This window comes from Anastrepha ludens, chromosome 6 (assembly GCF_028408465.1).
Source record: "Anastrepha ludens isolate Willacy chromosome 6, idAnaLude1.1, whole genome shotgun sequence".
Taxonomy (NCBI): Eukaryota; Metazoa; Arthropoda; class Insecta; order Diptera; family Tephritidae; genus Anastrepha; species Anastrepha ludens.
In genome coordinates, this window is record NC_071502.1 from 37,975,131 (window position 1) to 38,047,219 (window position 72,089).

Below are 72,089 nucleotides of genomic sequence, written 5' to 3' on the forward strand. Positions count from 1 at the left end.
TTCTTCTGCGTACAACAGTTGTTGGATTAAGCTCATCTTGAAACACACGTACTGTTGATTGCTGTTTTATTTCCGGCTCATGTGCATAGATCCAAGATTGGTCATCTGTTGCAATATCACAGACATACTTTGAAACACCGCGGTTGAATTTTTTCAATATTTCTTTACACCAATCGACACGAATCAAATTATATGGTATCCAACGAAAACAAATATTTTTGACGACCAAATATTCATGCAATTCAAACTATGCTGATCCACCTATGCCCAAAAATATCTCTAAGTCGCGATAAATCACATGACGATCTTCCGTTACTAATTGACGCATGCATCCATTGTTTCCGGCCCAATAACCGTTTTTGGACCACCTTCACGAAATTCATCTTATAAGGATTGACGGCCACGTTGGAACTCGGTGTACCAGTATTCCACAGTAGCTAAGTGTGGTGCCTTAACGCCAAATGTCGAAGTAAGTTGATTCTGTCTCGATAATCCACGTCGAAAATCGTATTAAATCTTCAGACGAAAATTCTCACGACTTAATTCCGTCTTTTGGGTGATATGAATTATTCAACTTGTTGAAAAAGAATCAAATAAAGCTCGTAAGTGAAAGCTATCTTGGACTTCGGAAAACTAGGTAAACTAAAAAAAAGTAGTAAGAACATAAAAAAATTATAAAAATTATTTAGTGAACTATTAGTTAGTTAGTTCGAGGCATTACATGGTTTTTGTAGTAGTATGAACTATATTTTTGTGTAAACTTAGTTTTAATTAAAAAATAAATAAATAAATGGTCAAAACTTACCAATATGACAGTATGTACGTATTTATATCTACAACTCATCAAATATTTTGTGGGGCAACTCACACCCCAGTATGTCTTCGGAAGGTTACCGTCGTGTTTGATAAAAAATGTTTGTGACGAACATGTTGAAATATGTTTCTCCACAATGCCGTCCTCTTGCGACAAAAGTTCTAACACGTTGACGTAATACTTCTTATTTTGCCTTCAGTCCGGCAGAAGAAATTCGGAGTGAGCCACACTATTCGAGACTTTAAAGCGCATCAAGAGCGTGAAGCAGAGCTCCTATTTGAACAATATCCATGCAATTCTATTCGTTTTTTACATTTTTCTAATATCGGTCGACCCTTCGTAGCCAATAGCAACTCTACAATACATGAAAAAGCTTCTCATAAAAACTCCGCCAAACACTTATAATGTGTACTTACATAATAATTAAGTCGCAATCAGTCCTAAGACTCGGTCATGTGAGGGTCAAACTTAGTTGGCAAATACCTGACATCATTTTTGTCTACTTCTCAATACTTAAACTAATTAAACTAATATGGATACCAGGGCATAGCTATACCTCAGGTATATAATTTCAGTACCCATGAACTTGCAAACCTAAACAGGTGTTTTGAGATTGTTTCTGTAATCGCATGCCTCTGCTGTTAACATATGGGCGTTATGTTGATTCTAAAAAAGTAGGTCCTTCTGGAGAAGAGTTTAACGGAGATGACCAGGAAGCCTACAAAACTATCAAGCAACTCTTAAAAATGATAGGTGGATGACGAAAACTTGCGAAGCTTTTTCGGTAGCTACAATTAGATATCCACCCGGGTAAACATCTTGCTATTTTGGTATAATAATCATTAAATTGCGCGTTTCTAAATTTTTCTCAACAAACATATGTACATTCATATACATCTGTGGCAATTAAATAAAAAATTCGATATCTTTGAATATATTCAGAACGCTATCACCTAAGCGATAACGACTGAGTTCAAGAGCGCAAGTCAGCCGGTTTTCTTTTCAAAAAAAAAAAATGTTTAAAGCAAAATTACACTTTTAATAAAATCTAAACTCAATTTTAAAAAGTCGTTAGAAGATCGGTTAGTTTTTTTTGTTTCAAACCAGTTGAATGCTAATTACTTTCTTCACCAAAAGTATACACGTATAAACTTAAAAAAAAAAAAAAAACAATAGTGGGTTAATATAATAAGTGCGATGAACCATGGATAAACAGCAAATTGAAATCGAATGGATTCGACGAAAGACCTTGCAGAATACAAAGTAATAAATGAAGTGGTATACATATATGTACATCAGCTTGTGTACATATATATGTATGTTGTATCTAATTTTGCTTTACAAACATACTCGTAAACGGGCAAGAAATATTCAAAATACATACATACATATATACATATACATATACATACATAGTATAAGGAGAGGCTTTCGATCGTATCTATTTATTCCGTCAACCATTTAGAGCCAGTTTTGTCATGCGAGTTGAACTCAGTTGGTTTTGTAAACTAAATTTTAGAATGAATTATTAGATATTTAAGCATAGTTTAATTGATTTATCGATTCTCAGCATTAATTATTTTTTGTACTCTGAACATACCAGTTTTTATGCTTTAGAGCATTAAAATATTATATGAAGAAACTGTTAATCGATGACAACACCTACATATACAGGCCCCTGTATAGGAAAGTAGGAAAAGAAGTGTAGAAGTCTGCACGAGACGGCAAAAGAAAGTTCATGGAAAACTTTGTCAGCGATGCCGAAGCAGCATGGAACAAATAACTTGGGAATACTACACCAAATCGTTGGTCACTTAACAAACCAAGAAAGTAGTAGAAGGAGCAAACGAGTCAAAGACAAGCGGGCAATTTACTAACCAGCACTGCTGAAAAAATCCATCGATGGAAGGAACATTTGGAAGAAACTATCAACGTCACCAACGTCGATGAACCGGTCGCAGCTGAAGCATGCAACGCTAAGCCCGAATAGATTCCAATAAACTTTCCCAGTATGAAGGAAAATTAAGGTGCAATATTAAAAATGAAGCGAAATAAGACAACAGGTGCAGCTGTATTCAAGCCGAATCAATAATGACTAATCCGCTAGCTGCGAGAACAAAACGAAGTGTCTCCTGTCATCAAACAAACAGTCAGCACACTCGCGTATCAGCACCCACGTCACTGTTAACATCTATGATTTTGAAGTTGTAAGAAACTTCGTTTATCTAGGAACCAACATTAACACCGCTAACAATAAAAATCAGCCTTAAAATCCAACGGAGAATGATTCCTGCCAACAAGTGCTACTTTGGGCTAAGTAGGCAATTGAGTAATAATAGGCAAGTCCTTTCTCGACGAACAAAACTAACAATCTATAAAGCTCTCCTCATGCCCGTCCTTACGTATGGCGCAGAAGCTTAGACGATGACAATATGCGATGAGGCGTCATTTGGAGTGTTTGAGAGAGAGTTTCTGCAGAAAGTTTTTGGACCTTTGCACGCTGGAGACGGCGAGTATCGTAGGCGATGGAACGATGACATAGAGATAGTGCAGCGAATAAAGAAGTAGGCTTCGTTGGCTGGGTCATCCGAATGGATACAAACGCTCCGGCTCTGAAAGTATTCGATGCGGTACCAGCTGGAGGTAGCAGAGAAAGAGGATGAACTCCTCTGCGTTGGGAAGATCAGGTGGAGAAGCACTTGGATTCACTTTGTGTGTCCAAATGGCGCCGGTTAGCACGAGAAAGAAATGACTGGCGCGCTTTGTTAAAATGGGCCAAAATCGCGTAAGCGGTTATCACGCCAATCAAGAAGAAGAAGACAGGTTTTCGAAAAACCTAGTGCCCAGAAAGTGGTTCCTCTGTTGGGGTATTGATGTGCTATCCCCTGAGAACAACCGTTCACTTGGCACTGAGGTTGCTAGAATAGGCACGGATAAATATTTCATTGGGATCTCCTTTGAAAGATGAAACCGGTGACTACAAAAATATATGCAATTATGAGTCTATTTTGATTTTGTCATTTTTGCTTGTCCTAATTTTTAAATCTGTATGTGTTAATTGTTATGATAACTCCATATGTCATGTTCCAAGCTATCGTCCTTCTCAGATTCCTGCACGCTCATCACGTAATTGCTTACATGTATAAATGAATACTTCGGCTTGAGCAGTCGGATCCGGTGGTCTAGAAATTTCAAAAAGTCGATTTTTTTTGTTTTTTCGATATCGAAAGTGTAGTATCATAAGAATTTTCATGCGGAATTTCCCAATATTATAGCTTCTACTGCCCATTCACTAGGTAGAGAGCAGTCCGCGCTCTCTTGTACCTCAAACAGTGTAAAGTTATTATCTCGAAACGACCTTTTTCTGCCTGGTGTTGTCAGAAAAAAAAACTATAGAAGAGCCAAAACGCACTACATCGTCCAGTTGGGTCAACTTCAGCGCCACTTTTAAAATTATTAAAATTAAAAAAAAAATTGATTTTGAATTTATGTAAAAGAAGTTAAATAAAAAGCCTAAAAAAATCAAATATCGTTTTTCATTTTTTATATTGTAAGAAAAATCCTGAAAATACCCTAAATTTTCGAACTCTCGACCACCGGAACCCTTTAATTCGCCAAGGACGAGTATTGCTTAAGTTTACTCGTAAAGAACATTGTAAGTTGCAAATTTGAATCGATAGATTCTCGTATTCTGGTGTGGCTGTTTGGTGCTACCATAGACCTAAGGCATTCGTATTTTTTTATTGAAGACGCAAATGGCATGCAGGTGGCGCTGTCATAATCGGACTACGGCCACCAATGGGTGAAATGTAAGGTTGATGCAACTCTCCAAGCTAGATTGATAGATTTTTCATTTCAATAAAAGCATCGTTCATTATTCTGCGGATTTCATCATCGATACTAAACCACCAATGTTTATGAACGATACATCGAAGTTTAAAAAAACACCCAGTCACTTATCGTGAATTTGTATCCCAAGCCACGTTACATCAGAATCTCATTGTAGAGATAAGTTTTGCTGAGGTAATTTGGAGGTCATAGAGAACGATATTAAATTGTGGTACAATGCCTGTCAAAAACAAGGAAATATTATAATTTATATAATAAATAATAAATAAATTAAAAAGAGGTTTGTAGACATAATTCCAATAAAATGTTTGCCAGATATTATTAATTATGCAGTCATATTACAGAAAAAATCCTGTGTCCATAGACGCTTTGGCCTGTTATTGCTTATTATAAAATGTAATATCGAATTTCGCATGAGTTTGCTTCTATTTGCCTTTTATTTATCGTTATTATTCGTTATTAATAATTAATCAAACCAAAAACAATAAAATATTCCAGCTAACCAATTTCTATTAAGAAAAGCCTTTCGGAACAGTATTGACAGTGGATTGTCAATCTTGCAGCTAATCTGACATATTGGAACGGGCAGATTAATTTTTCTGGATTTATTTTGCTAATCACTGCATATGTGAACGTACTTTTACAGACATTTTGCATTACAAATTTTAGTGGCATCACTAAAACTGCCCGTGCAAGTTAGAATTAAATTTAATCCCTGTAGCCGAAATGTCGTGCTGTCGTCTAAATAACTAAGTTCTTAAGAACGTATGTATTTATTTTAATATTTGACAAATGTTACCTGCCATCTGCCTTTGTCAATAATGTTTGTACTATCCTAGTATACTCCTAGTGTTCTTTTACAAGCCGGATTCTAAAAGGATATGGGCTTTCAAGTGAAACCGGTTTGTCACTCAAGGAGGGTGTTTTGTGCTGTTGCTTTCCACGTACATATTTCGCTAAACTTCCTAGTGCAAAAGAAAATACATATGTATGTACATTTTAGCTACACTTAATATTTTTCCGGTGAAATAAAACAAATGCGAACGAAGGTTATAGCAATTCTGATCTGTTTGCAAAAACAGAGTTTACAAAGGTACTGCATTCGAAAAAGGAGAATTCATGCTACACAGCGGGAGATCTGGCTGAATCCATCTTCATTGAGGTGTGTTGAATGGCTTACACCAATAAGACTCACTTTAATGAATTTCTTTCCCATTTTACATACTTGCAACTGATTTGGCGGTCGTATGTATTTAGGAGCCACTGGTGCAGATGAAGGTAAACATTTGCATAGAATTCTTGTTTTGTTTAATGAGAATATGTTTAGTACAGGCACCTAGTATACCTGTATGTACATGTATGTATGTATTTATAGTATGTGTGTATTGTTATTGTTGCGTACGTGCTTGCAAAGATTCCAACATTTTTTTTAATACTTACATACATATATTTATTTTGAATTTTAATGCCTTAGCTGATAATAATAACCAATTGCGAATTTCTTAGTAAATACGTAAGTATGTATGTATGTATGTAGTTATATCAAATTACCTTTTTATTTTTGTTTAATTTATATTTATAGAGAGATTATCTAAATCACTGGTTAGTCCAATATTTTAAAACAAGCTAAACTCGTTTATTTACAAGATCAATTTATATACACTTATGTATGTACATACGTACACTGTGCATATATCATTTTTATACATACATACATATGTATGTATGTACATATACATATGTACAAGTACAGTCACTCACAGCTTATTTAATACAGATAAGAGTTTTTTGTAAAGTGTTCTTTATTTCATAACATTTTGCGCAAATGGAAAAAACAGAGTATGCAGATATCTTATTTATTTTGTTTTATTTTATTTTTCAATATAAAATACAAACAAGTGGCCACTAATTTCATTAACGCATCATAACGCAAAAAATGCAGTTTAAATGATACAGTTAAAAAAGAGCTACTATTTATTACTAATTTTTCAAATTTTAAAGTATTTTGTACTTTTTTGGGTATCCTTTATTAACAATTACAGCCTGAAGTCTACGTGACTTGGAGTCAACCAACCAATTTTTTGTTTATTCTGGACTTATTTTATGTCACTCTTCAAGCATCGCCCTTTTAAGATCAGATTTGTTATGGATGTCATATTTTCGACTTGTGATTAGGGTCGTTAGCGAGAGCCATCTCCAATTTTTATTTTTTTATCGCTTTGAACCAAATTTTCTTGCCGATATTTTAAATAAACCTATTTGTTCATTGTTTCTTCGATAAAGATCAAACTTCCAACTCCTTTTGTTGCCATGCATGCCCAAACCATAACGTTGCCACCGCCGTGTTTTATAGTAGCTCGCAAATTTTGGAGTTTGAGCTTCGTATTGGCCCCGCGCCATATAAAAGGTATGCCATGATCCCAATAAGTTTATTTTAAAAGTAGGGCCCTTCAAAAAGCTGGGTTTTATTTAGATGGTCACGCGCAAACTGCAATCTCTTACTTCTATTCTTTGCACTTACGAAAGGTTTATTATGGGCTATTCTGCCATTCAAATTTGCTTCGCTCAGTATTTTTCAAACAGTTTCTGAATGGCTAATCTTACCTAAATCCTTTTTAGTCCTTTCAGTGAACTTTGTCGTCCCTTATTTACCACACAATTTTCATGCATAAAACGTTCAGTAATCTGGTCAGCTTTTGACGAACTTACAATTCGAGCTATTTTTCGATGCGACATTCCTTTTATGAAATGCTCCAAAACTTACACACACTTTTTGATCGAAGTACGCAGTAGCGTGGTGAAATAAACAAGCGTACATAAAATTGAATATTGCTTTATGGGGTTATACCTACACAGTTAGAATTTTCAAAAAATCGATTTTTTTTATTAATGAACATATATTTAAGAATACTCGTACACACAACAAAATCAATAAATTTAAAAGTTTTCTCAGAAAAACATCTGGAAAACTCGCTTTTTTCGGCCTTCTAACTGTATATAACCCCTTATGTCAAATTCACTCTACAAACTATCGTATACTTAAAATACAATTTCGTTTGCTGAAACTTGCGTATCTGTATCAAATAGGGTGTGAGTGCCTGTGTGTATGTATGTACATACATATTTATTATTTATTAGGTTAAAAGTCTAACATATAATTATCCATAAATGCGGTTCATTTGATAGACCTCTAGTGCTTACTATACAAGTATGTGTTTATGTAAGTATTCAGGCATACATATGTATAGATATTACGTACGCAACCATAAGCACATAAAAACGATTGCAAAAAAATTTTCTTCTACATACATATGAACATACTCTGTATGCCAGCACCAAGTTAATAGCGCCTAATTCAAACTGTCATGTCATGTAACATTTCTGCATCACTTAAATGTAAATAACCAGTCAATTAAATCAAAACAACTAACAAGTTATGGCTACTTTTTTACACACGCACTTATACTTATGCAATTATTATGATATACACTTGCAGTGAACGTGAAAGAGCGGTTTGCTAAAAATATTTATATACCACCTTGAGCAACTGAATAAATCTGAAGAAGTTTAAGCGGTAATATACATACGTACTTATACACGTGCATACATACATAAATACATTCATATGTACGTAATGATATTGTTGGGAAATAATAGGAATATCACTCAAATTTAAGCATAAAAAGTGATATGAACTCCTTTGCCTACTGTGGGCGTGAGTAGATTTGTTATGGCTTTACAGTAAAGTTCATGCACCTCACTATACAGAACTCCACAAAGTGATTACACAAAATACTATTCTAATAGTCACCTCTATAAAATATCCAAAGTTCACACAATAGATAATTACATGATTAATAGTTATAGCCTCCACTGTATTCGAAATATAAAAAAAACTAAAATGTTTGTTCATAAGAATGTGAACAAACATACCAACATAAGTATTTTTCACACTTCCTTTATTTAAACTGTACTGCTTTATGATTTCTAAGAATTTCGAACCAAAAGTAGTCATTAATAAAAAGACCAACGAACTATTTTTACTTTCAAAGAAGTAAGTTATAGCAATTAAATTATTAAAACGGCCAATGAACCATTTTTCCAAAGAATGGTAAACTAAATTTCCAAAGAACCAATATATTGTAAAGTAATCAAATATTTATTGTAAACAAAATAAATTAAGTATTGTATAAATAAGAAAGTTTAAAGAAATAAAGTTTGGTTATCAGTTATGAACTTAACAAAATAAAAACCCAAGTGTTTTTTTATAAACAATCAGGTAAAAACCTGTTTTTATTAATCTCATAAGGAAGCGCATACAAAGATGCCTGAACTATATTACAATATGAACAATCTTATAAATGGGCCATTCTACACTAACGATGACAACATAAAAACTCTCTGGAGCTAGGATTTATCCCCCTGAGGCCTTTATCTATCTTTACAAAAACAAATTGGTGCAAAATGAATAGGCTCTATCGATATTATACCACAGACACCGCAGAGCTACAGATAAATCTATAAAATTCTCTAAACCTGACAGAAATGAACTTAGACTCAATATGAGTATACCTTTCAAAGATCGTGAAGCTTTAGAAGACATTAAATGCCAAAAATGTTAGTGGCAAATGGAATAATATATGTATTAATATTAGGTTTTTTTAATTTGTATCGAGGGTTTTTATCTTATACCTCATAAATTTGTTATTTGTATAATGGTATTTTCAATTTTTTCATTATACTCCTAAAATAATCTACGTTCGTGTGTATTAATGATTAATGTGCAAACTTTCTTAGTAATAATTATTATCACAAAAATGTATAACACATATTAGATACAGATGCTGAGAGTTCAACTTGGGACAATGTATCTAATATTTTTGTTTAAATTTATTAATCTCGTTTATTTATGTACGAAATCTTTATAAATAAACATAATTAAAAAATAAATAAATAAAAAACAAACGGAATTGACCGACTTCGCTCTTTTCAAATGAGTACTATAATTCGTTGTAGAGCCAGGTGGACTTCAATTAATATTTTAATTGTACGGCAGGTATTCATGGGTTTTATCAGATTTCAATAATTTTCAAAATAAGGTCAAATGTGACGTGTACCATGTATACATACACACTATATATGTATACTTATAATTGGCGCGTACATTCTTTGCTGGTGTTTGGATGCCTCAGCAATTAAAGGTGTGCGTTTTGTTGTTGTTCCACAAATTGACACTTCCGAACGGTAGATGTGTTTTTTTTTATTGTATGAGAAGTTTTTCAAGGTCAAAATGCACTCAGAGGTTACCAGAGAGAATGCAGCCACTGTACATTTTATGTTATTATAAAAACAGTATATACATATATTACATACATATACGTGTACAGTCTGCCTACTCCAAGCGTGACCGCCAGAACTTAGAATTTATTTAACCAATTCGAGGCGAACTAATCGTATTATACTCGTATGGGCTTAAAATATTTACCATAGGCAATTATTCAATAAAATGTACAGTCACCACCATTAGCTATATTGCCTTCACGTGCTTGCCATATTTTGGAGGTAACTTTGACCGTCCATATTTGCTTTCCTTCAAGTTTTAGCCTAATGTTTGATAGATTTTCAAGGGCATGTTTTCACATCAGTTGACTGTGAAGGTAAATCCAACATTTTAATCCCATTTTGCTGTTTCCACGATCGGCTTCCATGCTTGCGATTGTTGTCTTCTTGTAAAATCCAAGGTTAGCTAGTTCTTCGAAACAACTTCACAGCTGACGGTATTAATGCTTTTTCGTAAATTTTATTCATCAAAACTGGATCTAAATTGGCGGTGAACACAATAAACGGCCAAAACTTTTGGCAGAAAAAGCAGCCCCAAACATGAATCTTGACTGGATGTTTAACAGTTCGTTGAAGTTGTCGATTATCAGCAATACACCAGGACTGATGTATGCAACTGTTCGCCCAAAAGGAAGATTCTGAATTCTGGTTCCGAATTTACCTTAGCCCATGCAAGCCTTTTTTCAATGTGTAATAATGAGACCAGCGGTTTTATCAAAATTTGAGATCTAATCCCTCTATATGGGATCTTAGGAGTTTCATTTTATGTGCTAAAGCATCTAGCACTTTCTCAAAGAAATGATAAAGTGTCAAACTGCAAATCAGCTGACTTTTGTTTACAGGCAATTAGTAAACAAAATTTAATAGAAACTTAAGAACCCGAATATATCGAGCAAACTTTTGAGAATACGGCTATCTACTAAATATTTGCTTATTTAATAATTTATTTTTATTATTAAATTAAATTTGTATTTGTATATGTACATACAAGTATGTATGCAAGGGCAAAATCAAACCATCTTTTGAAAAAAATTCTCCAAGTAAAACCAAAAGAAATAATCGAATAGTTTTTATGAGAAAATTCTTGCTTACTTTATTAACTGTACAAGAAATAATGTAGATTTTGAGAGTAACAAAGACTGATAAGAAAATAAAAACAAAAACCCAGAGTGTACTTTTCCTAATTTTTTCGTTGCCGAAATGCTGAGTCCAAATACTGGCTCAGGTTTCCCAGATATTTTAACCTAAAAACACAAACAATGTAATTTGAGGCCTATATTTGAGGTTATGTTGCTTTGCTATTTCTTTTACTTTTTTCAAAAAACAACAAAACAACATACAGCATCGTAAATTTCAAGTCTTCTGCATGAATTTTAAAAATCTTTCTTCTTTAGCTCTTTCTTCTTTACCATAAAATTTAAAACAATATATTTTAGAAACTGTTCAAGTTCAGAGGCTACAAATGAATTACTTTTATAAATCCCAAGATTTGTACAGGTGTGGCCAATATCAGACCATTAAACGGCTCTCAGCGCATTTGACAGAATCAGCTGATGTCTGACGAAACAGGGGATGTGTTTACAAAAAATTTTAACTATGTCGTATAACGTATATACGAGTAAAATCAACACATCTATCTCTCAAGTTGCTTTGTTGCCGTCTGAACAACAACTGGTTGGACAAATGTGTGAATACATGTGAAACGAGCGGGCAGAAATCAGATGCCGAGGGCTAGTTAATGGCCAAACCTAGTAAATCTATCATCCTTGTCTAAATCCTTATTACCTCTCTCAACCGTATCGCGAATCACAAAACAAAATTTTTAAATGCGCTAAGTTAAAATATCCCGAAAACCTGAACCATCAGAGCAAATGTGACCCCGGATTTCAATTCAGCTCATCGACAATTTTTTGCAAAGTAGAGTTTGGTTTCTAGTAAAATATTTTCGTCTCGTTTAATACAGTAAATTGTAGTGTTTGAACCGCGACTCTAATCGGATGGGTTTACAGTTTCATTCTGTGCTCAAATAATTGTAATGTAATTGTTATTGTTATTGTAATGTGTTGTTCAATGCCAGGATTGAGGATCAAACCGACGACTCTGAGATTATCAGCCAATCTACCATTTACAAACATTTTGGCATACAAATAGCTCCCATAGGCATCGACAATTAAGTTGCTCGCTCTCTCAATTACTACTGCAACACAATTTTTTGCAACACAGATAATAATTAGTACAATTTATAAAATGTTTTAGACTCATCCGCAAATAACTTTCTGATAAGTATTCAACAGCTTGCTTAGAATTTGCTCCTAGTACAATTGGGTCCGAACCTGAAAAATAGAAAATGTCGCTTAGAAAATATCTACGAGTAAACGTAATTTTCGAGAATTGTTTCCAACTCTATCTTTCCGCGGTTAGTGTTACTTAGTATCTGTATTGTATTGTTGCTTCAAGAGCTACAATTGCTTCTTCTGGAAGTACATACAACAGTTTCTCTGAATACATTTTGGGCTCTTACAACACTTTTGAAGTGCTCTTTGCAATCAGATTTGTTCGTAGTTTATTCCTTTTTGTTTTGGCTTGAAGGCCCATAACGAGCACTCTAATGAGCGCCGAATTTTTCCGGGTGCAGAGGGGACCCTAGTACAAACCCTTTTAGCATGGGGAATGGAGTATTTAGGAATGAGTAATTAGCTATTTCCAGCCGTCTCAATCTCTAGGACCAGATGCCATCCTTCATACTGAACTACAAAGTGAAGCGAAATTAACCATCCCATTTTATTTGTGAATAACTTTTTTGCTAAATAAAAAAATGATTTTGAGTGATGGAAATCTTTATTTTGATCTTTCTTGCTTGTATGTTTGTATACTGCAGCTCTCTAGTCCACAAGTGTAGAATCGTTCCCACGACGGTTGGTTCTACGTTACCAGAACGACCCGAATGTATATCCGGTCAAGAGCTGCTACAACAATAAGAACAACGTGCGACGACAATTATTAATCTTCTGATAGGGTAATTAATTTTGCGCCACCTCGTACAACCGACCTGCGACTTTCTAAGTCCCCTTCTCAAAAATATTTATAAAGATTCCCACAAGCTTTGCTACTTGCCGAGAGGGTAGAAAATGGCAAGAGTGGTCATGGGAAACCAATGGAATTTAGACCTGTATGTCTCACCTCCTTTCATCTAAAAACTTTGGATAGATTGCTAGATGCCCACAAAAAATCCACCAGAACATTCATAATGTATACTCTAATGGTAAGTTCATGGACCCAGCTCTACACGAAATTGTAAACAAAATAGAAAGCGGTTCACCTTCAAAAAAATTTACACAAAGTATATTTCTCGATATAGCAGCAACTTTCACCAACCCCTACCCAGATGCCGTTATTTATCAAAAGAGCGCTGCGCTCTACGCCAACCAAGGCTCTTGAGACTCTTTTGTACCTTTTACGCATTGATATCTCTGGCAAATCCTGTGCTAATTGCAATGCAATCCGATGAAATGCATGTTTACTATGGCGAGATTTCCGATTTGGGCATTCAAAAACCTTTTTTTTTGTCGGGACAACTAGCAAGTGGAGCACTCAGACATTAATTAAGTCCATTGTACTACACTTGGATCCCCTTTTAATTTTCTTGAAGATCTCCCGATCTCCGAAAAAATCTGAGTAGATCTTGTAGTACCAAGGAGCCAAGGTTGTCGTTTCTTAACACTTCAGTGTTAAAGACCTCAAACCATTCATTGCATACGAAATTACTACGAGTATTTGATCAATCTTCCTCTCAGCAAGAAAGTTTTTCATGTCTTTAGAGCGGTGAGTACTGGCCAAACTAGTAAATCTCTATTCTGACCCCTGACTTTCTTATAACTGCTTGGGTCCACTAGGCTTTTTAAATTACGATGACATAAATTTCTGAAACACATTGAACCAGGTATTTTTTACCTTGAGTGATTAAAAATGGTGATACTTCCTTGCCATCTAGACGAATCGCCAAAATACAGGTAACACGCGCATTATCGTAACCGGTAGAAGGAACGTAAATTGACGAAAAAGCCTTGTAGTGAACTGTCGTTTGAGCTCCTTGGCATAGGAATACCGCGGTCTCATCCATAGCAATCATGTTGGAGAGTTGGTATTTCGAAAAATCGATGTTATCAACAAAAAGCTTAAACGCAAGTGCACGCTTAACAACTTCATTGTCTTCCGGCTTAAACAATGTTGTTGATCTCCTTAGAGACAGTTCATATCGATTAAGGAAGTTGTCCAACCAGTTCAAAAAGAGCAAATTTTTGAATATGAGCCCTGCGCACAACCAAAGCCATTGCTCTCCTGCCTGCAATTCAACCCCAGATGCAATCTTTCAACTCAGAAAATAATGGTTGCCGACCTGATCCAACGCTGCGTTTTTTCTCATTTCCTTGGTCCACCAGTTGACACAGGTAATCGTAGTCTGCACGCCATTTACGAACCATATGGAGATCCAGCATCTTCTCTTTAGAGAATACTACAATATTTCCAGGATTCCCTTTTTGTACTCGACGGAATAACTCTTTCGTGTTGTACTCATTTTAACTGGGGCTAAAAATTATTCCCTTTTTTTAATAAAATTACGTATGTGGAAATTATCAAACTTACAAGACTGAAATGAATGAACGTTGTAGGTATACCTACACTGTCGCTCAATGTAGAATGCTGTCTTATGTTGTTTTTTTTATATATGTAAATTCCCAGCATTAATTTGAAACAAGCTGTAGAGGTACGCAATTAATTTCTCGGAAAAGTTTTTTTTCAAACATTTCTTTGAAATACGAGTATTAGGAAAACTAAACATAACAAACATTTCTTTGAAATACGAGTATTAGGAAAACTATACATCCACAGCATTTTTTAACAAATACTTTTTGTCTCATTGTTTTAACTAGGTATTATTTTCGGCGAACGTCTTATTTTACAAAAAGTTCCGAAAATAACGATAGGGCTTATTTTCAGGGGAGGCCTTATTTTCGGAAAAATACGATACATCACAATTAGAAATAAAAATACTTTCTTACCAAATTTGGTGGCTAGTTTCCCACGTTTGCTTTTGTAATGTGAATTGTATGTAAATTGTTAAAGTTTTATGTATTTTTTTCGATCAAATAAATGCTTAATTTGTCAGTGCTTCCAAACAACTCATTAAGTGCACTACCAATTTATGTTTACTTATACCAGTTGCTTCATCTATTCGCCACTTGCTAACCCTTTGGGCTTGAGTTTGGGTTATGATATCTACATGTATGGGATTTGGCAAATGTTTTGGTTGGTCCTTACAATTAAATACACTAGCAAGAAGGGTTTGCCGAGTTACACAATAACGAATGCGGTATGAAGCGATAAAAAAATTAAGTAAATTTAAAAAAGTGAGGCTCGCTGTAATATACTCGTACACCTTTTATACGATTAATTTTAATTCATAGGTACAGTTCTTATGCACACAAGCTATTTATGTAAGTATATATGTAAGTTCGCCTTCGCCGCACCAATCGCAAATAACGTAGAGAAGGTGTGTGTGCAAGGGTTTGAATACGTTAACGTTGATAAACAAACTGGCGCTGCACACAAGTACAATGCATAAACATACATTAATTATAAAAAAACAATCAATACACAAACAACCAATACAAAATATTAATACAAATCAACATTGGAGTGGAGGTCAGCAACTGCGACAACAGAACGCATCGACGCATTTGCAGTTCAATACAATAGACAGCGCATTTTAGATTGAAGAATAAAAGGATAAATGGATAGATTGATGTATTGATGTACTGATTGAAGTCTGGATGACTTATGGTAATTAATTGAATTGCTTGTTTATGCACGCACCTGCCGAGGCGTCGAACGTGTTGCTGCAGTTTTCGAAATGTACACAAACATGTCCCTACTAAGAGGGCCACGAAGTAGTGGAAGCGGTCAGCGACGGTGTCGGTGTCGTCGTTCAACAATGAGCATTTTCTCATACAGATGTACATACATATATCGCAAGTAATGCGGTAATACAGTACAAGCAAAAACGGTGGACGAGAAGGTGTAATTTGCCCAATGCCGCACGCATTCTGCATCTGGTATTAGCGCTTTGCTACTGCTAATACGAGCAATCGCGACGACGCCAATAAAGCCTAGCTTCATATATGTACACATGTATGTAAATACATAAGTAATACTTGAATTTCATTGTGCGCACATGCATATGTACATATGTATTAACATATGCCAATTTGTTTATACTTTTTTCTGTAACCATTGGTGGAGTCAACGGTGTCGTCGTCGTTGCGGTCGCCGGCGTTTGAGCTTTAGCTGTTTTGTTTTTGGATCGACTAAAGTGGCGCTGCTGCCCGCTGTGGCGCTTTAATGCTCGTTACTCACCATACATTCAATCTAGCCATTTAGCTAGTCTACCCTATCACCTGGTCATGAAACAATAAGCTGTCAGTTAGGTTTTGATTTCAGATATCGGTGCACATGAGCTGTTTACTTATTACCGCAGACTCGAAGCAAAGCTCGTCTCCCCAGTATTTGGCAATTCGCTATCACTTGTTTACGCTTATGGCGCTACTGAATTAATAAAGTTGTAATAATGTTTAGTTAAAAAAAAATTGCAAATGAATTGATTATAGGCCTATGTAATAAAAAAATATAAAAACAAAAACTAGAGCAGCCGGTCAACTGCAAAACGTGCGTGTTAATTCAAAATAAAATCTTTAAAAAATAGATTGCACTATTACAACGACGGTAGTGAGAAATACGTTATAAAAAGCAAATACGTATGTATGTGTGTGTGTATGTATGTATGACGTATGTGCATAGAAATGTGCTGTTATTATGTGTAATAAAAATAATAATGGCTAATATGAATACATATTTATATATTTCAATAAAATATTATTATATATTATTGGAAAAAAAATTTAATATTAAATAACGATTAAATTTGGACTATCTGTGTGCAATTTAAATAACAAATCACAAAGTTTAAATGAGTATGTGCCCTTTATATTAGTTTGGGGAAAAAGAAATCCACTATTTCTGTGTGTAGAATTTTAGCGCAAATGGTTTAAAACTGTTTTGTGGCCGATCTTTAGCTACTAGGCGACGCTACGACTACTAACATACCGGTCAACTTCGATTATTTCTGCGGTTTTATTGACATTATCGGAGTTTTCTTTAACATCAAAAATGCCTGAATGGAATGGACGAAATCAGAATTGCACTTAATTAGCTGTTACAGTATCGACACCGTAAACACCATTCACAATTTCAGCAGCCGGGCTTGCATTTTCGCTTTCATCAAAGAAAAACTGTAAACTGTTAACACCCTGTAACTCATAACGGAATAGAACAAACAAAAAAGAGGAAAATAATTTTTTTAATGTGTAATGTCACAAGACTTTAAATTGTTTGATCGATACCTTTCGAGATATCGATAACTATAGCCATCTACCGAGAAAATAATTATTATCTTTTTCCCCGAACTAATATGTGGGCATAGGCATACACAAAATAAAACAGCGGTAGAACGAAATATACTGTAATCAATTTAGCACTTAGGCTACCTAGGGAAACGACTTCGGTGAAAAAAGTCACTTGTCAGTCAAAGGAGTCCTTCTGTAAATTTCAATATTGCTTTCATAGCCATATTTAACACATTGAGGCCGCAAAATTTCAAATTTTGGAAAAGCGTTGTGCTTATTTGGTGTTTTTCGTCTATTGTTTATATTACAAAAGGTCGCTCAAAATTAGTCACCCTATTGGAGAATTTCCAATTTTTGCATATGTGATACAAAATGATCACAAATTTGATATGTGATTATTCAGTAAAAAAGTTGCTCAAATATAAAATTGAATGAATAATTTTATGTAGTAAAAACCCTTGATGGCGGCCGCCGTAGCCGAATGGGTTGGATTCGGAGAGAACGTTGGTTCAAATCTATGTGAAACACCAAAACAAGAAAAAGTTTTTTCTAATAGCGGTCGCCTTTTGGCAGGCAATGACAAACCTCCGAGAGTATTTCCAGCCATGAAAAAGCTCCTAAAAAAAATATCTGCCGTTCGGAGCCGGCTTGAAACTGTAGATCCCTCCATTTGTGGAACAACATCAAAACGCATACCACAAATAGGAGGAAGAGCTCGGACAAATACCAAAAAAGGGTATACGCGCCAATTATATACATATATATAAAGACTCTTGACATGGAGGCTACGCATAGAACCCATACTCAAGTAATTGAGCGCCTCGTGACGTTGGTCCTTTTGGCGGAATTTTCAATGACATTTTACAATGTTAAGGCAAGAAATGCAACGGCGCAAAATAGCATTATGAATCGAAAATGCAGCGCAATTTTTGAAATATGTATATATGTATATTTTTACGTAATATACAACAATTAAGAAACATAAAAAATATTTCTTCTTAATTATATTATCATATGATAATTACTTAAATATAAACCATAAGTCACATTTTCTTCGTTGTTGCTAATCTTTGTTTTAGTTTTTGTATCTGTAGTGTGCCGAATGGCCGACACTTCGACCTAAAATAATTAGTTTAAAGGGATATACATATGTATGTATAATAAGAAATAAAGTACTTGTCAAAATAATAGCACTTCAATATTTTGAGCAGTTTTGACTATCTTTCTTTTGCTTGTTTAATACCCATTAGTTGTTTTTATAAAAGTATATTTCGTTATATAACAGAAACCATATAAATCCAAATTTAAAACTTTGTAGAAAATCTAAATTTTAACTAATTCACCAATTTACTTTATACAAACATTTTTTCGATATATTATTTAAGGAATAAGATGAAAGTACCTGCGGTGGTCAAATTAATTAATATTTTTCTTTTTTTGGTTACTTTTAGAGAGGCATTTTTGGAGTTATTTTCCCTAATTCAACATACATATAAAACTGAGCAGTAACTTAAAAAGTTATGTCTTTGAGTATCAGTAGCGCTCCTCTCTTTACAATCATATTTGAAAAGATATTTGTCATCACGAGGTCTTAGTAAAAATAATAATAATTTGAAAGCGAAATTATAAGCAAAATTAGAAGCTCAATTCGTATCTAATTTTAGCCTCCACTACAAATTTTTCACATCAGAAACATATTCACTTCAGAAACAATTTTGCCCTTTATATATTTTTTTATTTATTTTTTGCTTTATGGCATCCACAAACTAATACTTTTTGGTAGTTTACTTTTACGTATTTAAAATTAATCAACAAATAACACTTCGTCCGCAATTTGAATATCTATTTAGAATCATCACAGGAATTCTAACAGGCTATTATAGATTGAATCACCTTACTAACCTGGGAATATATTCTCCAGCTTTGCAGGTTCTGTAGTGAGGAACATAAGCATAAGTGAGGCAAATACCTGGGAAAACAAATGTATTCTACCAGAAGCAAATTAAATTTAAAAAAAAAATAGGACAAATACTAGAGTTTATTGAGGAAGTTGTGCTCAGAGAAATACTTTGAATCCATGAAGGGGGCACAATAGAGCTTTCAGGTCGCAGAGGTAAATGTCCTCATAATAATAACAATAAAAATGTATTTTATATTAGTTTGGGGAAAGAGAAATCTATTATTTTCGCGGTAGATGGCTGTCGTGATCGCTGTTTATCTCGTTGTCAAGGTGAAATTTTGTTTGTTCCATTCAGTTGTGAGTTACAAGGTGTTAACAATTGAAACCAACAAAGAGAAAATTCGGTACATTTTACAATTTTTCTTTGATAAAGGCGAAAACGCAAGCCGCATAACGTTGAAATTATAAATGGTATTTATGGTGCCGATACTGTTTCAGCTAAACTGATGTGCAATTTTGGTTTCAACTATTCCGTTCAAGCATTTTTGATGTTAAAGAAAATTTTGATAACGTCGTAAATATCGATAAAATCACAGAAATAATCGAAGTTAATCGATATGTTAGTAATCACCCTGTAGCTAAAGAACGACCACAAAACACTTTAACACCATTTGAGCAAATCTTTCATGCAAAAATAATGGATTTCTTTTTCGCAATCTAATTTACACTAACGCCCTTTATTGGGTATTTAGCCGAGCTCCTCCTGCAATTTGTAGTGTGCGCCTTGATGTTGTTCCACAAATGAGGGGCCTACAGTTTTACGCCGACTCCGAATGGCAAATAGTTTTTCATGAGGAGCCTTTTCATGCAGAAATACACTCCGATGTTTCCCATTGCCAGCCGAGGGGCAACCGCTGTTATCAGAAACAACTTTTTTCTATCATTTGTTTCCTGATCGGAGATTCGGACCTGGACATCTGCGAATGGTAGTTAGCACCAAGCCATTCGGCTACGGCGGCAGCTACATATCTACCGGAAACTTCACCAAGTATATCATTTCGGCATCCAGAGCGAACAACAAGTATTTAAGGAAGATTATTTTCTAGATTTACTAAGTGAATAAAGATTAATATGAATATACGAGCATAGTTAGGCTTGAGTTTACATAACGAAGATCAGTCGATGTACATATATTAAAAACAAAAATGAAAAAAAAAATATTTCGAACAAATTGGTGGTGTGGGGAATAATGAAAATCAAATGCACTTTGACGTGCATAAATAGTGAAGTAATAAATTAAATTTTCGTTATGTACCAAAGTTTAGTACTCGTATAGATGAACCATGCAATAGTCAAGAAAAAGTGCATATACATGTGGTATACATATGTATGTATGAATGCACATGTATGTATGCATGCATATGTATGTATGGATGCACATGTATGCTTGTTTACATATGTATGTATGTATGTATGTATGAGCTTGCACAAGCGAGCAAAACAAGAAACATTTGAACAATATATACATAGGTGGAGGAGGGCGGGAGGTGAAGGGCGCACAATATTAATATGAATACACCGACCACCGTTGGCTGCTTACCGGCCCTTAATTCATATGTACATATTTGCATACATTAGCTGTTAGCAAGTATTTTAGTAGTTTTTTAGCGCACTTAAAATTGCTAGTATGAAAACTTATACGGAATAGCGGGTGACCTTTGTGCACCTGTATTTACCGTTTCTAAATTATTAATAGACATTGAATGCCCGAGAAGTGTACTCGTATAATGAAACGAGCCGCAATGAAACGCATTTGCTTGGGCTTTTCTGCATTGGATAATTGATCCTTTATTATTGTGCTAATTGTGGGACTTTCGGAGTGTTTTTCAATGCTTTTATTTCGAGGTGTTCTACCTTGTTAGTAGTTATATTTAAAAATGTAAAAAATATTCATGTCAAATTAGTTGTAATTTTGACTTTGTCATAGCTGGTGTCGTAAATTCATAAGTAGATCGCGAAAGGAAAATATATTTTTTTTTATATGCAAATACAATGTACTCATATGCATATTGTATGAGCGTATCCGTAAGCGTTGTACTAATTTTAAAAACATATACTATATGTACAAGTACAAAGATACATATATATCCTTATGTTGACTCTGACACCATCAAGGCCGAAAAAATCCTGATAATAATTTACTAGTGTAAAATTTGAAAATATTTGAAAATAATATTAAAAATTAAAACCATTTAAAATTAAATTCAAAATTTAAAATTTTACTCCTGTGGAATAACAATATGTATGTATAAATCTAGGCAGGCTAATCACCGACCCTGTCAGAAATCAAAAACAGATTAACGAAACCAATGTAAGACTAAGTCTTGTCGAGGCCCTATGCTTCCGAGAGGTGTGAACAAGGAAAACATAAAAAATAAAATAAATAAAAAATAAAAAAAAAATCTAGCTATAAATTAGCACATTTTTTGCATATATTTTATATTGTTTGACAAAAGAAATCCATTATTTTTGATTGAGTTGATTGATTTTTAGCTACTGGATATTGCTACGACTACTAGCATACCGGTCAACTTCGATTATTTCTATGATTTTAACGACCTAATCCGAGTTTTCTTTAACATCAAAAAGACCTCAATGGAATGGACGAAACCAAAATTGCACGTAATCAGCTGTTACAGTATCGGCACCATAAACACCATTCAAAATTTCAGCAGCCAGGCTTGCATTTTCGTCTTTATCATAGAAAAACTGTAAAATGTACCGAATTTTCTCTTTGCTGATTTCTATTGTTAACACCCTGGAACTGCATAGAACAAACCAAAGTCAGCAAACAAATTTTTTTAGTGTGAAATGCACGTTGACCACGAGCATACATATTTTACGAGATATCGATCACTACACCCATTTATCGAGAAAATAATGGATTTCTTTTCCCAAAACTATTGTGTTACATGTATTTTTTCGTGCATTTGTTAGTTTACGTACATATTAATATTTGTAAATAAATTTATGTGGATATGGACATGCGTTTGTGTTGAAACTAAACACTTAGCGATATCGGCAAAATGTCGAGAGCTATATGCGTGTATGCATGCACATGTACTTCAATGTGCATAAGCATCACACTAATGAGATTTGAGATTTATTGCATACTTATAGGCGCTTGCTAAAAAGCATTTATTCTTCGGATGAAGGCGCTCAATTTTAGCAGGTGATTTTATGAAGTTAAACGATTTTTTTAATATATATATATAAAAAAAAGTTCTATTAAAAAAATCCAATCCATTTGTGGACCAACATCGACATCAACAAGATATATATATGGGGCATTCTTTCTCAACGGGAGACCCATATCCATCCAAAAATGTTTTTGGCCTAGAGAGTTCTAATAGGGCTTAAAATTTAGCTCTTTTTATCTACTTTTCAATGCAGAGTGGCCAAAAACGAAATTCAAGATGGCTCATTTAATATGGCTAAAAATGTAATCAAAATTCATTAAATTCATTCTAATAACCTATGCCAAAAAAATTCATTTCAACGGAAAGAGTTGTACGAGGTCTCAAAATTTAGCTAATAAAGTTTACTTTAAAATACAAAATGAAAAATTTAAAAATTCAAAATGGCGGATCCAATATGGCGGACGGATTTTTGAAAAAATGCATGAATTCGCATGAAACTCTTTACTCAAGGGTTTTTTAGTCGATGATTACGAATCTTTTGTTAGTTTCAAAAAATTTAAGAAGGCAGATCCAATATGGATAGCTAAAGTCCAGACAGTTAAGGCAAGACTAGTTTTGGTCCAACCAGCAAGGGTAAGAGAAAATCATATTCCAGATACTTAGGGCAAGACTAGTTTTGGTCCAACCAGCAAAGGTAAGACAAGATTATAGTCCAGACAGTTAAGGCAAGAATATTTTTGTTCCAACCGGTAAAGGTAAGGCAAGATCATAGTATAATTAATTTTTAATGTTCAATTTCTCGAAAGCAAACAAGTCAATAGACTTGTTCGACATATGACATAGATATGATGAATGGTATATTAGTATGGTATGTGGGAGTTAGGGCATAATGGTATATAAATAATTCTTTATATATCCGTGAAAATTAATTATGTAGGTAGAAAGAAAAAACTATTGTATTTTTAAAAATAAGATAACCAAAATTAGCGATGATTATCTTATTATTCAACTGCTGAGTGATAATATCTTCTTGACATATATTTTTAAAAATGCTTATTTCAAGTAAAACCGGAGGTAAGACATTATAAAAATTCGCAAATTATATTGTTTTATAATATAAATTTAACAGTAACATTGTTAATTGGTTCCACTGATTTTCCATCACTTGTCATTTTTACATGAATTTATCAAAGAATTGCTTGGGTTTCAATGAAAATAACGAACTAAACCTCAAAAAACTCGCCAAATTCATAACTTCAGCTAAAAAAAAGAACAAAAAAAAATTCAGGATGAATTGTTACAAATAAATTTTTTATTTAAATTAATTAAAAACCGATAATTTCAACTTAATCAAGAAGATATTTATGAAGTTATTAAGCAAAGATTCAAAAGTGTTCTGTTTATGAAAAATCACCTTTACAGCCGTATGGTAGCGATCAAAAAGTAAAACAAGGGATTTGTCAGGACACACGAAAAATGTTATGATTGGAACTGATTCCAAATCTATTAGGTATCAAGAAAACAAACCAACTTCAATTAATTTGTAAAAAAAATGTAAAATTGTCAATTGTCAATTGTATCTAAACAGCTATAATTTTAATTGTGGATTTTTAATGTCACAAAATTCTTCAAGACACAAATTCAATGTAAATTACAATAAAAATATTTTTGACAAATCATTCGCCATATTGGATCCGCCATTTTGAATTTTTAAATTTTTCATTTTGTATTTTAAAGTAAACTTGATTAGCTAAATTTTGAGACCTCGTACAACTCTTTCCGTTGAAATGAATTTTTTTGGCATAGGTTATTAGAATGAATTTAATGAATTTTGATTACATTTTTAGCCATATTAAATGTGCCATCTTGAATTTCGTTTTTGGCCACTCTGCATTGAAAAGTAGATAAAAAGAGCTAAATTTTAAGCCCTATTAGAACTCTCTAGGTCAAAAACATTTTTGGATGGATAGGGGACTCCCGTTGAGAAAGAATGTCCCATATATATACATGACTGGCGCTTACACCCGTTTTTGGTGTTTGGACGAGCTCCTTCTGCTATTTGTGGTGTGCGTCTTGTTGATGTCGATGTTGGTCCACAAATGGATTTTTTTAATAGAACTTTTTTTAATGCACATCGTCGAAATTAGCGCTTTCATTCGCATGCCTAAGTATTTTTCTCCAACAAGTTGTTGCTAATTCTGAACTCTGTTATTCTTTTTCGTAAGCTATCCTTCCCGAAAAATAATTTGAATTTTTCTGAAGAATTGAAATTTTCTACAATTTTTTTCGTATTGAAATTGCTAATTTACAAAAAAACGTTTTAAAGAAATTGTTTTATATATTTATATTTATTTTCATTTATTTATTTGTTATTTTTTTCTCTCAAATTTAAAACAATACATCTACATATATACATACATAGTATCGATTGAGTATAGATTTTTTCTAGAGTCCAAACTTTATCTCTCTCTACAGCAAACGAAAGTTGGCCGCGTTTCAAACCATTTGTTAGTATTGCTTCTGAAAAACAGCAGATTTCGAAAAACTGTCAGTATTACTGTGTTGCTGTGTTTTGAACTTTATGTCCAGACATTACTTACCAACTACCGATACACAGAAAAATGCACTGTTTGGTGAGATTTGCTTGCGAAGACATCATTTGCCTTCACTTTTCCAAAAGCTGAACACTTCTTATTACTTTTGGTTTTTTCGTCGCTAAATAGTCCCAGCAAAATGCTTTTCACTGGGAGAAAAATTTTCATAAAATTTTGAAGAAATGTTATTGACTTTTTTGGAATATTTTTTATATTTTTTGTTTTTTGTTTTAAATTTATTATATAATTTTTATAATAATTATGAAAATATAAGGGTAACATTAAATCATTATTTAAAGTACACTTCTTTTTACTGCATATGAGGGATAATGCATATAAGAACTATTATATATGACATAAAACAGAGAATAAGTTCACATAAGTTCACATAAGCTGATATCTATTTTAATGATGTAGTATCTGCTAGGGCTGCCGGAGTTATTCGTTCTAGTCTTCATTTTTGCAGTTCTGAATGTGGAATTTTCAGCATTTCTTCATTTGTGTCTGTTAGTCCTCTATGAATATGACTTGTGCTGCAATCTCGAATAACGTCTTCAAAAAATTTAATTTTAAGTTCCCTGTGTCTATCGTCATTGGTTATGTATCAGCCTGCGTTTGTGATAGTTCTAAAGATTTTTTATTGTAGTCGTTGCATTATTTTAAGGTTTGAGTTGATTGCTGTTCTCCATAGTTCGAGGCCATATTTCCAGATTGATAACTTGAAAGCGTGATCGGTTTCTTAGCGTGATAGCTTGATTATTATTTATAAACAGCAAATACCTTAAAATTGCAAAGCAGCTTGTTGTTGTAACTAACCTAATCACTTTCTTTATCAAACATAAGCATATAAGTGCACATACTCAAACATACATATTACATTGCATATTATTACATTTCATTATGTTAAATACTTTTTTACAGCATGATAAACTTTAATATTTTTATTTTCAGAATCCACTAACGCAGCTGTTTATTTTGCAATAATTAAAAATGAGCACTATCGTAAATTTAGACAACGCCAAGTTGTTTGTGCCGTCCACCACCATTGTGATACCCAATAGCAATAATAACGGTAAGTTCTGTAAGGATGTAATTTATTCTTTCTTATTAAATAAAAAAACAAAAACAAATTAAACTATTTTACAGATTCCACGGATGATCGCATTAATGTCAACAGCGAAGGCACCGCAATTATCGAAATTGGTGAGTTTTACAAATATTTAGAAACCAGTTTTGCTTTTAAAAGTGGTTGATCATTCGATTACCATACCACCAACCGACTAATGCCGCATTCGAATAACTCGATTAATCGATTCACCGAATATTACGAGCCCTGCGACGAGTACCCGAAATAAAACGGAAATCATAAAATTTAAACGCCTCGTATAATAGGCGTCGCAATTATGTTCCAGAAATTTAGTTATAACTCAAGAAGTGGAAAAATACGTTAAAGAATGCGAATTCAAGTAAGACACCGATATCGCCACTGCAACATTTTTTATAAATATACGAGTATATCGATTTTTCCATTCCGGTTTCACATTAATAGGCCATTTAAACATTTGAATTAAACGTTTAAACATTAATTAAATCTTATTCACTTCTAGCCTTCATTAAAAGTAATAGCAAGGAATTTACTGACCCTTTACTCGGAAACATCTTTTATTACGTGAGTTGGCTCAAAACTTGAATGCGCTACTTTGATTTGGAGTCCTTTTTGTACTTCTCACGTTGCGCGTCTAGAAAAAGAAATTTGTACACTTCGGTTTACATCATTTACACTTTGCTCTCCCCATATGCCTTTTTATAGTGCCATATAGTTCGTTAAATGACTTGCATTACCTTAAATGTAGACGAATGGGGAATTCTTTAATTTTTATCGCGGATATTATTAGGGGCAGAAATGATTACTCTTGGTTAATAGAGCATGGTAAGAAATCCATTATTTTCACGGTAGATGGCTGTAGTGATCGATATCTCATAAATTTTCGATCAAACAATTTAAAGTTTATGTTCGTTTTGAAGGTGACATTCCAAACTAAAAAATTCGTATGCTATTTTTGTTGGTTTCATTCATTTGTGAGTTACAGGGTGTTAACAATGTAAGTCAACAAGAAGAAAATTCCGTACATTTTAAAGTTTTTTAATGATAAAGACGACAATGAAAGCCAGGCTGCTGAAATTGTGTAATTTTGGTTTCGTCGATTCCGTTAGGCACCTTGATGTTAAAGAAAATGTCGATAAAATCACATAAATAATGGAAGTTGATAGGCATGTTTTTTTTGTGGCGAGACAATTAAGCCAATTGCACTGCACTCGGATTCCCTTTTAATTTGTTGGGGGGGTTGTCTAAGGCCATGAGCACAGCTTGGCTATCGCTGCAGACCGGCATGTTAGTAGTCCAGGAGCTAAAGAAAACAAAAAAATGTATAATTTAAATAGTGAATTTCTTTTTCCCGAAGCTAATATAATTGATGTTTACCTTGATGATCCTTTTTGAGTGTTTGGCAGAGCTCCTCCTCCGTTTTATGGTGTGCGTCTTTATGTTCTTCCACAATGGAGGGATATACACCTTATGAGGCCACCGAATGGCAGATGGTGTATTATGAAGAACTTTTCGTGGCAGAAATACAGACGGCGCTCGTAAATCGTTAAAAACCAAAAAACAAAAACCCCCAGAAGACCGGTAATCAATAGTATCAAAGCACGAAAAAATGGTTTTTTAAACAAATAAAATTTTGAGGGTTTTAAAAACTATAAGCAGAATAGTTTTTTGTTGTATTCGACCATCCACCCTATTTCCTTTAGCGGAGTTATTTTCATAATTCTGTTTTAGGCTCATCATTTGTACCAAAATTGAGCAATATAAACTTCTTTATTTTTTGGAAAATTAACATTACATGGATGGCGGACGTGGTACTTGACCGGTTCGCCCATTTTTAATACAAACCTACCTTGGAGGAAGGTCAATGTGTGTACCTAGTTTCATTTATATATATTATTTTTTGTTCGAGTTATCGTGCACATGGACGGACGGACAGATGAGGCTTAATCGATTATCCTTATCATTCTCTGCATTCGATTGTTTTATGCTGTTACATAACCGTTATATGCACTACCTTTTTCACAAGTGGACGGATATCAAAGTATACGTGCTGACATAGATACTTTGGAGATATTGAAAATATTTGTTCGCTTCTATTTTTTTGTTGTACCATTGAATGACCTGTAAAACTAACGGAATCCCCTATTATCTCGAAACAGCACTAATTTGCTGATACAGTGGCCACACAATTTATTCGTACACCCTGCATGGTATATATATTTTTTTTGGGTCAGTGTAAGAATGTCACATTCCTGATGAATTGCAGCAAACAAAACTCCCGTTATTTCAACTCACACTGAGGGATTCCAAGGAAAGCAGGTAGACGTAGCAAAATGCTGCAAAACATTTATTCGTACACTTTTAGTTCATGATATTGTTGCTACAAAGGCAACAGTAAAAATAATATAGGTTTTTTTTTAGTTTTTCTCGCTGAATCAGTTTCAGTTGCAAAATGGGACAATGGCCCAAAACACTCATTTTATCTCGTGTAAGGATGGCTTATTTACCACTGTAAGCAGCTTAAATATTCACTTCAATAATCGGATATGAACCCAATTGAGCAAGCTCTTAGAAAGGTGAATCAGAAAGCACAAAATAACATAAAAGGCGACAGCTTTAAGTGTTAAGTAGGAGAAAATTGCAGCTAATGAAACCAGGGTATTGATAAAAAGTATGCAACGACGTTTGGAAGCAGTTATTAAAGCTAAAGGCGAACCAACAAAGTACTAAATACCCGTTTTTTCATTATTTTTTTAATAAAATATTCCTATATGGCTATGTACGAATAATATTTTTGCTTAAAATTATGCCTTATTTCGTTATTGCCTTAAGTTCTCTAATTCCAGAAATGAAATTGAAAGTTTTTGTTCCTTAAATATTGAAAAAATATGTTATTCTTCACGAATATATCAAAATATTGTTCGTTTATATACATCGTACTAAGTATCAGGTGTATCTGTTTATAAACTGTGAGTTTACGAATAAATTGTGTGACCACTGTATATTATTGTATATATGTTTGCAAAAACCCTTTAAAAAAATTCTTCTTCTTCATTGATGCAGTAACCGCTTAAGCGATTATGACCGAATTCAACAAAACACTCGTTTCTTTCACGTGCTAACCGACGCCAATTGATGCCAAGTCCTTCTCCACTTGAGCTGTAATAGGTCATTCCCTTCATCTGCTACCACCCTCGGGCATCGTATCGAATACTTTCAAAGCCGGAGGGTTTTGTCCATTCGTACGACGAAGCCGCTGAATTTTAATTCGTTGAATTAAGTCCGTGCCTGCGCACAACTCATACAGCTCATCGTTCTCTCGCCTTCCATATTCGTTCGGCGAGGGAGGACTTCACTACTCAGTTGCCAACTTCGTCCAAGAGATAATTCTCCGTTGGTGTCCAGGCCTGACGCTGTTATCATTGTTAATGCTGGCTCCCAAGTAGATGAAACCCTTTACAATTCAAAATTTATAACTGCCAACAGTGACAGGGTTGCTTAGGAGCGATGGGTTGCTTGTATGTTGAATGGAAATACTTCGTTTTGCCTTCGTTCACCAAAATTCAAACAGGTTAATTATCAGCTGTATGATTTATGACTTAGCACCTTGGTAGATATTCTGAATAACCTTAGAATAGGTTCGAGTCTAATCAAAAACTCTTAGGCTATACATATACACAAATTTAATCAACATTTTTCGGATGTATTGTAGTAAAGTACAAATGTTAAAAGCATTATTTCAAACTCAATAAAAACTCTCGTATACAAATGCACATTTCGATTAGACTCTATTTTAATGCATATTTTTTTAATTTGCGAAAACAAAATACATTTTTATGTATGTACACATATTCGCAAAAAAAGTATCTTTTCTTTGCAGTAACGAAGAAGCAGGGCGCATTTTTTGTCGAGTAATTGAAATATATGTATGTAGCCCATACATATCGCTCATTTGCTGCAAGAGTGTCATAGTCCAGAAACAATTTTTGCAGATAACTATACAGAAATTACCACAAACTGTTATTTTAATGATATATAAAATTGCGATTGCGCTATCAATTTACAATATCTCACTAGACTAAAAAAAAAATAGCAAAATTTTGAACTGTTTTTCTGGATATTTAGGTTTTTTGAATTATATCGGTCCTGCAAGGAATGAGCGCCTCAAAAGTTATCCTGCAATGTGAGCTGAGGTTAATATAAACTGGCCTACAGGTCCCCGTGGTGTTACTTCATTCATTCATGTCCACTCCAAACGCTCTGCTTTTCTTTCCGACCCAAAAGTGGAATTCGATTCACAGAGGGCACTATGGATAGGCGCGGAATATATATATATATATATATATATACATTTTTTTTTTTTTTTGTGGAATATTAATTTTATTGTATGCAGCTTACTAGGTTGTTCAATAAGTTTTGCGGTTCGTTAAGAAAAACACAAATTTATGGTTCAAAATCATGATTCAATGATAAAAGGTTTGCTCAGTAAGCAGCTTTCTCGTTCTCTCTTGACAAATCGGCTCCCTTAGCAAGACACTGGGTTGCTAGCTCTAGAAATTTTGAGTAAAAGTGGAGGAAAAGTAAAATTTGTACAAAAACATTTCATTTTCAAAATGGTCTGCTTACGAGCAACAACTCGCTAAATAGTTTTCATCGGTATGTTCCGGACTATGGTAGTATGACATGGAATACATACCGCTTAAGTCAGGACGAGATAGAGTAATTGACGCAGTCTGAGATTGATGAGTGTATTGTATTGAATAATTGGATAGTCCCGACACAATCGATAACATTGCAGACCTCATTATACAAAAGTTGGGATTGACAGAACTTGTTTGAGCCCACCTTCCAATGGATGGATGAAGCGTCCAGAGAAGGCTTAGCAAAGCACAGTACCAGCATGAAAAAGCTTCTCATAAAAAACCATCTACCAGAATCGGCTTAAAACTGTAGGTCCTTGCAATTGTGGAATGCGCGCTACAAATAGGAGGAGGATCTCGGCGAAACACCTAACAGAATCGTACGTGCCAATTATTTATTCATTTTTAACAAAATAGTTTCATATTGGCGAAACTTCGCGATCGGTTTTAAATTTAAAAATTAGTTCACAAAACAAAATCTTGGATTATGTGAAATAATTTCTTGTTTTAATATTAGACTTGGCAATTTCCGCTAATAACTTCTATCTACGAGTATACCATTATTTACATTCAAATATTAATTAAAATTTACTTTTTTAACCGTTCGCAGTTTGTTTCCATTTAAGTAAGAAAATACTTTTTTGCTACCATTTTTACCAAAAAGGATTTAATTTTTTCCACTTTAAGCACCTTCTTAAATGCAACCTTTTGTAAGGGAGTGTCAAAAATCGAATGTCACTAATGAGCAAACCTTTAATAATTGAATCATGGTTCAAAATACCATACACTTTATTATTCAGTATAGTCTCTCTGAACATAAATACACTCACTTGTTCCAACGAGATTCCAATATAAGAACTCCGTCCCTGAAATGAGAATCTAAAAGAGCTGTAAATTATCCTTCCACAGCTGTTATGACCTCATCATTTGATGAAAAACGCTTTCCATGCATGAATTTTTCAGGTCTGAAAACAGATGAAAAAGTCGCTAGGGGCCAAATCTGGTAAATACTCCAACAATTTGAACTTTAATTCAAGAGCTTTAGCCATTGTCAAAATGCTCTGTGTGCCACTCCACCGTGCGCTGATCAAAAATAATTTTTTTCTTTTTCACGAATTTTTTCTTTCAACTCGTCTAAAAGGTTACCATAATATTCAAAATGTATTGTTTTACCATTTTTTTGTTTACCAAAAACAAAATTTCTTGCGCACCCAAAAAACCTGATGCTAACACTTTCTTGGCCGGTTTCTGGACTCGAACTCATTTCGGAGCCGAAGAACCAAGTTCACACCAATGTTTAGCCCATTTTATTATTACTTGTTTAACCTGATCTTATATTTTTAATATTTCTTATATCAAAGACATTGCGGTAAAATATTCGGAAAGAAAAATAAGTTATTTTTTTGTGCTTAATTTTACAAATTAAAAAAGAAATTATAAAATTGAATAAAATCGTCATAAAATTTGCCAACTTTTTCTTGACTTTTTAAATAAATAAAATAAAAATATCAAAAACTTCTAAGTATATAGTTTCAAAGCCCTTTCAATTTTAGTATAAAAAAGTACATATAAGTTAGAAGTCGCTAAAAAATCGCGTTGGTTTTTGACAATTTTCTTTTTGCATACGCTGTTGAGAATGAATATGAATATGAAGCACATATTGGAAATCTTTTATTCAATTTGCTCTATAACAAAGTTCCATCTATCGATTTTTCTCTTCGTGAATAAATACAAATGCACTTACTATTTTTAGCTGCATGAGAAATATCGATGTCGATAACTATGGTTTGACAGCTGAGAATGGCAAGCTGTCTGGACATTTCTGTTCAGTAAGGTTTCGCAAGTCATCTCATGAATCGTTTAACGCCAGAACAATACTTCCGGATTGTGGAAATTTACTTTGAAATAAATTAATCTGTTCGTGAAGTTCTTAGAGCACCATCGGCCCTTATTTCTTTTCTTTGAGGAAGGAGCTGCCGTTACTGTGATTGACGAGCACTATCGAGCCATGCTGACTGAATTTTTGTATACATTATTGCAATTGATTTTAAAGTGATATCGTGTCAGTAACGGTGAAATTTTTAATTCTCTTTTAGTTTTTATTATTATTATTTTTTTAATAATTTAAATTATTAAACATATAGATAAACATATATAGTTTTAACCGAACACCTTTAAAATTATAAGTTGGATTTCATTTTCACACACCTTTCGATTTTACGAAGCAGACCGTTAGCCTAAATATCTCCTTTTGAGCATTTTGCTTACTATAGTATTAAATCACTTACCATTCTCTTTGAATCTGAATATTCTAATATTAACCTTCACTGTGTTCTGGCCAGAAAAGTTCTTCGGAAAGGTTCAAGCCCCAAGATGCGGAAGCTTTGCAACAACATGAGTATAAATAATTGTATATTTCAGCTTTCTTTTTATATTCTTTGGTGGTTACTCTATTTCATACTGATTTGTCGTTTATATCCGACAAAAATATTTGCCGCTTTCGATTCACCACTTCTCTGCTCGCCAGAGAATTCAGCTGCTCACCAAGCCAGAAATTTGTGAGGGAAAAATGATCAAGCGACTTTGTTTATAGCCACTAAGCTCACAAACGATATATTTATAGCGATTTATTATATTTTTCAAACTTTGTGGGATGATTTGAAAAGCAATGGAATTACATATGAGTTTAGTGGCATGTGATGAGGATCACAACACTTGTATCTTGCATACTTTCAAGCGCAACGCTTTGGAAAACAATACTGGGCGTCTTATTTTCGCCAAGACTTAGCAAGTGGCGAATAGATGAAGCAACTGCTACAAATGAACATACATACATATGTCGGCAATGCGGGAAGAGAGCTGCCTTAAATTACTTGTGTTGGTAAAGCAGTGCATTTAATGAGCTATAGCCATACTCGCCAGCGGTGAATCTTACTCGATAACTTTAGTATTGCTTTCGCATGCAAATTTTTCGTCAAGTTAATCGTGCACAGGATAGCGAGCGGGGAAATAGCGAATAGAAGAGGCCTATTATTACATAGCAGCTTGTCAAACCCAAAGTAATGCAGTGCTGCCAAATCGTATTCAACGTTAGAATTTGGAAGGGGAATTTTTTGTTTTATTCACTACTGGCTAGGCAGTTAGTGAATCGAAAGTGGCTGTTATTGAAATTGAACAAAAATTACGTCATACATATGTACACAGAAACTAAATTTCCGTGCGCCTGTTGGTTTCATTAGCTATACCTTCCAATAGGTATGAGTTTGACTAAAGTCAGCCCAAATTAAATTTTACTAAACTGTGCATGAGTATATAAACTCCGATCCGGCTGAATTCAGTCCTTCTTTACTTATATTTAATTATCATGATATTATATAAATGAATATTGCCTTCTAATAGTAAAAAGGTGATAACTGAATATTTTCCAAACAGTGGCCCAAGTCACTATGTGCAACTACAAGTTATAAAACTACGTGAGACGCTTAGGATTAATATCGTTTGGGCGGTTAAAGAACCAAATGAGCATTTAAGCAAGTATAAGCTGTTGGGTTTGAATTATAAAGATTAAAAAATTAAAGTATTTTGAGAATTTGGAAATATCCAAACGGAAATCAGATAACATTTTTGTTTTTAATGCAGGACTAGCAATGATAAGAGAAATATTGTATAAGTATAATCTATAAACCAACGGTACGTCAACTAAAAACTCTCCACATTGAAATATGTTATACGCATTGCTTGTGCACTGCAAGCGACACCTGGCGACCCTGCAGTATTTCAAATGTTAATTCATACAGACTTTAGTTGGCAGCACCATAAGAGCTCAGCTGTTTAGCTATAGCAGTGTCAGAGCTGTATTTCCAATTGGACCAGTTAGCATTTGTTTTTTTCTACTTCTCGCGTACGGTGGTAGAATTCGTGCGGATGATAATTTGCTCCTATAAAAACATTCCAACATCGTGTTTGTATATACATTGTTTGTGTTCCGTCGGTTCCTTTCAATTTTGTTATTTGAGTAGTAATTTTGTTTAATAGAGAGCAACTGAGGTTTCTTATAACTAAACAAAGGTGGATTTTTTTGTGTTCAGAATATCAAATTTATAGTGGAAACACCTGCATTGTATGAAAATATATACATATATAAGCATACATACATATATATGCAATGAAATAGTAATTTGTGGTCTTAAAAGATGTAGTGTTGATAAATGTCAAAGAAAGTTTCTTTGTTCCTGCAGATGATTAAACCAAAACTGCAAATTTGTTTTTATTTTTCCAGATAACGCAATCAGTACCGATAACGAACGGCTCAACAAAATGGCAAATTTCGAAGATGTGAGTGTTTTATTAAATTTCTATATTCTGTTGTGGTTTTATATGTATACGTACATACAAGTATATGCATTTACAACTTTGTATTTCATTTACATCTTTTTATGAAAATGAAAAAATTCACACATTGGGTGAACAAAAACCAAAAACGGGAAATAAATGTATACAACACAGATTGTACAGAGATGCCGCACCGCATTCGCCAGTGGAAAAACAAAAGACGTTAATTTCAGGTGAGCTCCACATAATATGTATATACACATTGTATGAAACTCTGCCTTCATTATATTCGGCATAGTGGTGTGCCCGGTGACTGTGGCGGATGCAAAGCTAAAGTGCACACAGCTTCACAAAAGTCAAATAGATTAGTTACAAATTTTACTTATATTTTCTGGTGCAGTATCGGGTCCAAATTTTATAAAATAAGTTTTTTTTTAATTAACGTATGTTATAAATCAATATTAGAATTGATACGACAAAACAACGTGAACTTTGAACTCCGATAATGCTCTTATCCAAGAACAGTAGAGATTTTCTTATCAATGCGCTTATATATAAAGGGATATATTATTCAGTTGAAAGATTAGCTTATACATATATATACAAATATATTTACAAATTCCATAAAAACACTCTATAATTAAAATAAGTACTTCTTTATTAAAAAAATATCCTGAGGTTAGTTTAGTTTCATTTTACTATTCCATGTCATGTTTTTTACTACTATACTTATCAAGTGGTACTAGTATAACTGGTATCTACTGGTTTAATTACATATAAATACATACATGATATGTATGTATGTAATATGTACTATCTGCCTTCATTGCAAAATTACTTGGTCTACACGCAATTATTCCATTTATTTTATATAAAGACTTGTATCACAAAGTATACGGCTACACAAAGTATACAGGCTAACTATTGTACATACATACATATATTAGACATATATGTACATACATGCATCCATATGATGTGCATAATGCATGAACATCTTTGACTCTTTCGTGATATGAAGTTTTGTTTTTGTTATGATTTTCTTTACAGCTGATGCATAGCTACTACATATACACAGACATATCGATTTCGTAACCTGCTGTTGAAGACTTTCTTACTACTCCTCGGTCTTCGCAACAGGGCATAGTTAGTTATTTTTCCTATTTAAAGATTTGGTTTTCAGGTTATTTGGTTGTTCATTTTTAGTACGATTAAAGTACAATATTTTTTAATTATTTTGCAAACTATGATTTAAAGTATTAGGTATACAAAAATAAATAAATGAACAAATACAGATATGTTGGTCTTGTAATATTTCCAAGCTAATTTAATCTTCCTTTGCATTTAATATAGGAGTATCAAAAAGTTTCACCCTTTTACAAATATTAAGGGTATTCGCTGAAAGAAGGCACTATTTTATGTGCGGGTCGAAGTACTAGTAGCACATTAAAAAAAATTGATTATTGACATTGGAATTAAAAACAGTTTTAGTAGCAGTTTCAAACCAATTGTTAGCGCGTATATATGATAAAATTGTTAGTATAATTTTTAGTTAAATAACATCTGCATATGCAAATAGATAATCTGTGATTGTGTCGCACTCGTTGGAGGAAGTCCATCTAAGTATTTTGAATCTACACTAGTCCGGAAAGTGAAATTATTTTCAATTTAGTAGATTTTTTGTGTCGCTCTTACACAATAAGTACTGTATGTCTACTTGTAACGAAAATTTATTTATTTAATCGTTGTAAAAGTGTATGCATTATATAGAAAGTTAATTGTTAAAGTTAAGGAAAGTTAATAAATTGACACAGAATTGATGGACTTAATGGAAAATTATTCGTATTATATGACATAATGCATACACCTACTTCAATAACAGTTGTTTATGATTATGCCATGATTAGTCGACATCAGTTTTAAAGTTATAAGTTTAAGGAGGTCCTGGGGCTGGCTAGCCATTTGCGCGAAACCAATCCTTGACCTTCCGACTCCTATGTTTAGGATCATTATCCTGCTGGTACACCCATTTCATTGACATTTCCTCTCTGCAATACGGTAACATAACGTTCTGCATTATTTCCACGTAATTCATGGTGCCCATTATGCCATCAATTTTGTGTATAGCGCCTGTGCCATAATATGACAAGCATCCCCATACCATTACTTGGAAACCCCTTAGTTTTTATAGTGCATTGTGGCTGATTTTTGGTGCCAGGTAAACGTGTAACATATTGTTGTAAACTCGTGCCGCCACACAAAACTGTTTTAAACTTGTCAGTCTATAAAATAGGTCTGGTCATGTAAAAATTATCCAGTAACTTAATTTCCGAAAATTCGGTCTCCAAGAAAAAAATCTCAAAAAAAGGACATGAACGCAAAACCAGTAACAATTTGCAAGTTTTACGAACTACTGATTAAATTGTTGGCAAGGAAAAATCACGAAAGTTAAAAATATGTTTTCACTTGAGCTACTTCGTATTAAATAAAAAAAAAAAGCAAAATAACGAGCTTAACATCACATGTTTTATTTCATCCATAATAATTTGTTCCATCCCAGCATTGCTGTCAACTGAAGAACATTCCTTCAGCAATTGTACTGTTGAGGCAATCACAGTTTTCTTCATATTTTCCTTGCTTCCGTCTATGAGTGTATGTATGTATTATATACTTATATCGCCTCGCCAAATTTAGTTAGAAGCACAAGCATAAAACACAAAAGATACCTTCAATACTTTCAATTTGTGTTTTGGAAACTGCCGCAATATTGACTGGAGACAGGTTCAGAAGTACAGATGTAGTTCTATATCACTGGCCGATTCCTATTTAATATAATATATGACTTCAAATAAACTTTATAAATTGTATCTAAAATATATTTACTTATATTTTCCATTTTAATCACCATTTTTATTTAAATTTAGAATTTTGACTCAACTCGCATTTTAATTCTTGTTTATTTTTACTTTGCGATCAGCTGTTTTTTTTTCACTTGCAAATTCTTACAATTAAAAATGTATCCAGTAGAAACTTGCAACTTCCCCTCAAAATGAAATGTCATTTTGTTTTCTGACTTTCCCCTACTTTGCAAGTTTTTTGAATACATGAACACCAAAACGTGATAATTTGCAACAATTGTTACAAACTATTTGCTTCATGAACAGACCTAATATCACGCCACATGTCAGCTGTCCAGCTAGCATATTTTCTCACAATTTCAAACGTTTTGCCTTACGTTTTGGTGTCAGGAGTGGCTTTTTTCGTGGGTTCTTCTTCTCTTCTTAATTGGCGCTATAACCGCTTACGCGATTTTGGCCGAGTTTAGCAAAGCGCGCCAGTCGTTTCTTTCTCGTGCTAACCGGCGCCAGTTGGACACACCAAGTGAAGCCAAGTCCTTCTCCACCTGATCTTTCCAACGCAGAGGAGGCCGCCCCCTTCCTCTGCTACCACCAGCTGGTACCGCATCGAATACTTTCAAAGCCGAAGCGTTTGTATCCATTCGGACGACATGACCCAGCCAATGTAGCCGCTGGATCTTTATTCGCTGCGCTATGTCTATGTCGTCGTAAAGCTCATACAGCTCATCGTTCCATCGTCTGCGATATTCGCCATTGCCAACGTGCAAAGGTCCAAAAATCTTACGCAGAATCTTTCTCTCGAACACTCCAAGCGTCGCTTCATCGGATGTTGTCATCGTCCAAGCTTCTGCGCCATACGTTAGGACGGGCATGATGAGAGTCTTGTAGAGTGTTAGTTTTGTTCGTCGAGAGAGGACTTTACTGCTCAGTTGCCTACTTAGTCCAAAGTAGCACTTGTTGGCAAGAGAGATTCTACGTTGGATTTCAAGGCTGACATTGTTATTGGTGTTAATGCTGGTTCCTAAATAGACGAAGTCTTTTACAACCTCGAAATTATAACTGTCTACAGTGACGTGGCTGCCGATACGCGAGTGCGCCGACTGTTTGAAGACAGGAGGTACTTCGTTTTGTCCTCGTTCACCACCAAACCCATTCGCTTTGCCTCTTTGTCCAGTTTGGAGAAGGCAGAACTAACAGCGCGGCTGTTAAGGCCGATGATGTCAATATCATCGGCATACGCCAGCAATTGTACGCTCTTATAAAAAATTGTGCCTGAGCGATTAAGTTCTGCGGCTCGTACGATGCTCTCCAACATCAGGTTAAAGAAGTCACACGACAGCGAGTCACCCTGTCTGAAACCTCGTTTGGTATCAAACGGCTCGGAGAGGTCCTTCCCAATTCTTATGGCGCTGCTGGTGTTGAGCAACGTCATCTTACATAGCCGTATTAGTTTTGCGGGGATACCAAATTCAGACATCGCGGCATACAGGTAACTCCTTTCCGTACTGTCGAATGCAGCTTTGAAGTCGACGAAAAGATGGTGTGTGTCGATTCTCCTTTCATGGGTCTTTTCCAAGATTTGGCGTATTGAGAATATTTGGTCGATGGTAGACCTTCCAGGTCTGAAGCCACACTGATAAGGCCCAATCAGTTGGTTGACGGTGGGCTTCAGCCTTTCACACAATACGCTCGCTAGAACCTTATAGGCGATATTTAGAAGACTGATCCCGCGGTAATTGGCATAAATTGCAGGATCGCCCTTCTTATGGAGTGGGCAGAGCACACTTAAATTCCAATCGGCAGGCATGCTTTCATCCGACCATATTTTGCATAGAAGCTGATGCATGCACCTTACCAGCTCCTCGCCGCCATGTTTGAATAGCTCACCCGGCAGTCCGTCGGCGCCCGCGGCTTTGTTGTTCTTTAGCCGCTTTATCGCTATTCTCACCTCGTCATGATCGGGCAGCGGAACGACAATTCCGTCGTCAACGATTGGGGTATCGGGATCTTCACTTTCTCGGTGACATGCGCAGCTGTCACTGTTTAATAAGTTCGAGAAGTGTTCCCTCCATAATTTAAGATTGCTCTGTACGTCAGTCACCAGTTCGCCGTCTTTGTTCTTACAGGAGTTACGAGCTTCGTGGGTTACGAGCTGATAATCCAGCTCCCTGTAGTCTTCTACGTACAGTCATGTCGGAAACATTTAAGTCCATCTTTCTTTGAATTTATGTGGCTTACACTTGTGATTCTCTTTGTAGCAATTTGGATAATTCTGCGATCGTTTTGCAGGGAAGTTTTTCGTTTTCCTCCTCTTTTGCGGCTTTTCCGCAAATTTGATTGCATTCGAAATCGTTTTTGCTGAGCATAAAAAATAATTTGTATTTTTGTGTAAGATCTTTCATCTGCTCTCAATTTCAGAATCTGGTTTTTGTGGTGCAGCGTTTCGCTCAACCCACTATAATCAAAACCATAAGAAATATATGAATTACACTCGCCAAAACTAAAAAAATATATAAAATAAAAATAAAAAAAACGTACTTTCGTCTTAATCTGTGCGAAATTTAATTAATATTCCTTGTGTAAACTATTTCAATATTGTATTGAAAAGCATAACGGCGCCAACAAAAAATCGTTATTTACGTAGTTGCCAGATTTATTCAGAACTCTACACATCTGAAATCACTTGACTCTTCGTAGTTATTTGATATTCAAATTTTCTTTTGTATGATTTAAAAAATGTTTGGAAAAAATTGGCTTAAGGGTACTGCTATTTTCATGTTCTCAGCTGTACATATCTCGTCGCTGTGATAGCAAATAATAAAATAAGGAGACACAAATTTGCATACAGACAAAAAGCTTTTGCGTACTACATTTAGTACGTATGAAAATTATCTCTGTAAAAGTCAAGGCTAAAGTTGAAATGTCATTACCAACATTCATTTCTCACCTTTATTATTATCTATGTATGTATGTATCCGAATGTTTCATTGTACCAGAACCAGTATATAATTTTTATACACATATGTATGTACCTATGTTAAGACTGTGTTTATTAACTGTCATATTACAGTTTTAATTGACATGATATGTAGGTATGCTTGTATGATTTTTTTTAATTACAAACTTATGAATGGATTTCATCATATAGGTTTTTAGTCTACTAAAAGTATTTTAAATAAAAACACTGCAATTATTAGCTAAACGCGGTTAAAGTCTGGTTTCATGAATATGAGTTACAGAATTTGCTATAATATGTATGTACGCAAGTAGTTAATTGCTTTCAAGCATTGCAAAACTGGTATTGCAATATTTTTAATTGTCTCAATATGCTTTATAATAATGCTAATTTATATGCAAGTTGTGCATAGAGTATTTATTTACATGGACATTAACTATCATTTTTTACGTTGCAATCATAGATACGTTCATATATGTATACATACATATGTACATATAATCGAAACCTTCCGCAATACCCCGGCCCACCCGCCTTCAAAATGCTAGTCATGATCTTTATCGATAACCCATTACTAATAATGCGCATAGATTTAAAAGCCGTGAAGTTTATAGTATTTATCATTATTAGAGCTTAAGCCATATTTATTCTCTATATTTAGCTCTAAATGTTGCTTATTTAAATATTTAATCTTATTCTAAAATAACAATTAATGAATTTGTTTCTAAAATATTTCTAAATACATATAAAGTTATTATAACGCCTATGATTACCTTCCATTAAAAATAGCTTTATGTTTCTCATTGGCCTGTTGAAAGGTTTTTACTTTCTTTCACCGATATAACCGAACGAACTCTGCATGATTTTCGACTTCGGCGTTTACTTAGACTTAGATTAGATTAACGACAATATATGTACATATATAAGCTATATAGAGATAATTGACGCGTACACCCTTTATTGGTTGTTTGCCCGAGCCCCACTTCCAATTTGTTTTGTGTGTCTTCATGTTTTCCCTCAAATGGAGAAACCTACAGTTTAATTCCCCCTCCGGACGGCAATTAAATAACATTGTTTTTGTCTATGCAGCAGCAGGCAAAGCCGTTGTCTACCTCGTCTAACAGTACTGCCTCGATCTGTTCTGTACAAAAAGGATATACATACATATGTACTTGTACATTAGGGCGGGTCGATTTAAAAATCGCTCATTGCTCTGTGAAAATCGTATTCTAGGGATCAAAATAAGAAACTGTGCCGAAGGAACCATACCTCTAAAACGAATTCTGATGTCCCCCAATTTGGGTCGAACGAACGGAGTGCTCCAATCGAGTCTAAATGTATGACCGGCCCCCACTATCTTTGGACGGCCGATCCACCCATGCCAGGGGCACACCCCCTGGAACTCCCCTGGGGGGTTCCCCATACAATCATTTCAAAATATCACCATTTTTGGCCTTTACATGAGAAAAGAAACTAAAAAGTTCAACCCAAATTGGGGGACATCAGAATTCTTTTTAGAGGTATGGTTCCTTCGGCAAAGTTTCTTATTTTGATCCCTAGAATATGATTTTTACAGAGCAATGGGCGATTTTTTTGGCTCCCCACAAATCGACCCGGCCTATTGTACATACATATATGTGGGCTTTTGGGGATATACCTATTTAGCTTTATCAGTTTTTGTTTTAGACCAATTATTTCCGATCGTTCATTGAACAACTTTATATCAAATTTTAATTAGATAACTTGTATTATTTGGGGAAAAAGAAATCCATTATTTTCTCAATAGATGGCTGCGGTGATCGATGTCTCGTAAAGAATCGTTCAAAAAATTTAAAGTTTATGCTTGTCGTCAAGGTGACATTTCACACTAAAAAAATTATTTTGCTTGTGTTTTTTTGTGTGCCTCATTCAGTTGTGTACATTTTACAGTTTTTCTTTGATAAAGGCGAAAATGCAAGTCAGGTCGCTGAAATTGTGATACGGCCTTTTTGATGTTAATCAAAATGTCGAAAATGTCAATAATCGAAGTTGACCGACATGTTAATAGTCGTAGCATCGCCCAGAAGCTAAAGATCCGCCATAAAACAGTTTTAAACCATTCACAATTCACATAACGCTATCGACGTTGTACCCACTTGGCAACAGAGGAGGAAATATACTCTTCGTTGGAGAACTTTTAAGTCACAAAACTCAGTAAAGCGGCTTTGGCACTATTTAAGAAAAATAAGTATTTTAAACAGCTTGTGAGGATATCTCATTTATAACTTCTTGAATTGCTAAATGTACTTCCATTTTATTGGGTAAAAATTGTCGTCAGCTTCATGTTCATTGCTTTAACATTCTTCCACCTAAACTTTGGACAAGACTGCAACAACTTCGTGTAAGCTTAAACGGCATTTGTTTCAGCACCTGTTTATGTATTTGAATGAATAAAGTGTCCTGTGCTCTATCCAGACTAGTATATTTTTTGGTATATCAGTTTTGAAGCTTACTTTCATTTACATATACATTCATAATTGCTTACGTACACATGTGTGTGGATAGTAGCTATTTATTATTTATATTATACTTTAGTACTCGTATGGAAATCATCAAATTTTGACCAAAATTAATTTTAAGATTTCCAATAATTAAGTCAGCCAACGCTAAGCCGTAAAGAATTCGAATTTCAAATCTAACTAACGGAAGTATTATAAACTACGGAATGCTGCTTTTTGTTCTTGTTGTCGTTGTTATTCTCTACTGTCGCTTCGTGATTCTCAAGGTTTGCAATTAAAGTTTTCGATTGATGCAAGAACATACATACAAACATATGCACACGTCTATAATTGTATGTATATCTGTATGTTTTGCATCTACAAATGTATCTGTGTGCTTATGAACATACCATTCAAATGTTAGCACAAGAGTTTATATCAAACAAGCACCTCTGCGCTTGCGTTTGTATTGATGTTTTTATTGTGCTATTTTATAAACATTATAACGATGGCATTGTTTATGGTAATAATTATTTTAATTAAAAACAAAAAGCCTTATGTATATGCATATGTACATACGCAAATATAACTTCATCTCTGATATATAACCATGAACTAATCAATAGGACTATAAGTTCGAACTTTCTTTATATATCATATATCACACACCAACCGCAGATCGAAAGATTACTTCGATTAACCCTATTTGTGAAGCTCGCATTGCACAAAAAACAAGCTCAGACTTCAGACACTGATACACATTGATAAGAATGTAATTTATTAACAAGAACGTATTAGGCGTTGCTGTTGTTGTAGCAGAGGTATTCAGATTTAGCTCGGTAAAGAAATATATATATTTTTTTAATAGTACGATTATTATTGATTGTATATATCATATATAAGTATGTAAGTATTTCGCTCAGTATTGACGGTGAAGAAATTGATGAAATAAGCTCAATACGATCGTTAAGTTCGTAGAAAGTCTAGCTAGGTATATTTTATGCCTGAGCATTTCTCTTTCTCTCGGAAATGCGGACAATTCGTGGGCATGTTAGTTAACTATTTTTTATAGTTCGTATGTTAGCTAGTTGCGAACAAAATAATTTAATTAACACAATGCCATTGCAGTTTTCAGTACTTCGATTTTAGAAGTTAAACATTTACTGTACAAAATCAAAATTGTCATTATGTATCTTACTTTTACTTTTACTATTTTTATTCATCAAATTTTTTCATATTCATACATATATTCATGTGTACATATGTAGGCAGGCATCCTGCTTCAATTACTAAAGGTTTGCTCACTTGTGGCATTAGAATTTTAGAATTTTGACACTCCATCATAGCCTAAACAGGCAGCTTGATTCCGAGTTAATTCGGATTAACTAATAGACTGAATTCTCATAATTTAAGCGGATTAGGGGATTTTCAATGACAACATTGCCGAAAAACGATACTTAATATCTGTTATGAATGAAAAAATATCAAAATTTCAAAGAGAAGAGAACAAGAAAGTCTAAATTCAATGCTAGTTTGCACTAACAGGTTCGAAATTACATTAATTTTGTTGAAATTCCGGAGTATTTTGAGAAATTGCAACTTAAGTTGTTTTTTTTTTAATAAATAGTTATTTTTTAGTATCGGGGGACCGTATTTGTTGCCTGCGATCAATCTGTTGGTGACAAAACTATCCAATAAACGAATCAGCTCTTCACTAATCCGCGTAACAACCGTCTGTCACACTAGGCTATTAGAAAAGATTGCCTTTAAAAACAGAATAAAATGAAATCCCTTTTGGTGATAATAGTAACAAAAAAGTACCTTTTTACTTAAATGCAAAGAAACTGCACACGGTTTAAAACATAATTTGAAATTAAGATTTGCATGTAAATAAATTATTAGGCATCTTTCTGGTCTAGAGACGTGAAAATTGAAGGCGTTCAAAATTGAAGAAACACAATCGATATCAATTGAAAATCATTTTTATTCATTAGATCAATTATTTATTTACAAAAACAAATCAAAAATATTTTTTTCAATGACAATAATAAAAAAATTGCGTCCACGGACGTAACACATGCCACTGGCGTAACTAATTGGGCTGCTCAGGTACGTCTGAAAAAAAAGTTCGGTCGATTATTCATCAGGAGATATGTCGCTACGTTGGGTAGCAGATTTACAAACAAACAAAATTCTAGATATTTTATCTGTTTACTAGCTTTAACCCGCGGCCCCGCTCGCGTAGGAGTAGGTTTGAGGGATTTGATATGTATATAAAAGAATTACAAACAATAATTTCATAGAAAATAATATTTTATTGATAACCATAATATTACAATACCCGGCATTCGTTGCTATGCCTCGTTGAATAAAATCAAAACAACCAATCAGAAAAATATCAAGCAAAATTATTTTTATTAATCTTCTATCTCAAACCGTTTTTGAACTTTGGATTTGGGTTATAGTTGAACAGCTTATGCGGATTATGAAGTCTAGAGTGTGCTATAAATAGTGGGAAATAGGAAAAACTAAGATTTTTTAGATTAAATTTAAACAAATATTCGATTATTAGTGACGAATGAGAGTGGTGGCGCGGCCTGGGGGCTGTGCGAAGGGAGTTCCATCATAAAAACATGCCTACAACCTTCATTGGGTAAAAAATATGAATGTATAAAAATTTTTTCGTCATTTGGTGTTGTCGTTTCGTAGTGATGCGCGGACAACGTACAGACATTCACCTTTATAGTATAGATTGGAAAAACAAAACAAAAAGATTTTTTTTCACGTTCTCGCTCTTAAAAAAAAATAGAAAAATTTATTATAAAATTATAATTCTGCTACCCGCGAACTAGAAATTGTTCAACTAAATCCAATAACTATATTTTGTGAAGTAATTTTTCCATTGAAAACGGATTCGTAATTATTTGTATTAACTTATTTACTAAAGCTAATTTGTCATTATATAAATAAAGAAAAGAAACATCATACTATATTCCCGACAAAAAAAAAATAACGCAGAATTTACGAGTATATACATACCAATTAGGATATGGGCTATAAAACACGAGTGTCGCTGTTGCGCGGTTAAAAACCTGTAAGCAAAAAGTTTCCCTTTTTAAATAGTAATAGAGTCTATTGGCCACTGGTTTGAACTTATGTCTGTATGACGCACTTGAGAAAGAAGTGTCGCTGCACTGGACAGCACAAGGCTCAAATCAGCACTCAAATAGCCTAATCAATGTAAATTTTTAATTTATTTAAGTAATAATCCAAATTTTCTAAAATACTTACTCAAATTCACGCAGTCAGAAAATGAAATGTTAGCGAATATGCAAAAATCAGATATCAATGATACAAATGGATATGTTTGTTCTACAAATTTTACTTTTCTTCCACTTTTACTCTAAATTTCTAGAGTTAGCAATACAGTTTCTTGCTATCTCTTAGCCGATTTGTCAAGAGGGAACAAGAAAGCTGCCTACTGAGCAAACTTTTTATTGTTGAATCATGGGTACGCATATTAGCTGCCATGCAAACCCAAATATTTGAATACTTATAAATAAATACTTTAAATAGATATGTATGTCAACTTCCTGTCAGTTGTTGTAATGCATATTTTTAAGTGCGATTGCTCCCAAAGTACATTCACAAAGGTTGAGTGCAAAGCAGCCCCCACTTCTGAATAAAATAAATTTAATAAGTTTCCTGCCAAGCTTATACACATTCGTCACATTAAGAGTTTCTTTTGAATATGTTAATTGATTTTGCTTTTATTTGTCTATTATTATAAACATAACATTGACCTTGCCTTTTGCTGCTTAACATTGCTGTTTCTGCTGCTGTCAGATACCGTTTTTCAACAAAGTAAGTTTTTTTTTTTGTTTTTTGGTTTAATATGTATTTAGTGTATCTACATATGTGTGTATGTATTTTTCTCCGCAAATTTAAATTTTAAGTAGCGTCATTCAAAGCCGTTGCCCTTGCCTCATGCGTTTCACAGTCATCGCTGTGTTAGCCATATGCGCGCTGAGAGTTGTATTGTTTAATTGAAATAACTTTGTTCGTTTGGCATTTCGGGAGTACATAAATGGGTATTTTCAACTTTTTCTGAAGTGAAAAACGCATTAAGAACAAACTTGTTTGCGTAGAACAAAATATATTTAAATTAAACAGCTCCCAGATTGCTTGATTTCAGATTTAATAAAGGAAATTATCCTTAATTTGCTGCAATATGTAACAGCATAAAACATTCCCGATAATTTTGGCAGGTATCTACTGCGGAAGCGACAGTCCACGGCTGGATTTAAATTCTGGTCTTTCCGGTAACGCAGAACTCCGATCCGATTGATTCTATTAAAAAAAAATTGTTTTTGTTTTTAAAGTTATTCCATATACATACTTACATACATAAACATCGGTACCTTAATATAGAAAAACCCCTCCTCATCGAGTTTTTAACGATTTTGATATATAACCTCTAAATGCACTTTCTTTAAAAAAAGTGTTTGCAATATTATGGAAAATAACAGTAATAAAAGCATGAAAAAAGCCTTAATTAACTAAACCCCCGTTCTATGTAAATATGCATTCAGTTTTTTCCTTCTCTTTTAAAATAACAAAAATATGAGTTACAGGGCTCGGCACTCGAAGTGTAACCAATTAAAAAGGCCATACATTTAGTTTGGAAAACTACTTTTATTCTATTCAAAGTAAAAAGTGTGTGAAAATAATACAAAATTCAGATTCAATTTATTTTTGCTCGATATGGCCTTGAGACAGTCTAGAAACGAATCGTAAGCTGCTCGAGACTGCGCAGCTCCTCGAGACTGGTGAATCTCTTAGTTCGGATCTTGCTCTCCAAAATGGCCCAAAAAGAAGAATCCATCGGCTTCGCGTGTGGTGAATTTGGAAGCCATTGTGTGGGTGTTATAAGGTTCGGAACGTTGTTTTTTAGCTATTCTTGGTTCACTTGAGCTTTGTGAGACCGAAATGTTTGTCTGCTCATGGCTTCAAAGCAACCGACTTTCCCGATAATATTTCGCATTTACCTTGACTCCAGGCTCGATGAAAACGATTGAAGAGCGCCCATCTGCGGTCGAATAAACCCTATCGTTTTGGGAGTTTACGAATTGCTGAATTTGAAAGATTGTCTCATCAGAAAACACAATGTTCACCGCTTTCGGCCAAGCGAAGCAACTCTTTCGCTCTCTCAAGTCTGACTTTTTGCTGCTTTGGTGTGAGATCATGCGCCTTTTTGGATCTTGTAAGGCTTGACTTTGAGATCATTTTTCAGTATGTGGCGGATGCTACGCTCAAATATTTTCAGTTCTTTCGCCATTTGATTGGCACTTCGTCGGGAATTTCGCTCAAGTCGCTTCTTCACTTTTTGAACCATTTTACGTGACGTTGCAATCTTTTGATGACCACCTCCATAACGTTTCTCGATACTACCAGTATCATTGTAACGATTTTATTTTTCCGCGTTTACTTTCGGCAAAATGCTTGCGCGAGCTTGTAAACAATACTCTGTACTGTCATTTAACCAACTAAAAGACAGCTGATGCCCGTACATCGCTGCGCGAGCGGTTTGAAGTTGGTTACACTTCGAGTGCCGGACCCTGTAGAGCCTTTCTATTTTATATGGTATAGCTTGTGATTTACAAAAACACAATAAAAACAATTCAGTTAACTTTTTGCCGGACAAATCTTAGGTGGTATTCAGCCTTGAGTATATATGTATGTACACATATAAATGCACCTTTCATTTTAATATTTTCAACGGTAAATTAGCCTCTATACATTCTAAGTCTAATCGCTTATTTTATTTATTTTATTTAAGCTCATTTTGTACTATTTTATTTTATTTGTAGACGAAAACAGTTGGAGAATCTTTTAAAAATGTATGAGAATCATGAAAATGAAATGATCAACGCGCTCGATGCGGATTTGCGTCGCCCCAAGCAAGAAAGTTTAATTGTTGAAACAGAATTTCTCAAGAACGATATCAAACACATTCTATATAATTTAAATGATTGGGTAAAACCCGAAACGGTGAGTACACGAAGAAACACGACTTTTTTTGTTTTTGCTTTATTCTTAAACTGAGTATGTATACTTATTATTTTTTAAAGTGATAAATAAAATTATGAATATATAATTGGAAAAATAATATTTGTATTTCCTTCATTTCTATGCCAGCCTGAAAGGTCGCTGGTGAATTTACTGGACGATGTACAAATCTTTAATGATCCCTACGGCGTGGTTTTGGTGATAGGGGCATGGAATTATCCCTTACAATTGCTGCTTGTGCCTGTTGCAGCTGCTATAGCCGCGGGCAACTGTGTCGTAATTAAGCCTAGTGAAATTGCAACCAACTGTGCTAAATTTGTAACAGATATGATACCTAAATATTTGGATAATGTATGTCAATTATGGAATAATTTCAATCACCAAAATAATATTTTAAACTTTATTGTCCTAAACTAAATAGGATTGCTATCCAGTCATTTGTGGTGGGCCTACCGAAACTGCCGAATTGCTCAAACAACGTTTCGACTACATTTTCTACACTGGCTCCACAAGAGTAGGTAAAATCATACACGCTGCTGCCAACAAGTATTTAACGCCAGTGACTTTAGAATTGGGTGGTAAAAGGTGTTTTATTCACACGTTTCGCACTTATTGCCTTGCCTAACAGACATTCAATTCTAGCCCCTGTTATATTGACAAATCTGTTGAATTGCGCACAGCTGTAAAACGCATCCTATGGGGCAAACTGATCAATTGCGGCCAAACATGTATAGCGCCCGATTATGTGTTGTGCTCAAAAGAAATACAAGACAAGTTCATTGTCGAAGCCAAAGAAGTCCTCAAAGAGTGGTATGGCGAAGACATTAAAAGCAGTCCAGATCTCAGTCGTATTATCAATCATAATAATTTCCAGTAAATACTATATTAATAACAGATTTAGCATATAAGTAGGATGCTACTATAGTGCTTTATTTTTAACTTTTTAGACGCCTACTTGGACTGATGAAGAGTGGCAAAGTTGCTGTCGGCGGGAATTATGATGCTTCTGAACGATTCATTGAGCCAACAATTCTAATTGATGTCAAGACTGAAGATCCTATTATGCAAGAGGAAATCTTCGGACCAATTTTGCCAATTTTCTCAGTGGAAAATGCCTTCGATGCAATCAAATTCATAAACTCCAGGTAATGTAATCTTGAAAGATAGAAACAAGATTTAGAAAATGTGAAGTGTTGTGTATGGAATTGTATTTACCTAAACTTTGACTTCTCTTGGTTATCGTACACCCAACAGAGCGTAAACAAGATAAATTAATTGTATTGATTTTTAAAATAGACTGTGACTTCATTCTTAAAGATTATCCAGCATCATAAAAAACTTGCTTCGCCTAACACAAATCCGTCAAATAATTTTTTTGAAGCATTTTGAGTCATCATATATAGTATGACCCGGTCGGCGCCCGCCGTACCCAAATGGATTGGTGCGTAATTACCATTCGGAAGCGCGGAATTTCGAAACCCCGGGCACGAAACACCAAATGATAGAAAAAGTTTTTACTAACAGCGGTCGCTCCTCGGCAGAAATGGCAAACCTCCGCGTGCATTTCTGCCATGAAAAAGCTCCTCATAAAAAATATCTGCCTTTCGGAGTCGGCTTGAAACTGTAGGTCCCTCCATTTGTGAAACTACATCAACACGCACGCCACAAATAGGAGGAGGGCTCGCACGAATTCCTTGTACATAGTATGACCCGATGCTATGTATATAAATATCATGAGATATGGCTCAGTAAAGACATCTAGGAAAAAATAAAGAATTTTTTACTTCACCTATTGCACTAAAGAGCATTGTCCTTTTGCAAGTCCGATAACCTATTAGCATCTTGATGAAATCTTCATCGATCGTAGTTGTTGTTGCTGTGTTTGCATATTTTTTTACGTACATGTGCGGGGAATGCTGCTGAAGTGGCAGTCCTTGGCCAGATACAACCCGGGTCGTTCCGGTTACGTAGAACCGACTGTCACGGGAACAATCCATCGAAGTATTTTATCTTGGGTGAAATGTTCAATTCCTCATGCTATGTCACTATTAGTAACTGTTAGTGTTCGGTCAACACTAGTGATATATGCGGCATATTTATAATATTATATAAACTTGCGGCAGCCAAAAAACAGGATAAACGACAGTGAGCCAGCCATTGAGAACGTGCTTATTTGACAATTTGTGTCTGAAGTAATTTATATGTATGTGTTAGTAGTTTGCTTCTATTAACCCATAGGAAGTAAATGAGGTAAAAGTACCGAAGAATTTCATATGATATTTCAAACAAAATTATCGAAAATAAGATAAAAAAATGAGTTTGAAATAAAACTCAATAGTTCTATAAAGTTTTTTTTATTTATAGCAACCTTGTTTTTGTATTGCTTTAAAACTTTGCTTTTGCTTTTGAAAGACAACCTGTTGACTTAGTTGTAGCCAATTGCGACATTGCGGCACATAAATATTTAAATATTTTTTTACTGTTAATAGTTTTTCCGTTCATTTCTAAACATAGATTTTCCAAAAGTATTAGATCACTTAAAAATTGTGCTTTTGCTTTGATCAAATTTCCCCCTTTTTGTTCCATCCATGACCATCCAATCTCGTCCGAAAATTGAGATTGGCCAATACTAAGTTTTCAACACTATGCATAAAAACTCTAAAAAAATATCGAGTTACTTAATGTTTTTGCACGAATTTCGCAATATTGGTTTTTTAATTTCATTGTTTTATATTGCACAAAATATTTATTTTCCAATTTTTTAAGGTAATTTCATGGAAATTTTCAACCATTCAAACGAATAGTCAAATAAGCATAATAATGACTTGACTACTTGGTAAAACCAAAAACAAATAAGGGAGTCGAAATAGTTTAATTAACCCGGCGTTCGTGGCTACTGGGTAAAAAATACCACAGAGATAATAAAACCACTTCTAACTTTTTTTCTACAAAATATCGTGACCAGCCGCTTCAAGTACCTTTCTGCATAGAAACAAAGACGCGCTCCCTACGTAAAATAAATATTTAATTAATTATACAGCTATATATTATGTGATAATTTTTACCCGGTTGCGACCGTTTGTGCTTGTAATTGCATAGCGACAAACCCCGGGTTAAATAAACTGTGACTTCATCCTGCATGGATTTTTATAGTTTTGCAAATATTTTTTAATACGATCTTCTCTCGCTATGTGTACGATAACCAAAGCACTTGGTTAATACCAAGGTTTTTCTTAATTCTTGCCTATGACGTATGTATTTCATTTTTTCTCATTTATTAATTTTATTTATTGTATACATGTCTCCACATTAATGTGCGTCCAAAAAAAACAAAAAATCATTGCATTACAAACAAAATTATAACACCAAAAATTATACACCATTCAACACCCAAATAAACATGCAAACGTACACAGAGAAGCACCACTTTGCGCGTATATATTCACAGCGGACGCTGCGGTACAAAATTTATTTACACGTGACATCCAATCGGGCGGAATGTGTTTGAACGATACTATAATGCATTATGCCGGTAAGCGAAGACTGTATTGAAGCAAGCAAAAATACAAAAGCAAAGATACACCGATTCCTTTAATTGTGTCTACTTGCACAGGTGCAATGGCTCCTGTTGAATTGCCCGTTTATGCTCCTCTATTAATTTGTACAGCTATAAAATTCCCAAAAACAAAGTGGTGTTGGCGCGTAAAACTCCCATCTGCTAAGGCCTAGAATATGCAAATATTTTGTAAATATATTTTATTTGTTTTCTTTTTAGAGACGATTTAAATCCTGTATATACATATGTATTTGGTTATGGGTTAGTTAATGAGTGAATGCCGGTATTTATGTGAAAAAATTGAAATTGAAAAATAACACAAAATCGGAGTTGGTGCTACTAAATTAGTGTGAACTTTGAATCTGACGATAAGTAATTGTTGCGTATACTTAAATTCATATCAATATTTGAAAGAGCTAAATTCAAATGTAGTTCATTTGCAAGCCCCATGAATTTAAAAAACAAATCAACACAAATCCTGTTGTTGACGTTAGAAAATTCTTCAATTTGAAAAAAAAAGAAAAATATATAGCAATTGAGAGCCACCTCTCGCGTTCATATCAACATAAACAAATTGTTGATTCAATAACTCTTAGGTTATAATTTTGTTTAGCTAAGTTGTATGATTTGTTAACTATAACAAAAAAGTTATGCTCGTAAATCGTATACAAATTGTTTACTCATATAGTTAAATACATGTGTATGTATGTGTCGTATTCACAGCTTTTGGTCGAAATCTTGAAATTTTCCATCAATATCATCACCTTCTTAAGCCTACATGCATATAAATATATGTACATACATACTTATAACATACATTGCTGTATGTACCCGTGTATGTGGTCATTCACTTTTATATATTTGATGTTGATGTAATATTGAACAGTAAAATATGAATCTTTGTAAATTAGGGAGAAGCCTTTAGTGGTCTACGTTTTCTCCAAAAATCCAAAAGTAGTTAAAGAATTAAGACAAAACACTACCAGCGGCGGATTTTCCAGCAATGAGACATTAATGCATTGTGGAGGTATTTAAGCATACAATTTCACATTTTTTTATTATTCACATAAAATAATAAATATGCACTTTGTCACCATGAGAATTTGTCATGAAAGTTCAAAATTGATGCACTATTAGTTTTTTTATTTACTTATTATTATTATCATCCTTTTTTTTATTTTGCACACAACTTTCAAGATTAGCAATATTTGGCATATCTGAAATAATATTTTTTATAGCACATTTGTTTTATTTTTTGGGCTTTTTGTTATGAACGAGTGATTTTGTTTCAAAATTAGCCAAAGCTCTACTCAAATGATCGGTAAATCTAAATTTTGCATTGCAAAATAAAACATATTTAATAAAGATTTAATTATTTCTAAATTAACTAATATTTATAATTATTGCAATTATTTTTGAAAAATCATATAATATATGTAGATAAACATATAAATATGGCTGGAAAAATGTCTGTGCTTGAATATATCGTGCCTAAATATATCGCTTAATACATAAATAATTATAATATATAACTAGAAAATACTAAAAAGTAAATAAGTTTGTGCACTATTTTCTCTTAATTAATTAACTCAACTCAACTTTTATATGTGCTTATTAACATTTTGCTGTTGCGCTACTTGTTGGCTAATTTTTTTCGGTCCATTATAAACAAAAGCTTCAGTTTCTGCTTCTAACTTTTAAAAAGTGTAATCGCATGATAAATATTTACATTATTTATTTATTAATTGAACTCTTCCTTTTACTGCTAACCATATTAAATAAAACTTTTGTGAAACCGGTCCGAGCGTTGCAAAATTCAATGGGGAGGTCTGAATTATCAAATACACAGAGAAAAATGTGCCACCAAATGATAATTTTTAATGAAATATCGTTTTACTTTTGAACTTTTTTGCTAATAAATTATGTTCTTAAAAAATTCTTATTTCGTCATGAAACAAATTGGGGAAATTCTATAAAATAACAGATTTTGTAAATAAACGATAAACGAATCGAGAGACGGTAGGTATGTAAACATCCAATAATAGTATTTAGCCAAAGGCAAATCTATTCAAGCTGGTAGCATTCGAGCAACAACAACATTTTTTTAATTCGCACTGTGAAGAGAAAGAGAATAGCAGAATGGAATGAATGACAAATATACAAAATTAGTTTGTGGCGCATTCACAACCATTGTATAGAAACACAAATGAAAACACACTTCTTCCTACCTAAAGCTACGGCGACAAGCTCTTGCATTTGCTGTACAGCAGCTTATATGTGTGCGTGTCGGGTGACACACGTACTTGTTTCGTCTCACACATACTTGTTGTTGGCTTTTGCATGATGAAAATCAAAATTTTTAGATTTTTTCGCGGGCAAGCGTCATGCACCCAACACGCACACATAAGCTGCTGTACAGCAAATGCAAGAGCGTGTTGCCGTAGCTGAAGTGTGTAATAGTATGAGTGCTTGACCATTTTAGCGGGGTTGCTATACCAAATTATAATTTTTACGGTAACATTAGAAGCAATAGAATATCAACATAAAAAATACAAAATAAAATATTTGACTTGGAAAATTTACAATAAGAAATATTTTTAATATAATTCTTAATTACAATAAAGCTTTTTTATTGAGAAATATCTAAATCTTCACGACAATATTTAGTCTTTTTGAAACGATTTTCTATGAAATGTAAAAATTTTTTATGCAACCATGTTACATAAAAGAGCGTTTTGAAATCAGTTGATCTCAGCATTTTTTACAACCAGCTGAGAGTGTTTTTACTTATAGAGCTGTACAATGTTCACAACACAACAACAATTTTCCGTCATTCAATTCAAGCAATCAACTACTCTAATCACACCACCTTTTATAGATACGCTTGTATTTAGCTGAATGAGTTTATAAGTTGAAGTTGATTTTGTCGCAAAGAAAATGTTCCCTAATTTCCCCGTGCCATTTTCTCTTCTTTCCATCCATTCGTTTTTTCAACATGGGGCAATTCAAAAACTTTGCTTAGATACTAATTTTTCGCTTCAATTACTAGACTCGGCGACAATGCCAACTGATCCCAATACACTTTAGCTCCCTCCTGTCCCTGCTTTAATTGTAATTTTTTCTTAATGCCATAGATTTTTTGTTTTTTGCTCAGATACATGCGGAACATTTTTTTTTCTACTTGGCACAAACGTTTTACTACCTCGGCTGTGTGCTTAGACGAGGAGTACTAAAGTACTCCCCAAAACCCTGTTTTCTGGTTTATTTTTAACAGGGACTGGCTAACTGAGTACTGAAACATACCAGATTCTACTCAAAATTTCAACACAGTCAATAGCACATGTTAAGCTATTGACAAAAAACAAAAGTGGCAAAGATTTCCTTCTACTATGGCGTAAATCTAAGACCTAACAAAGGATATTTACAGCCTCTTAAGTGTATGGGGATGAGAGAGTAGGTACTATTTCGGCGTATGAAAGCAAACATAGCGTACCTGTTAGCATTTACATAATTTATAATATGTCATCTACAAATATGAACTTATTACAACAAAAAAACTCCTAGATCCTTAACTTTAAAATATCGATATTTACTTTAAAACCAGAACTGTAATAGGATGAATTTATAATGTTACTCTTTTTTGAAAAAAAAGAACTATTTGGTAAAATTTTTCAACTTTCAAATATAGCTGGTTATTCAAACACCAAGAGAGCACCTCAATCAACAGCAGATTTTAGTTAAACTGAGTCCTCAACTTTAGAAATAGTAGGGCAGATTTCGAGATCATCTGCATAGAGCATCCTGATGGCTGGGATGTAATGTTATTAAGAACAACTGTACAAATCCAACCAGATAGATGCAATTCAATTTATTTCAAGCTGCGTATTTGTTAAATAAATTTGTATGATAAATCTTGTCGAATCTGTATTAGTAGTATCCAGTTGGAATCTGGCCTCAAAATTTGCAAGGTAATCCTCAGTAAAGATGGTTCGAAAGGGTACATCTTTCTTTCACAAAACTTAACTTAATAACTTAATTTGAACAACATACTCAAATTACTTAGCAATAGGTGTCAGCTTCGTTATTGGTCTATAATTTGAAACGTTGTTCTTATTTCCCCCTTTGAGGATTAGTGCAATATGTGTATTTTTCCCATGTTGAAGAAATACCCCGGTTGAAAATGATTATTCTCAATAGTAGTTGGTTCTTATTGACGCGTCTATATAACTTGCTTTTACGTTTTCGATCTAGCAGCAGGCTAAGTAAATGAAATAGTTAAGAACAATATCCCAATTAGGTTTAAAAAAGTTATAAAAATGTTTAATTCCTTAACGGCACATTACTCTATCAATACCAGTAGAGCAGTAAAAGGAACTTATCCTTAACACTTTGATTTCTTTCATTAAAGGGACAGATACCTGTAAACAGCCATATTTTCCCTGATTTTCATTAAAATTATTTAAAATGAAGAACAAAATTTTTTTTCAAAATTGGCATACAGTTTATTTATACATTAAAAAAATATAATTTTTTTTATTTTAATCATTTAAAATGGCGGATGTACACTAAATTCTTCCAGGAAAGTCATGGCGGGGCTTCTCAATCGGCGGGCATTGTAGCATCGGCGTCAGTGACCTGAATACAAAAACAAACCAAAAATTTGTTTGTTCATTAATGTCATAATTTCTATATAAATTAAAAAAAATGGAAAAAAAAATCGCGGAATAAAATGCTTAAAAAACATGAATTTTGGGGCGAATTTTCCTACTATTTTTGCTTCGAAAAAATTTCGAACACTTATATGCGCATAGAAAGTAATATCATAAAAAGGATGTATGCAAAATTTCATAGAGATCGGTCTATAACTTTTCGAGTTATCGTGTATGCCATTTCTAAAAATATATTAGTTTTGAGAAAAACGCGTCTAAAGTTTGAATACAAGCGCTCGAACGCAAAGAATAGAGTCGACACGGTTGACGATCTATAACATAAGAAATACTTAAATTTACGTTCTAAAAATTTTTTGACATATTCTTAAAGGATTATATTAACATTTCATGAACAAATTTTTTTCGTAATTTTACAGGTATCTGTCCCCTTAAACAATAGATCTGTATTGAATATACGCTTTTTAACAAAATATTTCTCTAAAATTGTTACTCAATCCGATTTTAAAACTATGCATGCAATTTTCTACTTTCAATTTACAACCAATTCAATCCATTATATTTTCCAATACTCAATAACTGCTTAGTAGCTTTATTAGTTTTATTATAATTTCTATATCAATAGAAGCATAATACAAAATTTATTAAACACTAATTGTAATACAATTTTTGAAAACCATCCTTAATAAAATAAATCATAATATTCACGTTTATATATTGTATTTTTACTGTTACAAAATCTAATATACATTTTCTACTATATAAGTGGACACTTTGCCTTTTGGTGGCGTTGGCTCCAGCGGCATGGGGCGCTATCATGGCAGATATGGATTTGAAACATTCACTCACAAGAAATCTTGCCTTGGAAAGGATTTGAATCCCTTGGGTGAAATTTTGGCGTCGTAAGTAATGTTACATAACAAGGAATGATATTGTTTTTGACGTAAAATTTTTTGTTTATTTTTCAATTTTAGTGGTCGTTATCCACCTTATTCAGATCGTAAATCATCGTTACTGGGATTTCTGTTGCGCAAACGTCGGCCCTTCCCCAAAATATATCTGTCACATTTATTGGCTGTTGGTCTGGGCGTTGGCCTCACAATACTCTTTACTCACTATATGCAGGTAATTATTGATTAATAACCTATTAACTTAGTTTATTACTTTTTTCGTAAAACTAAAATACAACGCACATAAAAATGCTTTTTTGAATAAAATTATTGGTTAACATATTATTTCACATACGCAACGCACACCCTCATATATGATATATAAATTTTGAAAATATCGACACATTAAAGGGCAAATTGTTCTCACGCTAAAATCGCTCGTTCGGAGTTCGTTCGATGTGCATCAAAGTGATCACCATTTCCCTCATGCAAGCGTTAACGGATTACTTATATAGATACGAGTATGGATATGTGTTTTAGCAGCCCGCATCGCTTAGTGGTAGTATCCAAATCGTATTTGTAATATACATCTGTGCTTTTGTATTTCTTTGGGAAGGCAACTCAGCACAATAATCGATATTTGGACCATTTAATTTGTTGTATACTTTGTTAAATGAAGAATTATTTTATTATACATCTTACACATTTACATACCATGTACACCCTGTTATAAAAATCAGTCCAAATTAATAACGATTCAATCATAAAAACTAACCCCACTCGCACATAAGGCATTCGCATATATAAAATTTAGAAATAAAGGTGTAACTAATTATAGATTGAAATTAAATTTACTTTCATTCTTATCACTTGTCCTTTGCAGAGTGGTTACGATAAGAAATGATTGTTCACTAAGAAAACAAAAACACAAAATTAGTTATACTGTCTAATACAGGCCGATGACTTTAAATCTATGTATTTCTAAAAAATGTTATTTAATATGTATTGTAAAGTTATTTTATATATAATAAAAAGGAATATAATTTGAACACACATTGTACACTTTTATTTGCAACATAAAGAACAGTTGTTTACCTCGTTACGAATAAGTTATGTCGAGGTCTGGTATTGAATAATACATTTATTTATTTTTAAATATATGTGCTACTGGACCCGCCGATGTTTTAGACTTCTTATGCAACCTTACAGTAATTTAAAAAATTTCGTTCACTTTTTTAGTAATTTTTTCTTCGCTACAGTCATGTTAGCACAACAATCTAGTCTTCCGGAGGGAGTGCCGTATGTTAGCGTATGTTCTAAGAATAATCTTGTGCCATACTGGGTGCAAACTCTGGGTCTTATTCCGCTGAGTTGATGCTGCGTGATGAATTTTGTTAATCCAACTTCCGGTCATCCTAAGTAAATTTGTTGCTATGGTGTCACTTTTTGCTGTTGTTTGTTTTGTATTTTTAACAAACATCAGAACAATTCCCAGAAGGTATTTTGTTAATCATTTTTATAAAATTTTTATGCTGCAACAACAACAACCAGGCGGCCATCGTAGCCGAAAGGGTTGATGCGTAACTACCATTCGGAGATGCTCGAACCTGAAACCATCATAGAGATCCCAATCACATGCATTATCAATATATTTATATGTGACAAATATCCACGGGAATGGTTGAATTAAAAATAAAAATAATTAAAAAAAAGCATGAAATTATTCTATGGTTTACATCGACCATTTTCAATTTTTACTACCTTTTCAGAAAGGGGATAACTTATACCCCTTTTCCTCTTCCTCCCACATTGCGTCGAATGCTCTTAATCAGTTGCCAGAATTTACACAAACTTTTGTTATTGAAACATGAAAGCGATCACAGTAACACAAAACGGAAATTGAACTCCTTGATTCGTGGGAGGAGAAACACCGTAACTTCGAGATGCAAACTAAACTAATTTGATGGCTGACTAATAGGTTTCGCGATTTCTTGAATATGTAAACGGTGGTTAGTGTGGCATTTTCTAGCCTCTTCAAAAGTGAAGTTGATCCTTCTCCAGCTGATTTTAGTTTGTTTGCGTAAAAAAGTGCGTGTAGCGTAGTACACATAACAGAAGTGAAACTTTCAAGGCAAATAAAGAAAGAGGGAGAGATCCGAGAGAGAATGAGAGAGAGAGAGAGAGAGAGAGAGAAAGAATATATATCTAAATAAATTCACAATATTTGCAGAGAATACAAATAGACAAAATTTACAAAAAAAGGAGAAGAGTCGACCGGTGTAGGTAAACGCCGGACACAAACCGTGGCAACTACGCGCACTACTCCGAGCGTTTACCACCCGCACAAACGCCGCGATTCCAGGACCGCAGCAACGGCACAAATTACCGCAAAGCAATATCAATAAATCCGATGCACAAGCACTAGCCAGGAAACGGAAATAAGTGCCAAAAAAAATGGCACCAAAAAACGCCTCAAAGGGTAGACACCAAGGAAATATAACGCCAAAAAGTAGGCACCAAAAAGATATTTCCTACAAGTTTTCACCAACAAACAAGCGCCAAAAAGTAGGCAGTGTTATTTCTCACTATAAATTAGCAACCACAAGGAAACACTCGGGAAAAATAGCCTAAAGTGTATCTAAGATATATATAAGGTATAGCTCCCTCTCCTGTTCCTCTACGTCAAATCTTTTTTTCTCTCTCGCGGAACGAAAATGCCCAAAACGTTGCATGGTCTTGAAATTTTACGCTCCATTCTCGCTCGTCCATCGAAGCCTAAGAAGTTTTCCTTCAAAAATGTTTAAAATGACCGTTTGACAACTTCAAGTGGTACAAAAAAATGGAAGTAAATCGTTCTATTTTATTATATTCAGTACATACATACCTACATATATATTTTATTATTTAAATATATAATTTTAGTTTATTTTCTTAAGGGACCCCTTAAGGGGCTTTTAAGAATACAAGTATACTGTCGAATTTTTGGAAGGATATTCCCCGTATTTTCGATTCTACAGCCGTTTTAGCATCTAGAATCAGATTCGTCACGCGGCCACTCGCAAAACTATAAATTCAATTATCCCAAAACTACTTTTTTCGGCCTGGTGTTATCAAAAAAAAACACTATTCTACCGAATTGTCTGAAATTTTAATATGTTGTTCACAACATCAATGGCTATCACCCGTACTAGAATCATTATTATTATTTCAATTATTTCGTGCTTTTTTATTAAAAACTGAAAAAACCCCAATTTCAAGTGTCAAATTCAACCCGCACCATTTTGTCAAATTTTTTTTATTTTTATTCTAGTACGGGACACATACTGATTAATATTTTTTTTCGGTTTTTGTGTTTCCCCAATTTTTTGGGAGGGTCAACTTCAGCGTCATTTTTAAAGTTATTAATATTAAAAAAAAAGTTGTTTTTCATTTTTGTATGTAAAAGAAGTTAAATAAAAAGCCAAAAAAAATGTAATAACGTTGTAAAATAAAATCCTGAAAATACCCTACCACCGGAACCCCTTAACTACTTGTTAACTGGGAACAATTTGACTTGGAAAATTTAGAACGGCAAGGTGCACATGCTTTTTGGTTGTGCAAAGGTGTCTTTGGGGAAAACATGGGGACTTTCTCCTAGCAAGGTCCTATGGATCTACACCGTTATGATAAGACCTATTATCACCTATGCATCAGTGGTCTGGATGAGTAAACTCTCCCTCGTGGGAGTCAGGAGGACCTTATCGAGACTACAACGCACTGTTGCCATCTTTTGCACCGGAGCTTTTCCGACTACTTCAGGCCGGCATTAGATGCTCTGATTGGTCTACCACAACTTGATGCTTTCATCCAAAGAGAGGCATTGAAGGCCATCTGCAGGCTGAAACACAATGGGAACTGATACGGCACTGCACTTTGCTCTTGGAATGCATGCATCTGTGTTTCAAGCGGAGGTATATGCAGTTCTAGAAGCGATGAACTTTGTTGTGGAAAACCGATGGAGAGGTAGATCTACATATATGTATCTGCAGCGATAACCAGCCGCGCTCATGGCCTTAGACAGTCCCCCAACCACATCAGGGGTAGTCGAGTCCTGTAAATCCAGGCTGAACTATGTCGGTAGACATAATAGCCTGATGCTAACATGGGTCCCGGGACAAGTGGGTATCGTGGCAAACGAAACCTCTGACTCCTTAGCTAGGCTGGGTTCTGAGGCCCACTTCTTTGGCCCAGAGCCCGTTTTGCCACTCCCTTCTGCAGCCATCAAAGCCACGGTTAACTTGGCAGGCTGAGAGAGGCTGCAGATGGACTAAACTGATGTTACCTGTCATGTCCGATCGACTATTGCAAACCCTCCTGTCATTAAGCAGAAGAGAGTGCAGACAGCTGGTTGGACTGATGGCAGGCTACTTTCTGTGGGCGAAGCACATGGAAAAGGTAGGCATCTCAGACAGTGTACTCTGCCCAGCTTGTGAAGAGGAGAATGAGACGGCGGACCACTTCCTGTGCGTCTGCCCCGCCTTCGATCGGATCAGGTATGAGGCCTTTGGCACTGATTTGTTAAGAAGCGACCACCTTGGCTCCTTGGCACCACAAGATCTACTCAGATTTCTTCGGCGATCGGGTAGGTTTAAAAAAAATTAAAAGGGAATCCAAGTGTAGTACAATGGACTTAATTAATGTCTGAGTGCTGCACTTGCAAATATATTGGTACACACCCGTGTTTACAGTAATTGCAACGCAAGGTATTTATTTAATTTTTTTTATAAAAATATAGTTCATATCACAGCAAAAATCGTATAACTTAAAGTTTCCCTTTTGTGTATAAAATTTTAAGTAATTAAAAACAAAATCATAAAAAGGAGCTTTCAGTAAAATATCAAGTAGAACGTTAGAATATAACTACTTTAGTAGTAATACATACATATATATTTATTTTTCAGAAATTCAAAAATAAAAAATGTTTACAATTCATTTTGCTTATAATATAAATATATACATTTGTTCATAAGACATGGCAATTTGGCGTCTGCCGTTTTCCTTATACATTGTAAATATAAATAAAATAACCAATTAGTTAAACTCCGCTATCAAATAATTTCTATATTGTAAAGCTGAAACCAAAAAACTAAAATTGTTCTGAAATTTTCATCGATTTACAATGCAGTTGCATAGCCTACTGGATTTTGATGTATGTAATAAAACCAGTTTAATATGGCGAAATTCGCGTTGATTTTTGATAATTTTTTGTTTATAATAGAATGCCTTTTCATCTAACTCAAAGGAATTGTCATAACAATCTTTTATAGTTTATTATGTCAAAATCTCTTTCAATATCTTGAAAGTGAGACATTTATTAAGTGCACAAAACCAACTTTAGTATTAGCTTGTGGTGGATTCAAATTTAAATCCGGTTCTAGGCTAAAAACCAGATACTAATCCGACAAAGATTATAGAATAATCTCTGATTATAAATATACTTTTTGCTGTACAACCCTGTGTTTTCTGTGTTATCGATAATTTTATAACAAATGTGAAGGAGAAACGTAGAAGTAAAAACTAAATCAAATGGACGCCGGCAAAGAAAAGACGTTTGTAGACATAATTCTAATAAAATTGTTGGGAGATATTATTATTTATGGATTCATATTATAGAAAAAGCGTGTGTCCATAGACCCTTTAGCATGGGCTCTATTACTAGCTGCAAATTGTGCAATTTGATTAAACACCACTTCTCTTTGCGGTTTCTTCACATCGTTGATAATAATTAAACAAACCAAAAACAATAAAATATTCCACCACACCAGTTTTTATGGGGAAAAATCTTTCAAAACAGTCTTGACAGCTGATTATCAATTTTGCAGCTGATCTGCCATATACATATGAACGGATAGATGAAGTTTTGTGGATTTATTGTTGAAATAAAAGCTTTTCAAATTGTTAATACCGATTGCAAAAGGATGACGAACGGAACGGATCATAAATCTCTATCAGGATCACATCGTTGCTATTTTAATTGCGTTCAAAATTTGTAGCCGAATCCCCATCATTGACCACTGGAACGCAACTAATATCTAACCAGAAAGGCTCAATGCTCAAAATATCCATACCCGGTTATGAATCATAGTATACCACATCAATCGTTCGTTTTTCCCCTCGTTGACTCGTTGAGCAAGGTTTGTTTTCCTTCTTTTTTTTTGCGTGAAAGTTAAGAAAAAAAAAGTTTTAAATATTACGAAAATAAATACAATGTACAGATTGACGTAACCCCGACTACGTCACACTCTGTACATCGCGAAGGCCGACAACGTTGCATTTCATCGCAAAGTATGCCTGAAGGAAGACAATTCGAGCAAAACTATTAAACTTGATCGATAATAGTTGTGATGGATAAAAAAATTAATGTTCAATGCAAATCAAGAAGGTAAGCGAAAATTGTCCCTCAAAAAGCAAATAAGTTAACAAACGCAAAATATACCATCACTTGCAAAAAGCTCGTTTTCATTGTTAAATTTATCGTATTTAACTATAAACTTATAAACTATATTTCAAACCAGTGGAAGAGGCAGAAGTGCACAAAAGACCAGATTCACAAAAAATGTATTTGCTTGTTTACGAAAAGTTCTGTCATACATATGATTTTCGTGATAGATAATTTTTGCCGCCTAAAACTTCTCTAACAAAAAATTAACGTCTTTTGCACCGAACTGTCACTTTGCTCACTCAATTTTTTAGTGATGAATAATTTTTTGGTGTAACGAACCCCTACTTATAAAAATTAGAAAGAACTATTTCAAACTTTTGTGTTATCGAAAACGACTAATATGTTACGCTCAATAGTTTCGGCTTAAAATGTGGAGTATTGCGAAATTCAGGGTTGAATTCAGAGATTTCTTTTTAAACTGTATTCGTATCCAAATAATATTGAGGATTTTCGAAAGTAAATGTGAACCCATCAAATTTAATTTGCAAGATATTTCTTTATAAAAAACTGTCGATATCTTTCATATAAAAAAGTGGCAGCCTGTTGGCTTGCCATTAAACAAAAAGTCTGGCAACTTTCAATTGATTTTGAGTTAATTTGTGAAATCATTGCTTTAATTTTTATAATCTGCACTTCGGAATATAAAGTCTTGTATGCTGAAAATATGTCGAATAACGACGAACTTATTGCACAATTTATTGAGATAAGCGGTGGAGATGAAAACGTTGCCAGATTTTATCTAGCAAGTTCCAATTGGTCGTTAGAGGTACCCAAAAATCACAGATATTTAACCCCTTCCGATCGGTCTTAAATGATTGTTTTTAATTAATCTTAGGATGCGCTTTCCCATTTCCTTGGCAATCAAGTTGAAGGAGAAGGAGGAAGTGAAAGTGTGGACCAACCCATAGATAGAAATTCAGGCGGTGCAACAGTTGACCCGCCTCCAACCAATTCGACTAATCGGAACCGATCGGAAACTGGCGGTGAAGGTTTCCTCAAAAAAAGCTCGGACAGACCGAAGTAAGTCCTTTTTCGTACCGGTATTAGAATATAAATATAAATATAATTTCGATCAGAGTTGCAACACTGAATGATATGACCAAACGCTCGTCGAACGAGGAAGAGGGTCAAGCCTTTTATGCTGGCGGCTCTGAACGTTCAGGACAGCAAGTTTTAGGGCCACCGAAACGGAAAAATTTCCGTGAACAGTTAACAGATATGTTTCGCATGGCACAAGAGCACAGTACTGGAGATGCAGCTGGACCGTCGACATCCGGTGCTGTGCATTGGGGTCAGGGCGTGCGATTGGGAATGACAGACACGGATCATTCCGTCGTAGCGTCGCAGCAGGGTGAAGGCACCGCAGTAGAGGAGAAGAGGCCTATTGTAGTGCTAAAATTGTGGAGTCAAGGTTTTTCTATCGACGATGGAGAACTGCGGCTATATGATGATCCCGAAAACAAAGAATTTTTAGAGACTGTAATGCGCGGGTAATAATCTATTTTGAATTCGAAATTTATTTATATGTTATGCTACAATTTTATGCAGCGAAATACCACATGAGTTATTGGAAATGGGGTGGTTGGTTAACGTAGATGTGGAAGACCATCGTCACGAGGAATATAAGAGAAAAGCGGTGCCGCCTAAATTCAAAGGCTCTGGCCACACATTGGGAAGGTAATACATTTGTTTAAATTTTTGTTCGGGGTTTTAACTGGTCCGTTGTTAGTCCTACACCTAATGTGGAAGGAGCACCAGCTCCAAGTACAGTCAATAAAACGCCAGTTGTGCAGGGCAAAGAGGACGATAACTCTGCTAAGGAGAAACTTAAAGTTGATGCTTCACAGCCAACAACAACGTTGCAAATACGGTTAGCTGATGGTTCTCGTTTAATGGCTCAGTTCAATCTGAATCATACTGTTGGTGATATACATCGCTACATAATGAAGTAACCAAATACTATTTAAAAATATATATGAACTAATACTATTAATCAATTTTGTTTTTTAGTGCAAGGCCACAATATATGAACGGAAATTTCCGATTGGTCTCGTCCTTTCCAACCCGCGAACTGACAGATGAAACTGCAACTATTGAGCTAGCTGGCCTAAAAAATGCATCTATATTGCAACGAATGACCTAAAATTGTATAAACTTTTTTTTTGGTACATAAAATCTGCAGATATATTCATAAAATAATTTAAAATACCATTTTGCAGCTTGTTTAATAAAAAGATAAATAAAGCAAGATGCAAGTATTGCTTTTAAAAACCATCGTCATGAGTCTATATAAAAAACTTGGTCTTGGCTTATTTGAGTATTTATTTCATTCTTAAATAATAAACAAAATTATTGCATATATTTGCTTTAAGATAAGGTATATAGTAACATTGCTCTAATATATGACTTGACGTCCTACAATTCCAAAAGTCCAGTACTGTTTGCGTTCACACACTTACTGAAGTCGCAACTTTATAAAAAAACTACATTTATAAATTTCTAGTGTTATCTTATTTATGCATTAATTCTTTTACTTCTAACCTATTATTAATTATGTTGTTCATGAAATTCTGACGCAACGTGTTATGCCATGTGTGTAAACCATCCTTTCCGACATGGGTGCAATCAATGTACCTATGAGCAAAAGCTAAGGATTGTGCGAGGGCAGTACTACTTGTAGATCCTGCCGGCGAATTTGTGGCTGACGTAGGCACCAGAGGTCTATAAATATAAATTTGGTGTGGTTTCACTACTTCTGGGTCGTAAAAGCTATTATTTGTTAATAATTTATTTTTTTGGTCAATGCAAACCGAATAAGTCTGTAATTCAAATGCGGTATTGTCGGTGCTATGTGAATGTAATGAATACATCACAGAATGATAATCACTCAATTTAGCATTAGGGAAGAAAAATTCGTTCGGTTGTAGCAATATAGAGAATTTCGCCTTGTGCATACAACGCAGTAGGCAATCTGTTCTAATCATATCTCGCAAATTGGATGTATGATTTTTGTCCGTAAAAGGGAAATTAAAAGGTAACGAATGTATATGTAAATTCTTATTTTTCCTTAGTTGTTGCAGGAGCATTTCTGAGAGTTCATCGCCGTTGTAAACTATGAACTGGTTGATGCCTAGAACATAATGATGCAAAAAGAACTCCAACCAATTCGCATCATTTCTACCAAAGCTGTTGCTAATATTAAGTGTGACTAAATCTAGACAAATAGCTAATTGGGTTTGTGGCACGTTGCTCCGATTTTCATTTTTAATAGCACGTAAACGTAATTTGTGATCCGCATTACTACCGCCACCTACATCGGTGTAGACAATGCTTGTAGGCTCACCTAAATCACTTTTAAGGCGACAATAAAATATGTAATTTAAAAATATAGTATCATTATTATTTGTGCCTTGGTTGATGTGTTGAAAACGGAATCTGCCTTGCACAATCCGTTCGTTGTCGTAATATGCACTACAACGAAAGTTTACTACAGCTCCAATCTTTCCGGTTACAAGTGTCAAAACTTCCCCTCCCGAAGAAACCAGCTCGTTGCGATGCCAGTACGAAGCGTAGGCATGAAACGAACTTCCAATCAGCTGCCAAACTGGCATCGGGCGATTAAAGTCAATGGTGTCTTCATCCGTTGCGGTAAAGTTATTTACCAACCGCAATTCTTCGGCATCCTTTCGGCTAAAGAAATTTACTGCACTTAGAACATCTTTCAAGCGTGTGTTTTCGCTTTTGTAAGTAAGCAAGACAATTATACTAATACAAGATATTACGACCAATAATAACTGATGATATTTACGCATTGTTGTTTTGCAAAATAATCATTCTTTAAAGATATCAAGGTAAGCAAATAAACTATATTTAAAGTATACACAGTTAAAAAAATAGAAATGTCAAAAATATAGGCAATTGACCTATGGAAAAGAGTTGCCGTAGCTATGGAGGAAAATCACATCTAGTGGCAAGGTTATTCCACACAAGGTGACTTCACTAAAACTAAAGTAACATCAGATGAACGCAACTTAACAGTATGTTTTATTTTCAAGAATCTTTCATAACATAGAAATTTTTTGTTATACCCGCATACAGGTGCGTGTTGTATGCAATAGCAGAAATGAGCCAAAATATATAAATATATAACAAATAAGCGACATCCTCGCCATTCCCAGTCACTTAAACATCGAAAAAATAAGTAAATTCATTAAAACTATCGAAATCACAATATAACAAATAATCCACACAGCCACAGACGACACAGAGCTGATGGCCTCTGCAGCCAATGCTCAAACATAATTTTAGTACTGGTATTCATACCAGTCACTAAATAATAATAATAATAATAATAACAATAAAATAAATATATATACATGGAGATATACATACCAGTACTCAGATCGATGAGAGGAGTCAATTTAGCTATGCTTGTCTGTCAGTGTGCACGATAACTCGAGCAAAAGTTAAGATATTTCAATGGTACTTGGAATACATAATAGTACCTTTGTTCAAAGTATTTTGGTATTGAAAATATGTAAAATTAGGAAATCATCACGTACACCTGCTATACAACTATTATTTAAAAAAAAAACTTGATATGTTTATCATAAGCTAAGCAAAATTACTCCAATTTGATTCAAATGATGAACACAAGAAAAGAAATAAAACGGAATAAAATTAAATGAAAAACTACTACTTCTAAATGAATGCGTTTCTTCAATTAAAGCTTGATAAAACTCGTCTGAACTTTTTACATGTATTGCTCCCCACTAGAAATCGGATAAATCAATGTTCACTTCTTAAATGTTAATACTACATTTCCGTCCATCCGTCAGACGTCACAAATTATATATACAGGTATCCCTTGTATAACGCGGTCTTATACAACGCGGTTTCGATATAACGCGATTTGGAAAAATTAGGTTTCAGTACAACGCGAAATTTAGGCTTATATAACGCGAAGGGGAAAATACATAATTATAAAATCTGGTAACACTAATTTTCGTACCACATATATATAATATGTAATGTATTTTTAATGTAAACCGGGAATTACCCTTTTTTGCCTTCACAACATGTGTGAGTATACCAGAAAAGAAGCTTAAAAAAACCACCCACCAAAAACTGATAGCAGATTTTGCTATTATAAAACCAGTAGAAGAACCACAAGGTCCCACAACTAGTTTCTTATCCAATAGCGAAAACTATGTTGAAGAAATATCTTCTGATGAAGCTATTGCTCCCCCAAAACGCCCACGTGCAAAGATCTTTGAAGACAGTGAAACAGATTAATTACGATAAGAAGTTTGAAGAATAACAATAAAGTTTTTAATAAACCTTTAATTTGTTTTAGTTTGTTTTTAAATTTTTTAATGTGCACATAATTATTTAAATTTTGTTTTTTGAATTTTGAAATATTTATGTACATATGTATTATTATTCATATCTTGTGTTTTTAATTGTATAAGAAAATCTGAACTTTAGTATTGAGTTGAAATATATGTGCATCTGTTATTTTGTATGTATTTGATTTGAAAAAAAAAACCTATTGGAACATAACCCCCAAATTTATATGAAAACTATGTTTTAGATAACGCGGAATTACATAACGCGCAATTCTTCTGGAACGTAACTATCGCGTTATACGAGGGATACCTCTATATATAATTGCCGCGTACACCCTTTCTGGGTGTTTGGTCGAGCTGTGTGTGTGCTGGCGTTGTCTTGATATTGTCCCACAAATGGAGGGATCTTCCGTTTCAAGCCGACTCCGAACAGCAGATATTTTTTATGAGGAGCTTTTTCATGGCAGAAATACACTCGGAGGCTTGCCATTGCCTGCCGACGTCGCAAATTACAACTTACATTAATAATGCTATGTATTTCCCCAAATAAAACGTGTCTTTATAATTCCGCTGAGTTCGATCACTGAATTGCTCAATATAACTCTAAACTAATGGTAACACGACTCGGTTGCTTTCTTCTTCTTCTTAATTGGCGCGATAACCGCTTACGCGATTTTGGCCGAGCTTAACAAAGCGCGCCAGTCGTTTCTCTCTCGTGCTAACCGGCGCCAATTGGACACACCAAGTGAAGCCAAGTCCTTCTCCACCTGATCTTTCCAACGCAGAGGAGGCCTTCCTCTTCCTCTGCTACCACCAGCTGGTACCGCATCGAATACTTTCAAAGCCGGAGCGTTTGAATCCATTCGGACGACATGACCCAGCCAACGTAGCCGCTGGATCTTTATTCGCTGCGCTATGTCTATGTCGTCGTAAAGCTCATACAGCTCATCGTTCCATCGCCTGCGATATTCGCCGTTGCCAACGTGCCAAGGTCCAAAAACCTTACGCAGAATCTTTCTCTCGAACACTCCAAGCGTCGCTTCATCGGATGTTGTCATCGTCCACGCTTCTGCGCCATACGTTAGGACGGGCATGATGAGAGTCTTGTAGAGTGTTAGTTTTGTTCGTCGAGAGAGAACTTTACTGCTCAGTTGCCTACTTAGTCCAAAGTAGCACTTGTTGGCAAGAGAGATTCTACGTTCTCGGTTGCTTTACTCGTATTTAATTTCAATGTTTAATTACTTTGGACGTTTACACGTTCAACTTATATACCTAACACGCATGCACCTCTGCTTTTATATACACACCTGTAATTTCGAAATGTGGCAACTTGTATTTTCAGGCAACATCTTTCTTGTCGTCTGACATTCGTTTTTGTTTTAGTTCCTCATTCGTTCGGAATTGTTGCCAGAGGCTTTGCAAATATTTTTGTTTCATCACATACAATGCTATGTTCCCACGGCACATAATTCACTCTCCCATTCGTAATTCACTTCCCAATTACCCTTCGAGTTACGTAATTCGTTATTCAAAATTTTGAGAATGAACTACCC

The 72,089-nt window shown here is 34.3% G+C and overlaps 3 protein-coding genes across 9 annotated transcripts; 2 read left to right on the forward strand and 1 right to left on the reverse strand.

Moving 5' to 3' along the window:
* Nucleotides 1–16,509: 16,509 nt before the first annotated feature.
* LOC128868690 (aldehyde dehydrogenase, dimeric NADP-preferring) lies at nt 16,510–59,760 on the forward strand. Of its 7 annotated transcripts, none has more exons than XM_054111080.1 (14): nt 16,510–16,815; nt 26,109–26,229; nt 26,304–26,360; nt 35,182–35,237; nt 35,409–35,467; nt 49,396–49,576; nt 49,724–49,945; nt 50,016–50,179; nt 50,237–50,467; nt 50,542–50,739; nt 54,062–54,177; nt 58,584–58,719; nt 58,792–58,942; nt 59,119–59,760. In XM_054111080.1, the coding sequence occupies exons 2-14, from the start codon at nt 26,148–26,150 to the stop codon at nt 59,137–59,139; spliced, it is 1,674 nt and encodes a 557-aa protein (XP_053967055.1). In that variant the 5' UTR covers nt 16,510–16,815; nt 26,109–26,147; the 3' UTR covers nt 59,140–59,760. The 7 variants fall into 7 exon arrangements, with proteins under 7 accessions (XP_053967055.1, XP_053967057.1, XP_053967054.1 ...); XM_054111082.1 differs by lacking the exon at nt 54,062–54,177 and adding an exon at nt 53,011–53,126 and having other exon boundaries at nt 16,511–16,815; nt 59,591–59,760; XM_054111079.1 differs by lacking the exon at nt 54,062–54,177 and adding an exon at nt 53,011–53,126 and having other exon boundaries at nt 16,513–16,815.
* Nucleotides 59,761–65,761: 6,001 nt separating this feature from the next.
* Nucleotides 65,762–67,463, forward strand: LOC128866829 (NSFL1 cofactor p47). The gene is made up of 6 exons (XM_054107829.1): nt 65,762–65,954; nt 66,024–66,208; nt 66,265–66,678; nt 66,737–66,865; nt 66,918–67,136; nt 67,199–67,463. Exons 1-6 carry the CDS (start codon nt 65,853–65,855, stop codon nt 67,329–67,331), a joined length of 1,182 nt encoding a protein of 393 aa, XP_053963804.1. The 5' UTR covers nt 65,762–65,852; the 3' UTR covers nt 67,332–67,463.
* Nucleotides 67,464–67,492: 29 nt separating this feature from the next.
* LOC128866828 (uncharacterized) lies at nt 67,493–69,091 on the reverse strand. Its single transcript, XM_054107828.1, has one exon. The coding sequence runs from the start codon at nt 68,998–69,000 to the stop codon at nt 67,699–67,701; it is 1,302 nt and encodes a 433-aa protein (XP_053963803.1). The 5' UTR covers nt 69,001–69,091; the 3' UTR covers nt 67,493–67,698.
* Between the last annotated feature and the right edge of the window lie 2,998 nt (nt 69,092–72,089).

Coding starts and splice junctions, on each gene's coding strand:
- LOC128866828 (XM_054107828.1), bottom strand. CDS start 69,000: ATGCGTAAATATCATCAGTTATTATTGGTCGTAATATCTTGTATTAGT.
- LOC128866829 (XM_054107829.1), top strand. CDS start 65,853: ATGTCGAATAACGACGAACTTATTGCACAATTTATTGAGATAAGCGGT. Junction 66,209..66,264: donor AAAAGCTCGGACAGACCGAA/GTAAGTCCTTTT, acceptor AATTTCGATCAG/AGTTGCAACACTGAATGATA. Junction 66,866..66,917: donor TCTGGCCACACATTGGGAAG/GTAATACATTTG, acceptor GTCCGTTGTTAG/TCCTACACCTAATGTGGAAG.
- LOC128868690 (XM_054111080.1), top strand. CDS start 26,148: ATGAGCACTATCGTAAATTTAGACAACGCCAAGTTGTTTGTGCCGTCC. Junction 49,577..49,723: donor ATTGGGTAAAACCCGAAACG/GTGAGTACACGA, acceptor TTTCTATGCCAG/CCTGAAAGGTCGCTGGTGAA. Junction 50,180..50,236: donor TTAGAATTGGGTGGTAAAAG/GTGTTTTATTCA, acceptor ATTCAATTCTAG/CCCCTGTTATATTGACAAAT.